Raw genomic sequence first — 66,332 nt, 5'->3', positions numbered from 1 at the left:
AAAACCGTGTTACATAAGAGCTTGTTTAAATCCTCTGGCTTAGGGTTTGGCCAGGGGGAGGCGTTGGCTGGGACACGGCGCATTCAGGCTGCCTTCTGTAATCAGAGCCTCAACACGCAGCCAAAGCTGCTCTGGAAATCCTTTTCGCTTTCACTCCACGCTCCCCCGACAACAGCCGAACACTTTGCTGGAGGAAACGCTCCCCTCCCTCAGCATTGCCTTTGTATTTGGCAGTTTTCATTTGTAATGCTGTGGCTGCGCTGCCAGCACCGCAGAGACGGCAGCTCCGCGCTGATGGCCCCATCCTGCAGCCCCGCTGCTCCAGCGGGAACGCTGCTGACACCACCCGGGCCACCGCGGCGTCATTCGCAGAAACCAAAAACACCCACGTTAATGGGAAATGATTAGTGACCAATATAGAATTACTTACCTCGGCATTCGTTCAGCAATATTTTATAATGAATTAATTATTTCCCAAACCCTCCTCTAAGGGGAAGGCAGGAAAGATGGTGACGATGGCCATAAAACACACGTACAACTGCACCGGAGGCAGCCGAAGCACTTTGGATGCGCAGGAGCCGGGCTGGGGCCAGCTCACCCCGCTGTGCCGTGGCCGTGGGGAGGGATGCGTCCCATCACACCAGGACAAACTGTTCCTGCAGGGCTGGTGCAGCAGCCCCACGCGGGCTGTCGGGCCGTGGATGCACGCGGAGTCTACATTACAGCTTCATCAGGGCAATTCTCCCTGCAGCTGCTCCATATTCTGAAGGCATGGTTCATTAGTTTCTATAAATGGCCAGGACATGGCACAGATTTCAGGGTCAAAGTAAGAGCTAAAGATGTAAATGACTTTTTCTCCTTACCTCAAGGCTTCTTATGAGCTGACTCAGACTCCAACGTCTTGGAGGAGCCTGGTTTGTCCCACCCTGCTCCATCAGCTGAGGCTTAATTGCTCCAGCTTCCATCTTCCCTGCTGTAAAGAAGTGGAAAAGACAACATTTTTAGTGGTTCAGAAGGAAAGCAATTAACATGTGAGCCTGCTGCAATGCCTTCTGAGACTTCCCTTCGGCAGGAAGCGCAGGCGGCTTAAACTGTTTGAAAAACCTCATTCCCAGCTTTCTGTGAGCTCAGCTGGGTGGGCGATGGGGCTGGGGAGCTGCACAGCTATGGGTGCCCTGACACCCAGAGGCAAGGCCGGCAAATGGCTCGAGGGTACGAGCAGTGAGGTCTCCAACTTGCTTTCCACAGCAGTGTATTTTAAGGAGAAGGACCGAGGGGTTTCTGCTGGGCCACCACGGTCCCAGGGACAGGGGCTCGGTGCCGGGCGGCTGCCCCGCTCCCCACCGCCCAAATGGCTTAGGAAAAATTCCTCTCATACTTCACTTGAGTCAGACGCTGCAAATTGGATTGAAGTGGTGCCTGGAGAGATTTCTAGAGCCAAATATTTAAAACTAAGATGGATCTGAGCTGTTTTCTGGGCTGCTGCAGGGGAGCCCCCGCCTCTCCCCTTGGTGTGCCGGGGCTCCCCGGCTCCATGGGATTGAAGTGGCTCTTGAGTGACACTGCCTGCAAATGCCAAAATTAATGTCAAATCCTGCAACAGTGAAGAAGTTCAGCTCAAAAATATCTCTTCTGTGCTTGGGAAGAAATTGTCCTGAGGCTCATTGGTAAAGGAGCTGGGCATCCCCTGCGCCAAGGGGCTGCCAGGGCTCCTGGGGCGGGCAGGCCACCAGCCCCCGCTGATCAGTTCACTTTGAGCTGGCCATCACCACCTTTTGTTTCTCATCTATCACAAAAATCAAGCGATGCAGTGAACATCTGTAATGTTCATGGATAAGCATAGCATTTCAACTATTTTGCGGAGCTGGAGGGCAAAAATCCATCTCATGTTTTGAACCTGGAGGAAGATAAACCAAGGCTAGTCACACTGGCACCATAAGGACCCAATCATCTGCAGTGCTGATGAGAAAGGTAACTGTGGATGCAGCAGTGAAAGCCAGGGGAGCCCGGCTCCATCACCAGGACTTGCAGGATGCAGCAGTGAAAGCCAGGGGAGCCCGGCTCCATCGCCAGGACCTGCAGGATGCAGCAGTGAAAGCCAGGGGAGCCCGGCTCCATCACCAGGACCTGCAGGATGCAGCAGTGAAAGCCAGGGGAGCCCGGCTCCATCGCCAGGACCTGCAGGATGCAGCAGTGAAAGCCAGGGGAGCCCGGCTCCATCACCAGGACCTGCAGGGTGCAGCAGTGAAAGCCAGGGGAGCCCGGCTCCATCACCGGGACCTGCAGGATGCAGCAGTGAAAGCCAGGGGAGCCCGGCTCCATCACCAGGACCTGCAGGATGCAGCAGTGAAAGCCAGGGGAGCCCGGCACCATCACCGGGACCTGCAGGATGCAGCAGTGAAAGCCAGGGGAGCCCGGCTCCATCACCGGGACCTGCAGGATGCAGCAGTGAAAGCCAGGGGAGCCCGGCTCCATCACCAGGACCTGCAGGATGCAGCAGTGAAAGCCAGGGGAGCCCGGCTCCATCGCCAGGACCTGCAGGATGCAGCAGTGAAAGCCAGGGGAGCCCGGCTGCATCATCAGGACCTGCAGGATGCAGCAGTGAAAGCCAGGGGAGCCCAGGCTCCATCACCGGGACCTGTGAGATGCAGCAGTGAAAGCCAGGGGAGCCCAGGCTCCATCACCGGGACCTGTGAGATGCAGCAGTGAAAGTCAGGGGAGCCTGGCTCCATCGCCAGGACCTGCAGGATGCAGCAGTGAAAGCCAGGGGAGCCCGGCTCCATCGCCAGGACCTGCACGATGCAGTAGTGAAAGTCAGGGGAGCCTGGCTCCATCACCAGGACCTGTGAGATGAAGCAGTGAAAGCCAGGGGAGCCCGGCTCCATCGCCAGGACCTGCACGATGCAGTAGTGAAAGCCAGGGGAGCCTGGCTCCATCACCAGGACCTGTGAGATGCAGCAGTGAAAGCCAGGGGAGCCCGGCTCCATCGCCAGAACCTGCAGGATGCAGCAGTGAAAGCCAGGGGAGCCCGGCTCCATCACCAGGACCTGCAGGATGCAGCAGTGAAAGCCAGGGGAGCCTGGCTCCATCACCAGGACCTGCAAGATGCAGCAGTGAAAGCCAGGGGAGCCCGGCTCCATCGCCAGAACCTGCAGGATGCAGCAGTGAAAGCCAGGGGAGCCCGGCTCCATCACCAGGACCTGCAGGGTGCAGCAGTGAAAGCCAGGGGAGCCCGGCTCCATCACCGGGACCTGCAGGATGCAGCAGTGAAAGCCAGGGGAGCCCGGCTCCATCACCAGGACCTGCAGGATGCAGCAGTGAAAGCCAGGGGAGCCCGGCTCCATCACCAGGACCTGCAGGATGCAGCAGTGAAAGCCAGGGGAGCCCGGCTCCATCACCAGGACCTGCAGGATGCAGCAGTGAAAGCCAGGGGAGCCCGGCACCATCACCGGGACCTGCAGGATGCAGCAGTGAAAGCCAGGGGAGCCCGGCTCCATCACCGGGACCTGCAGGATGCAGCAGTGAAAGCCAGGGGAGCCCGGCACCATCACCGGGACCTGCAGGATGCAGCAGTGAAAGCCAGGGGAGCCCGGCTCCATCACCAGGACCTGCAGGATGCAGCAGTGAAAGCCATGGGAGCCTGGCTCCATCACCAGGACCTGCAGGATGCAGCAGTGAAAGCCAGGGGAGCCCGGCTCCATCGCCAGAACCTGCAGGATGCAGCAGTGAAAGCCAGGGGAGCCTGGCTCCATCACCAGGACCTGTGAGATGCAGCAGTGAAAGCCAGGGGAGCCCGGCTCCATCACCAGGACCTGCAAGATGCAGCAGTGAAAGCCAGGGGAGCCCGGCTCCATCGCCAGAACCTGCAGGGTGCAGCAGTGAAAGCCAGGGGAGCCCGGCTCCATCACCAGGACCTGCAGGGTGCAGCAGTGAAAGCCAGGGGAGCCCGGCTCCATCACCGGGACCTGCAGGATGCAGCAGTGAAAGCCAGGGGAGCCCGGCTCCATCACCAGGACCTGCAGGATGCAGCAGTGAAAGCCAGGGGAGCCCGGCTCCATCACCAGGACCTGCAGGATGCAGCAGTGAAAGCCAGGGGAGCCCGGCTCCATCACCAGGACCTGCAGGATGCAGCAGTGAAAGCCAGGGGAGCCCGGCTCCATCACCGGGACCTGCAGGATGCAGCAGTGAAAGCCAGGGGAGCCCGGCTCCATCACCGGGACCTGCAGGATGCAGCAGTGAAAGCCAGGGGAGCCTGGCTCCATCACCGGGACCTGCAGGATGCAGCAGTGAAAGCCAGGGGAGCCCGGCTCCATCACCGGGACCTGCAGGATGCAGCAGTGAAAGCCAGGGGAGCCCGGCACCATCACCGGGACCTGCAGGATGCAGCAGTGAAAGCCAGGGGAGCCCGGCTCCATCACCGGGACCTGCAGGATGCAGCAGTGAAAGCCAGGGGAGCCCGGCTCCATCGCCAGGACCTGCAGGATGCAGCAGTGAAAGCCAGGGGAGCCCGGCTCCATCGCCAGGACCTGCAGGATGCAGCAGTGAAAGCCAGGGGAGCCCGGCTCCATCACCGGGACCTGCAGGATGCAGCAGTGAAAGCCAGGGGAGCCCGGCTCCATCGCCAGGACCTGCAGGATGCAGCAGTGAAAGCCAGGGGAGCCCGGCTCCATCACCAGGACCTGCAGGATGCAGCAGTGAAAGCCAGGGGAGCCCGGCTCCATCACCAGGACCTGCAGGATGCAGCAGTGAAAGCCAGGGGAGCCCGGCTCCATCACCGGGACCTGCAGGATGCAGCAGTGAAAGCCAGGGGAGCCCGGCTCCATCACCGGGACCTGCAGGATGCAGCAGTGAAAGCCAGGGGAGCCCGGCTCCATCACCAGGACCTGCAGGGTGCAGCAGTGAAAGCCAGGGGAGCCCGGCTCCATCACCGGGACCTGCAGGGTGCAGCAGTGAAAGCCAGGGGAGCCCGGCTCCATCACCGGGACCTGCAGGATGCAGCAGTGAAAGCCAGGGGAGCCCGGCTCCATCACCAGGACCTGCAGGATGCAGCAGTGAAAGCCAGGGGAGCCCGGCTCCATCACCAGGACCTGCAGGATGCAGCAGTGAAAGCCAGGGGAGCCCGGCACCATCACCGGGACCTGCAGGATGCAGCAGTGAAAGCCAGGGGAGCCCGGCTCCATCACCGGGACCTGCAGGATGCAGCAGTGAAAGCCAGGGGAGCCCGGCACCATCACCGGGACCTGCAGGATGCAGCAGTGAAAGCCATGGGAGCCCGGCTCCATCACCAGGACCTGCAGGATGCAGCAGTGAAAGCCATGGGAGCCTGGCTCCATCACCAGGACCTGCAGGATGCAGCAGTGAAAGCCAGGGGAGCCCGGCTCCATCGCCAGGACCTGCAGGATGCAGCAGTGAAAGCCATGGGAGCCTGGCTCCATCACCAGGACCTGCAGGATGCAGCAGTGAAAGCCAGGGGAGCCCGGCTCCATCGCCAGGACCTGCAGGATGCAGCAGTGAAAGCCAGGGGAGCCCAGGCTCCATCACCGGGACCTGTGAGATGCAGCAGTGAAAGTCAGGGGAGCCTGGCTCCATCGCCAGGACCTGCAGGATGCAGCAGTGAAAGCCAGGGGAGCCCGGCTCCATCACCAGGACCTGCAAGATGCAGCAGTGAAAGCCAGGGGAGCCCAGGCTCCATCGCCAGGACCTGCAGGATGCAGCAGTGAAATCCAGGGGAGCCTGGCTCCATCACTGGGACCTGCACGGTGCTGAGCAGAGCCTGAGGAGCCGTCTTTCCCGAGCTCTCCTTCCCGTGCAGAAAGGCTGCAGAGCCCTGCTGTGACACCCACTGTGACTGAGGAGAGCTGCCCTGCGTCAACCAGCCCAGCTGATTGAAGCTCATAGCATGGTCCTTGCCCAAGGACTGTTGTGCATCCATCCGATCCTGCATCACACTGACAAACACCGGACACTTGCAGTGTACCTGGCAGATTCAATTTGACCTTGGAAGGTAGATAAGTGGATAGCAGTTTGGGTTCATGGAAAATAGCAATATTTTATCTTAAAGAATAAACTGGTTTGGCTTAGCCTCAAAGATTCCAGTGTGCATTTTCTAATCACTCAATGAACTCATTAATTGGAGGGTTGAGGCTGAGTTCACGCTTCTGAGCACGGTCTCCACATGCTGGAGACTGGGGCTTCACAGTGCAAAGCCTCTCATGAGCCTGCCTTGTCCTCCCAGGCTGAAACCAGCCGAGCTCTCCTTGCCTGCAAAGGGACAGAAGTGCCCAGTGATGGTGTGCGAGGGATCCCGTGAGCTGGCTGAGCACCAGGCAGCGCCCAGCGCCAGCAAAACCCTCTGCTGCTTCACAAACCTCTACTGGAGGTGGGAACCAGCCCCCATCGACAGGGACCCACCACCCCTGCTGTAAATCCACCAGTAACTGGTGCTGGCAGCCCCGAAAGGAAGAGTCAGTTAGCATAGAAAAACGCGGTTTGGTTTTCATGTAGTTTTAGGCTGGGAGGAAGCCGCGGATCCCAGCTCGGAGCGCAGGCTGCGGCCAGCGGGGGAAGCGCAGCTCCCGAGTGGCGGCCGAGCCGCGGAACGGCCGCGCTCCGCTGCCTGGCGGCGCCCGTGGGCTCAGATCAGCCAAATTAACACGATGCCGGGCTGGTGTGTTGTCAGGAATGGTTTATGACCCTCATCCGATGAAAAAGAGAGCGGGCAGGTGTTGATGGAAGGCGAGTGAACACATTCGCGCAAGCAGCCGTGTTTTGGGAGCAGGCGGAGCCAGCGCTGCCAGCAGAGCCGCGCTGCCTCCGCCGGGGCTTTCTGTGCCCTACAAACACCGGAGAGCTGCGTGTTTCTCCCCAAACAGCCCCTGTGTGAGAGTGTCCCTCCTCCCGGCAGCGCTCTGCAGACAGACAGACAGACAGACAGTCCTGCAGTCCTGCTCCCTTACCAGCTTTCCAACATCCTGTTTTCACCGGCGTTATTTTCATCTCCCTGTTTCCCATCGCATTTTTCCTCCTGCCCACGCCAAGGCACAGTCATTCCTGGCAGGCTGGCTGGAAATCTCCTCCCTGGGCTGCGCTGGCAATTTGGGGGATGATCCAGACTCTCCCGTGGCCACATCCTGCTCCTGTCTGCTGCCAGCGCTGGGACTGCCCACCGCCCCGCGTCCCCCCACAGCCACCCACCCACCGCCCCGTGTCCCATCACAGCCACCCGCCCGCTGCCCCGCGTCCCATCACAGCCACCCGCCTGTTGCCCGCGTCCCACTGCGGTCACCTGCCGACTGCCCCACGTCCCCCCGTGGCCACCTGCTCGCTGCCCCGCATCCCCCTGCAGCCACCCGCCCGCTGCCCTGTGTCCCAACACAGCCACCCACCTGCTGCCCCGCATCCCCCCGCGGCCACCCGCCCGCTGCCCTGCATCCCCCCATGGCCACCCACCCGTTGCCCCGTGTCCCAACACGACCACCCGCCCACTGCCCGTGTCCCACTGCGGCCACCTACCGACAGCCCCACGTCCCCCCGCGGCCACCCGCCCGCCGCCCCGCATCCCCCCATGGCCACCCGCCCGCTGCCCATGTCCCACTGTGGCCACCTACAGACTGCCCCACGTCCCCCCGCAGCCACCCGCCCGCTGCCTTATCTCCCACCATGGCCACCCGCCCGCTGCCCTGCGTCCCCCCATGGCCACCCGCCCGCTGCTCATCATTTCCAGTTCACTCAGCCACTGAATCGCTTGAGCTAATCTCTCTGCGCTTCCACATTTTGCTCCAGGATGGCTGGAGAACCAAAAACCTGCTTCACTGCAGACATAATGATGCTTTTATCAGGACAAGAGAAACGACGCAAGGTACAGATTGACCACCCAAGGGCCACGCAGGTGTGCACAGCCAGAGCCTTTCACGCTCCTCCTAGCTGGCAATGAACATTTGGCAGCTGCAAACGGTGAGCGCTGGGTGGCTGCCCCGCTCGCCACAGCTCCACGGGGCTTTCAGGGTTTGCTTTGCTCCTGGGTTTCCTCTGTCCCTATGACGAATCTCCCCGCCCTGCACAGGTCCCTGAGGCAGTGACGGTGAGGTGTTGTACTTTGTCTTGCTGGAGGTCAATGCTGTACTAAGTGACGCAGTTAGCAACGTCAATAGAAATAGAGATATGAAGTGCCAGCGATACCCAAAGGCCATGCCCGCTTGCTCTGCGCTCCAGCGTGGACCAGCACCCTGCTCCTCCGCATGGCTGGGTGTGGTGTAAAACAAACAGCCGAGGGTCTTTCTGCATAAAGCAAGGAAAAAGAAAATAAAGAATAATGAAAAAACAGTGAAGTATCACCTGTAAGGGTCCAAAAGGTAGTTTAGTATGTAGATGTAACTTTCAGTATGTGTCAACGTCAAATTTTCTAAGCGACTCTGTAGCATTAGCAGCAAAAATCTGAGGCAGACGTAACACAAAATAAAAGCAAACCCATCTGCTTTCTTAATCACAGGCTTTCAAATGTCTCTGCTACTTATCCAGCTATTTCAAGAGCTGTACTGTTTAAGTCTCTATCCAAGCAAACACAGAAGTCACAATAAATCTGTCATTCAGTTATTCAGGTCTATGACTTTAAATGATTAAAAATGATAAAATTCAAGCAAGGCATTAAATGGAAACTTTGTCTCTCTGCAGCCTCCAGCACTGAAGATTTAAGGTCTAATCCAGTCTGGCATGGCCAAGAATGAGAATGAGAAAATGTTCTTTTATTGCCAGAGCGCAGGTTTAAAGCAAAACTAAAAATGTGTCTGAGCATCAAACATTTGTAAGGCAGAAACTCCACAGCTCTGGTGCGGAGGAACCTTTTTGGGAAGATGCTGTGGAGATGACAACACACAATAATTAGTAGATTAGTACTCACCTTGCAGCATCCACGTTGGGATTAGTGTGGCAAAGAAGCCTCCGTGCTGCTCAGCACCAAGTCCTGGGCACAGCCCGATGAACATCACAAAATCCAGATTTAAAGGAAAGCCTGTCTTTTATTCGGCCTCACATCCACGCTGAGCAGGCAAGAGACCAGGAGTGATGGCTGGGAGAACATAACGAGCCTGAACAACAAGTCACAAGAAATTTGGGAAATGTAAGCAAAGGTGCAAGCAACATGGAACTCATACCAAATTAGGACAAAATATATCGGTTTTCTACCAATCAGGAAACACACCCCAAAATGGAAAAAAACAACTAACAAACCACCAACCACGAATATAGAACGACTCTGTACCCTGGAAACACCAATCGAGCGTGTTACCAGCAAACACAGATGAGCCCAGCTACCCCCAATGCACACGTCCTTCCCCATGTCCCTTTCTGTAGAGTTGTGCTCTTACATAAGTGGCCCAGCATCCCAGATATCCATGCACCCCAGGAGATGTCCCAGCATCCCAGGGGAGGTTCCTGCATCCCAGGGGATGTCTCTGTGTCCCACATGTCCCAGCATCCCAGGGGAGGTCCCAGCATCCCAGATGTCCCTGCACCCCAGGAGATGTCCCAGCATCCCAGGGGAGGTTCCTGCATCCCAGATGTTCCAGCATCCCAGGGGAGGTTCCTGCATCCCAGGAGATGGCCCAGCATCCCAGGGAGGTATCTGCATCCCAGGGAGGTCCCAGCATCCCAGGAGAGGTTCCTGCATCCCAGGGAGGTCCCAGCATCCCAGGGAGGTCCCTGCATCCCAGGAGAGGTTCCTGCATCCCAGGAGAGGTCCCAGCATCCCAGGAGAGGTCCCTGCACCCCAGGAGAGGTCCCAGCAAAGAACCCTTGTCCCTACAGGATGTCCAAGCCAGAGCGGGAACCCAGGCACCCACCAGCCGCCCTGCGCATCAGCACAAACCAGCACCTTCATTTTATCAGCACGGGAGGCAAAGCTGGGGAGGGTGGGCGGGTTGTGAAGGGCACCGGTATCGCTGGCTCCGAAGTCAGACAAGTCACAAGTTCCCTGTCCTGCACCCAAGTGCAAAAAGCACACTTCTGCATTTCACAGCACACAGAACACCCAGGCTGGGTGACATAAAGGTTAAAAGTAATTTTAGCTGCAGTCGACCAGCACATAGATTACAAGAGGAATTTTATTATCAGAGATCACTATAGAAGGGCTGCTTTGCAGTCGGGATGCGACAGACGGATTCCAGAGGGAAGCCAGTGACCCGGCGTGGTGGCAGCTATTGACACAGCTATTGATTGACACAGCTATTGACACAGCTATTGATTGACACAGCTATTGACACAGCTATTGATTGACACAGCTATTGACACAGCTATTGATTGACACAGCTATTGACACAGCTATTGATTGACACAGCTATTGACACAGCTATTGATTGACACAGCTATTGACACAGCTATTGATTGACACAGCTATTGACACAGCTATTTGCAGAGCACGGCGTCTCCCCCCGCACAGGGTGGTGCATGCAAATCAACTTATCAACGATGCTAATGCTCCAGCAAAAGAAGCCATTGAACTTTCCAACAGTCAATATTTTAAGGAGTTCTGAAATAGCACTCAGAGTAAGCAGATAACCATTTTAAATATAGAGACACAGGAATGGAAGCCCAAGAGTGCCAGGTACCAGCCGTGATCTGGATTATTTGCGTGTTACTAAGTACCCCACAGCGCTAGGTCCCAGGTTGTTTGGCTGAAGTCTGACGCGAACAGCGGCAGAACAACAAACAAGAATTTGCAGGATTTTGTAGGCACTGAAATAATTCAAGGAATAAGGAAGGAATTGATCCAGGGTTGCTGTTGCTCGGGATTACATCTTTGGAAGAACGAGGACAGTTTACTGTATATAATTCTGTGTAAAACCCAACCAAAGGCTTGACAAGCACTTCCACATCTCAGCAGCAGAAAAGCAACGTGAGGAAAGACTTTAGAGAGCAGATTTTGTTCAGTGATGCTTTTCTCCCTATTGATATCCAGAAATAATGCACACCAGAGCATGGCACTCAGGACCCCACTACAGCTGTGTGTTCTGCAGCACGCGTGCCTGTAGAGCAGGGGATGAAAGTCCACACGTGGTAAAACTTGTTACCTCTGACTACTGCAGAGTTTAGAAGGGGACCCAGAAAACCAGCAAAAACAGTTCTAGAGCAACATTAGTTTCATATGCAAGAAAACCCTAATGCGGCCTGGGCCAAGCCTTACATAAATAGGTACGATTATATATAGCAACTCTTATTTAATTAAAGGTAAATACAATAGTGATGAAGTTAACTGACCATGTCTGAGAACATCCGATCGGAACGAGACGTTCAGCATTGCGCCAGTCGGTAATTATTAGATCTCCTGTGATGGCAGCGCATGGAACAGGCTCTGCCCTGGTCCGTTCAGTAAGGGCGAGCACCACCTCTTCCAGCTCAAGTTCTTGTTACAGACACTTCAAAATTCCACAGACACGAAAAGGTATTCTTAAAACATGATTAACATCCTAATTCCTTATTTGCTTTTTTGTTAAATAAGGGTGTTCTATTTTACCTGGCAAACACGCTGGCACGAAGCAGTGGTCCCTTTATCTGGCTTATCATTTAAGCCTCTTCCCTGATTTGTTTTTAAAGACAATTCGGTTGCTAGGTCACAGCCAAAAAGGGCTACACACGTCCTATTATTTGCTTGCAGGGATGGGCATGGTGAGGAGCGTGGGACAGAAACCAGCGCAGGGAACGCGCAGCTACGCACTCAGGGGTACCTGCGCTTTTTGGCAGATTTCGCTTCGCACGGTCCTCATGAAGCACTTTAATTGACTCCACACTGGGAATTACTCTGCTCAACGAGCCAGAGCGCCCAGCTGCGCCGTCCGGCACACACACCTGAAGCACCGCAGCTCTGCGCCGGATTTGTGCTCAACACTTGACTCTCCTCTTCCTTTTTGAGTATAAAATGTTCCCTTTCTACCATTACAGGTTTCCTAGGTACTGTTGAGTTTGGTGTTCTTAAAAGAAGGAAAAAACAAAGAAACAAACAAAAAACCACACCAAAACCACTCCACCAACCACCTCCATTTGCACGAGATGTTTTGAAGCGGAGCTGTTTCCAGTTTCTGAGCACTTCCCACCCACTGCCTTCACCCAACCTCAGAAAAACCCCACAACACTCCAAAACAAGCTCTTGGAGAGCAAGCAGCTGTTTCCTCCCCCCTCCAGCCCCACACGTACAAAATGACACGGCTACATTAACACCCCATACCATGTCCAAGGACACAGGCTGTGTCCGGTGTCCCCAGGTGACCACTTTGTGCCACACGGAAGGGGCAGCTCCTTGTTCTAAGCGAGTTGCAGACGTGCCACCTGCCACGGCGAGCGGGGATGGAAAAACCTGCAGGAACCAAGACAACGTCATGGAAAAAGCTGTAGGAGTTTGCCAAAAGATGCAGCTTAATTGGCTCCCTCAGGACCGGTTCCGATGGGAGGAACTGGAAGACAAATACGCACTGCTCTTAGGGCTGCTGCAACAGACCCAACCTGCGCGTTTTGGGGTCCCACGGGAGTCACCTGGTCCCGCTCCTGCGCTCGGGTGTGAAAGTGCCCCACGCAGGCTCTTGGCCCATCACCTCCACCGCAGGATGCCACCGACACAAAGGGGCCCCCACAGCACCTTCTCCACTTCCACGCTATTCTGTCTAAAAGTTGATAGAACCACGACCCTCACACTCTCAAAGTCAGTTGTATTTTCATCGAAAACGGTTATTGACACCACCATCCACCTCGGCTTTCACACCCAGACCGTTCCACACGATTTCCTTAAACACGGGTCACTGGCACCAGGACAGAGGGGAACACCCCGCGTCCCCTCCCAGCGCAGGGCTCCCTGGGGCCGCAGGACCATCTCTCTATATATACATACATATATATATATACATAATAAATACAATAATAAAATAGATAATATATAATAAAAGAACTAAAAATAATTAGTCCCCAAGTTGGCTGTCCCAGGACCCGGCCCCGCACCCACCGCAGGGCAGCAGCGGCTCCTGTTCCTCGGACAAAGCACCAGAACGCAGTGATTTTTGCTGGCCATGTTTTTATTTGGTTTTCATTTAAACAGGGGAGCCAATGATACATCCAGTATTTCAAAAAATCAGAAGGTAAAACAAATTTTCAGAAGACCGGGATGCTACATGCTACATTTAACCTAATCTTATTCATGCTTGCTTTGGAGGGGGTGGGAGCGGGACAGGAATCATTCAGTAAAAACATACAGTAAAAACAAAATGCCTCACCATATAGAACTTTAACCTACGGTTATGTTGTACCTTAATTATTTCCATGCACACAACTAACATTACAAATTCTTTTAAAAAATGAACACAGTTAAGACTTCTAGGAGCATCTGATAATAAAGCAATTCCTAATTTCTTTTGTAGAGATCAAGCACCTCCAATTACAAATTCCTATACACAGTGAGTGCTTCACTTGAAATGAAAACTAAAAAATAAACATTAAAAAAATGTATTGGATAGCCTCAGAACAAGCCGATGTTAATATATCTCCAGCTATGTAGGCAATAAAACCATAGTGCTAAACAAAAACTTTTATCTGAAAAGTAACTTAAAAACTCAGTTGACTTTCTATAATTACAGAAATATACTTATTTGCTAAAATAAATAAAAGTGCTGCATATTAACACTTCACTATAAAGAATGCATACCAGAACATTTATAAATATTGAATGATCTTCAATAAGAATAGCTACTACAATAATGCTGGCTAAATAGAAGTGCAGAATGAGAAGCACTATGGGTGGTTAATGGTTTGCCACATACTGCTGTTACCTTGAGGTAGATAACACATGCGTACCACGTTCTGCGTTCGGGTCAGTTGCTGCTGGTATCATGTGTCTGAGAAATGTGTACAGTGTGGAGAACTCCAAACTACGCACGAATGAAAACATGGTTTGGGAAAAATAGATATTTCCATGCAATTATGTACAGGCTCACTGTGTAAATTTCAAGGCAAGGTTCTTTTTCTGCAAAACATGGACACTTTTACTGAGAGAACGGGTTTTTTTCTTGGTTTAGTGCACTTTTTGTTACTCCTGCATTTTGCATTATTTTGCTCTATTCTTTAATTTGTGTGCAAACGACATGCCGGTTTAGAAACAAAAGTAACGCATGTAGAGAAAGCAATTCTGGATTGTAAAACCGATGGTAAACAGAAAACTAACGAAATCCATACCAAAATGACACCGTCTGATTCAAGTAAAAAAATTACTTACACTAGTAATAAAAAAAGACAAACAGCTCATGAATATAAAAGAAATGTCTGCTGAGTGTTTTAGTTCAGGTGTTTCAGAATGCTGCTGTAGGTTTTGTGGGGGATCTGGGGGGAGGATTTCACGGCGGAAGGCGTTAGCGTGGCCTGGATGGATCTGAGCGGCGAGCCCACGGGGCTGTGCAGCTGCGGGATGCCGATGGCCTCCAGCTGCTTGTTGAAGAGCAGCTCCCCGCTGTGACCCAGGAAGCCCTCTTCTCTCTCCTTCTCCCCAAGCTTCCCCTCCTCTACTGGCTCAGGTTCTAGCATTTCAGCATCTTCTTTCTTACTAAAAAACTTGTCCAAATAACTGGTGTAAGTATTTTCTTTCTCAGCGTGCTCGTCCTTCCTGACCTCGCAGCAGAACTGGTCTATGAGGAAGCACTCCTCCCCGCCGCTCACCAACTGGCTGTCCCAAGAGGCCTGGTACAGAGCTCCCAACTGCGCCAAATTAGCCATGCCCTTCTCCTGCTTCTCCCTGCTCACCGACTTGGATATTAACCCTTTCAACTCTATCTGAGACACTGAGCTATTCAAGTCATTTAATTTATCCACATCAGTAGACTCGTGTTGTAAACTAAGCTGAATGGTTTCTGCTATAAAGGAATCAAAGTCAAACCCTTGATTCTTCTCCCTTTCTTTTTCAACAAGCTGCTGTGATGCTTCCTCAAGTGCTATCTGAGCTTTCACCAACCCATTCTTTTCACATTTAGACTTGCCTTTCTTATCAGACTTTTCTTTGCTCTGTTCCTTCCAGTTCGAAAGATCTATAATAAGCTTGGGCTCATAGTAATGGTTAACTTCACTGTCTCGCCAAACTAAATTATCTAGGTATGAAGATGACCTCATTTTGTAATTACAAGTGTGACTACATTCCAGATCACAATACTTGTTCTCATGGTGATCCGAATACTGCCAGCAAGGCTCGGTAGAGAAGTGGGTGTCAAAGGCAGGATCCTCCAGATACTTTTCACGATCTCCATCCAAATATTTGCGAGGATCTACTTGCACTTCTTCCTCATCAGTAACATCAGAAAGAGCCCTTGGATCACGCTGAACTTCATCAGCTTCATAGTTATTATGAATAGGCCAGTCGTGGTCTGAAAACTGACTGTCATGGTATCTGTAAGACAATTTCCTAAGTGTTAGCAACGAAAACAGAGTCTTCTGGCTCCCGAGACACACACGGTTTAGAAATTCCATTGTAGAGTAACAAGGATTCAACAGAGTTTTTCCTCTATCCAACTGGGTACTTCTTCCAGGTTTTTAATTTAATCTAGCATAAAGTAATCCTCGTATGTACATCTGAAAGATTTAAGTCCAGGATTATCTACAATAGCTCACTCCATTTACACAAGTCTTCCTTCCTGACTTTAAATGACTACTGCAAATCTCTTTCCTATTACAGGAGTTAACCGCTGTACAAGACAATCATACAAAGAACTTTATTTAAAGTTTAAAAAATCCAAACCATGTAATGGAGAGATTAACTTTAGATTCTAGAGTCCTAAGTGCATCTCAGGAATGCATCAGCATACCCAGGTCAGTCTAATGAACTATGAACCAAATGATAATGCACTGCCCGTAAGGGAAAAGTTCATTCTCAGGTCAACTTAAGAAGAAGAAACAAATGGAAAAGGAAATTACGCCCATGAAGCAACATTACTTCAAGCACACAAACATCCAGTTACGTTACGTGACACAGTAAAGTGATGAATTTACCTTTCCCAATTATAGATATGGCTGTGACTTTCATCCATCAGCAGAATATCATCAACCTCATCTTCAATGTGAAAAGGATGGCTTGAAATAGGCTCATCCGTTGGAAAGGAATAAATGCTCATATAAGGATGGGACAAAGCTTCTTCTGCTGTCAATCGATCCATGGGACTAAATGTCAAAATTTGCTCCAGAAAGTCCAGTGCTGTGGAGAAAAAGTTATCATTAAACGGGAGAGAAGTGACGTTTGAGACATGTGGAATGCCGGGTTAGGGGCAGTGCTCTGCTCTAGAGGTGTGTGCATTTTCTCCAGTACCAGCTGCTGACACCAGACTGTCAAACAGACCTGGAGCCGCGGGAAAGCTATGAGAGTAGAGCTCGAAGCTAAGATCAACAATAATCTACCTTAAAGCAGGAAAAACCAGTAAGAGACAGAATGCTTCTTGCTGGATTGGTATCCACCAACAGCTGTTGGAAACACTGCTGTCAGTTTGTTTCAGGACTTTCTTTCAAAAAGAGTTGAAAGTTGTTTTATACTGACTCCATTCCAATGCTCCCTCATATTTAGAAGGGCAGTGTTTCAAAACAGAGCAATTCAATCAGCCTTGCAGTGCAAACACGTCCAGCAGAGACCCACAATTCTAGCCCAAAGATGACCAAGCAGCTATTCTGTAAGCAACTTCTGTTTTTTAATTAGAGCAGAAGACAATTCTTCTTCAGACAACATACAGACTCTGCTAACTAAGCTTGTGTTTAACAATCACACACACTGTAAAGTTGTTCACTATTTTATGATTTTGCAATCCAGGACGTAGTTTTCTCCGAATGACTTACCTTCAGGGCTGATGCCTGGAAGCAACTGAGTTAAAGGTTTGTGTGGCTCAGTCATATCATTTCTAATGTAAACTGGAATTACGTTGAGAAGCTCCTGACGGTCCTCCTCATGTACAACAGGAATTGATTCCAGAATCAACTGCATCTGTTCAAGTTCATGCGCACCTAAACACCAAGAGAAAAAACAAGCTGCCGTTGCAACTCCAAAGGTTTGTCCAAGCGTGGTGCTCCGGGCAGCTGCTTTCAGTAGCAGACCATGACCTCCTACAGCACAGGGCAGGCTGAACTTCTGAGTTTGGATGATAATAAATCTGAAGAGATCTCACATGTTACAGTGTATGAAGAATTATAGATCCACTACACACAGATAAAGCAACCTAACCTGAAACTTTTGCAAGGATGTTTTCACCGTGGATGCAGCACTCTACAGCAACGCTATCTTTTTGTTATATGCTATGTGCTGCAATCCTGCCCTTTCAACTGAGCCACCTGACAAATTCAATATTTGACCTCGCTTTGAATTACATGCCCCTTAGTAATAAAAACAGTGGTTGTTTAGCTCAGCAAGAGATCTTACAGGCCACAGCCATTTGTATTAACACTCTGCTCTGAAACCCTGTATTACTGTCAGGTGCAAGACAAAAGTCATCGGTCAGTTAAGCAGTCTAATCTTGTTTAAAAACAAGTACTGGATTATGATTGAAATTACAGCACACTTTTAGCACTACCTGAAGTTTCCCTGGGTAAAGAACTATAAGGGCTTATACAGCAGGTGAATTTTGAATAATGAACAGTATCTATATTCAGAACCAGTGTTAAACTTGGAGTACCCAGAAATACAGCTTGTCTACCTCAATCTATTGTTGAGCTCCAAGAAGCACGTAGCACCCTAGAGACTCAACTAGCGGATGAAAATATATAGGATTATTTGCATGTCAGGGTTTCAGCGAGCAGCTCCGGGCGACCATCAGCAATACCGGCGCGAGTGACATTAAATACAATGTATGTCACTGTACCATCCCAAAAGCTCCGCGCTAGCGGTTTGCATGACAGCGTGCACTGCACATCCCAGCACACGTCTGCCAGCTGGATTACACAAAAACCCAGGTAAAGGCACCACAAATCTGCCCAAGACACACATCCTGACCCGAAGCGGTCTTGTCTCAGGTTAACCTATTTGGATTGAAAAAGCTGTTTTGTCCTTCTACTTCAGACTATTACAAATTACTTAATATAATCGATCAGATGTTAGACTGACTGCAATTTTCTGGAAAACAGATTCTACTGTATCATTATTTCATGTCCTATCCACCTAAAATTATTCAGTTTTCCACTATAAATGAAACTAGCATTTAGAAATATTTACATAGGAGAAAGAATTACAGAAGCTGTTTGGAACAGCTGTTGAATTCCTCTGCCTCGACCTCCCTTCCCCTCCTCAGCCCAGGTACTCTGCAGTTTCCAGCTGCGCTCTCCGTCCCTATTCCCACCAGCAGGACTCCCAAGGGATGGCTCACAAGCAGACAGGAGGCTGCAAAGGAGCCAGATCGAGCCCTCCACATAACTCTGCACAAGGATTTTAGCCAGAGCCTCAGCACAGGCTGTCCGATCTCCAACCTTCTTCCCTTTCCAAATGCACGATGTTAAGAAGTCGACTCTTCAGACCAGCAAAATATGGCAGTGTCTAATTATCAGAGGGACACGTTCACATCTAGGTATCTACACAACGCAATCAGGGCACACAAACGAACCTATGAACTTAGAACTTTGGTTACTAAGACTAGTTTAAAAAATTTAACTCACTATATAGATATTAGATCAATAAAAAACTTTAGCAAATACCAATTCTACTCAAAACAAAGGCAAAATGCTAGTAGTTGCAATCAAGCTATGCTGAACGCTGAAATCCATGGGCTTGCTCCCACTTTTTCACTGTTCCGGTAGAAGTGCTTGGTGCAACAGAAACCCAGTGAATCTCTTATCAGCCAAACATTCAATACACTGGGGACATTAGTCCAACAGTTAGTAAGTCAAAGAGTTCACAACTCACTGCAAGTGATCACTGATTTCTATAAAATAATGATTCCAAGGTGACAATATTCCATTAACAGCGTTTAATGGGAAAAGGCTCTCCACTTCATTACCTTGACACACAAAGCTACGAACGACTGCAGCGGTGAGCCTGCAGTGCACACACGGCTAAAGGAACGCAGCTTTGAAATGCAACCTCGAGAGCCCTCCCTGTGCCACTGAAACAAAGGCCAGGTCAACACAGTCTGCAGGTGATTTAAAAAACGGGAATGGGGGGAAAAGGGCTACTCTTCCATCATTAAAAATATGAAGAAGGGAGAAGTGATTAGGTTGACTATATAAAAAACACTTTTCATTAATACTATACTCAGGCCATTCATAATCCTCAAATACTCCCTGGATACATTAGTTCACTAAAATACATGTATTTAGAACACTTCTTAGGTATCCAATTAATTTAGCTTAACCTAATCACACACAGATTCACCATATATGTGAGTACTAAGTTAAATTGTAATATTTATCCAAATACACACCGGTACAAGTAACAGAAATTGAAACATCTTCTACTTTACAAATACATCAATTTATAGTTTGCTTATATCATTGCATAATAATACAGCATATCCTAATAGTCAATGGCTCTCACAAGAATCAATCTTTCTTCAAGAAGATAATTAAGCAGTGCCATTCCTTTTAGGAATATACACACACGTTTTTGTTGTACCCACCTGCAAAGAGGGTTTTCCCAGTCAGCATTTCAGCAAAGATGCAACCTGCAGCCCACATGTCAATGGCTTTAGTGTAGTTGTTAGGAGAAAGCAAAAGACGAGGCGATCTGTACCATTTAGTAACCAATCCTTCAGAAAGATGGCCCTAGTGACATTAATTAAAAACAAAACAAAAACTTACTTAGATTTGTCTGTTTCCTATTTTTTTAATGCCCTACCACAAGATTTTTTGGTCTCGAGGTCCCAGGGACAGTACCATGTGCTCCCCTACTAAGCCTTTTTACCTTTCAAAAAGGAACAGCAATATCTTTGTGGATGAACAGCAACAATATTGAAGTATGACACTATTTATTAGTCAAAGGAGGTACTAGAGTAAAACTTTCTTATTCCCAGATGCCAAATAAACGCAGAGATAATAATGAACTCTCTAGTGAAACATCATCTAAACCAGGACAGTATCTCTAAATCAATCCCAGGCAGTAGCTGCACTTGCATACTATGGATGTACCACTTCTAAACTTTTCTAAGGCTTCTATAGTTACGCCTCTAAATGTTCTCAGGTTCTGCATTCACTGTTAAAAATCTGCTTTTCTGAACACATCTAGTAATAAAAAGTTTCTTTTATGCTTGCAGTAGTCCTACCTGAGACAAGACATGGGATCCAGGGATCCGGTTAATCTATTTGCAAGCATTCCAGATCTAGTGTATGAGGCCTAACGTGATATCCCACCTGCTAACGAGGCCTCCGCAGACCGCCTCCCTCTGCCAAAGGGAGGGAGATGCTATTCTAAGCATGGTTGTCCATCTATCACTTAAATATTCCCACTCTTCACATACCTTGTGGGAATAATGAGGATCCATGATTCGTGCAAGTCCGAAGTCACCGATCTTCAGCACCAAGTCTTCGGTATTAATGAAAAGATTAGCTGGTTTGAGATCTCTATGCAGAACATTCGCAGAGTGAATATACTTGAGCCCACGTAGCAGCTGGTACATGAAAAGCCTGGCGTGGTCTTCCAGTAAAGGGCCTTGCTCCAGCAGATTAGCCAGATCTGTCTCCATGTATTCCTGGACAATGTAAACACAGTTCAGTTCTGTAAGGGAGCCCACGTCATCTGTTAACTGGCTTCCACTAGGACCAAGAATTTCAAATACTTTGACAATGTTATCGTGGTCAAGTCTTCTAATAATTTTGATCTCGCGTAGAGCATGTTTAACACTCTGGGGATCTGTAAGGACAATCTTCTTGACAGCCACTCTTTTGTCACAGTCATTATCGACAGCAGAAAAAACTAAGCCATTTCCACCACAGCCCAGTGGTTTTAAGTCCATATACCGAGAGCCCAGATCAAAACCATGAATGTTCATGAGACTTTCAAATTTTTCTGCCATTTTAAAATTCCTTACGTTTCTTTTTCCTCAAACTACTAAGCTTCTGTAAACACGCAGAGACACTTCCACTGGTATCTGAAGGAAAGGTCTTGCAGAAAGGGAGAAGAAACACTTGGCTTTGACTGCAAGATGGTTTCTTGACACTCTCATTTCATTATGAGCCAGCCAGGCCTGTTGTGTCCCCTTGAATTTAGAGCCCGTAAGCTCTAGAACTCAAACCGAGCATAAGATAGAAAGATTGCAGCATTCATAGTTCAAGAAAGGTGCAGCATTTCTGCAGACATTAAAGAAAATACTCACAAGAAACTCAAACGGAATGAAATGACATACTATGCACTCAGCTCTACTGTGCTAAACTGGTTAACATTTAACAAAAATGTGAATAAATATGCACATAATAGGCTTCTATTAACATCCTCCTCCTCACAGTGCAGATACATTCAGTGTTGGACTGGTCCTGAGCAGCGTCATTCTATGGTGCTGGTAAGCACTATTTTTTCCTTCGTCTTCGTCTTCCTCCTCCTCCTCCTCTCCTTTGTTTACAGTCTAGTTAAACGGGAAACTGGCAGCTCTTGATTTACAAAAGATGCCTTCTGTTAATGATCAGGTGGCTCCAGCTCACCGCAATCACAATCAAAGCTACCATCCATTTTACTCTGTGACAACCTGAAAAGGAGAGAGAAACACGTCAGTATTCCGGCTCATACAGGAGTCGTCTTCCTCCCGCAGCTCCTTAGGCTGTCCTAAATACACAGCTTATTTGGGGTCCACTTACAACACAAGAAACAATCACAACAGCTAAACTAACTAGAAATGACATATACTTCTCATACTCATGGAGGGAGACTGACAATAATCACCAACCGCCATCCCTAAACATATCCTGGGCAAGTCTGACATACAACCTATTGAGAATGTAAAACTCACAACGAAAAATCCTACTGAATCCTCATAAAGAAGGGAGCATCACAGGACACTTGGTAATTCTCCAACACAGCTGTTAAGAGACAAGTCAGAAACAGTAATATGCTGCACATCAGTCACTATATTTTGGAATAATTCTTTCCGCTCAACTTTTACTCAACAACAAAACCAGGGTTTTAATTCTTTCACCACAATAAGAGAGAACTGGGAACCATTCTTGTGAAGGGGTCAGGTTTGCATGCTCCCAGTATTTCTGACTGTGCAGAACACACAGCGCACCCCCAGGGCCACTTACAAAGCCTGAATTCCTGCGATTTTGGATAAAGTTTACTAACATCTCAAATCCTACTTTTGCCTCTATTGATTCATTGTTACAGGACTCATAGTGGTAATACCTACACACTAGACAAATATTACTACTTTATCAATTACTTCTACGCTTATCCAACCTAGATCACAGATAAAAACATAAGAGCAAGTACCTTTTATGCAGTAACTGATATATTAACCGCTTCCCCCAACACAAGGGTACTTTCAGACATCATTTCTTTTTCAATAGTCTAATGGATGCAACTGCTATTTATGAAGAGCAAAGCGGTGATTTTCTCAGCAAGCAGAGCGCAGCCATAGAGACCACACGCTGCATTTCGCACAACATCCTCATTTCTTGTAAAAGCTCAAATATGCCACAAAGACAAGAGTCAAACGTAAACCTTAGTGTGGTGAGGTTTTGGCAATTCCATTACAAGTCACTTGTATGTTCTTCCCCAACAATCATAGGTCACATCAAACCACTAAATGTCTTCTATCTTAGATTAACATGTGACAGCTCTTCACCCAGTCTCTGAATAAATGTAAAGTTCCCTGAACTATCCCAACACTTTAGAATCAACTGTACGAGTGTTTTCCCTTAAAACTGTGCTAGCATTTCAGTGGGACAAGCAGGACCAAGGAAAACAAGTCTCCCCACTCCTAACAGGGCAGCAAGAGCAGCTGACTAACTATTAACATATTGCAAATAATGGCCTCAATTCACTAAAGTAATCAGAATTGCATGCAGAAAAAAGGAAAAAGGAAGAAAGGCACTCTGGCAAACAGAAAGAAGCCTTTTGAACACACTGAAACATCACCGTTCCTGACACCGACACACAGCCCAGGGACCTGTGCAGCCCCACGCTGAACACGGGAAAGGAGGAAACCCAGAGCTTTCCTCCAACAGGTTTCTCCCTTTGAGATTCCTTTCCTCTCCCATGGCCAAGAGCCCTGATTTCAGACGGTGTTTTACAAGGGTTACTATAACCTCAGCACAAACATAATGAAACTATCTCGAATTTATATCCATGTTAACACATCAGCACAAGGACCCTTCTTATAATACCCATTAATTTGCTTTAAGGACAACTATAAAATTTATCCTAGGATTAATTAAAATAGCATCAGTGACTATGCAACTCTTTGCTCACAACTATAAAAACCAGAAGTCCAGCCTCTCGACTTCTAACTTTTTTCCAAACGTGACACTATTTCCTCGTTCACATGCACCATTTCCAGGCTCACTCATTCTGAGCTGCTGCCTGTAAAAGGTTCACATCACCCCAGACCATTTTCCTTTAATTCCCCACACCCCCAAAAACTGTTACAGAAATTCACGTTTGTAGCTTATACTCGCACTTTAAATTTCATTTTAACGCAAGGTCCAAGGCTTCTGTTCAAATACCGTGCAATAAGCTGCGTTTTATATCCTGGCGACCATCTAAAACCAGTTGCACCCTTCCCCACCATCAGGCCTATTGTTCCACATTGCTGATGTCTTCAATATGCAGCCACACAGAACGGGTTTGCAGCAGCTGGGTGACACATCTGGAACCTCTCTTTTTGCTGGTGCCACTGAACACCACACGACCAGATTCAAACAGATGCCCAGCAGCAGCAAGAAGACAGATCTAGCGACTTCTTCACCATAATTCAGCCACCCCTGAGAGCCAGGACCGACCGACGGCAGCAGCGGCTCCACAGCCAGAGCCTCATGGAGAGAAGCGTTACGGCCCCTGGCCCATGGAAGCAGGAGTCCTAAAACCTCTCATTCTGTATTCCTGAACTGAAGCATGTTTAATCATCAGCTTATACTATTTCCTTCCACTAGGTGACCGCTAACTGCAACATTTCCAGAAGGTATGTAATGATTTTCAGCAGAGTGATTTAGCTAAGAAAACAAATGTTGACAACACAAGCGACCCATTGCAGCCCTCAATGTGACCTGATCCTGCTACAAAGTTCCTACCTAACTACAAGCAAATGCCCTAATCCCAAAGCCACAAAAAGCATGGTCCAGCTATCATTCGAAACAGGACCTAGCCCTAGTAAGCTGACCAGGGGCCAAGCAGAGCCGGTACCTCACATGGGTATGGTGAGGACAATGAGAGATTGCCCTAGTAAAACTGCCCTGCTATTAAAACAAATTAAATTAAGACTCAGTAACTGAGAGTGATCTTTCACTCACTGCCACTGAAATTCAACTTTGGAAACGTAACACAAGGTTCAGATCCTTGTCTAAACAAAAAAGCAGCTCTCCTAAGCTAGGCTCCTGCATTAACTGATCTCCTTTTCCACACTGCAGACCTGCTTCTTTCACCATGCCAGTTCCAGCTCTCCCCGCAGGCCCCAGGGCATCACTCCCCACAGGGAAGCAGCCCAACTCCTTTCCCCATCCACAAGTTAATAGCAAACAGACATTTAAGACAAATAGCCCTGTGGACCAGAGGCAGATAGGAAGAGTGGAAAATAAAACGTTAACCCCAAACTTTCTTTCACTCTGACCACGATAATAATTACTTAAAGGGTAATCAACTTGAAGAAATCAAGGCTTTCCTCATGCCAAAATGAGCTCAAAGTAACGAGTTTTCTTCTTTGCATTTCACAGTGATTTTTTAACTTTGGAAAATCATGTGGTATTTTTAAAACACTAATGCTTACAGAGTGACACCAACACCCATTGAGCTTATACATTTTCAATGAGAGTCATAACCATCGGTCCAACTGCCTGTCCTGAAAATACACACTAACTACACAAAATCGACAACTTCCTCTAGAGTTGTGTAACATGCTCAAACCACTTGAAACACACAATGGACTAGAATATAAAAAAGTGGGATTTATCACCCCAGTTTGTGCTGAATAGGCTATTTGCACAGACACTGATGTTTTAATTTAAGCTGTTACCTTTCCAAGACTACTTTTTTTTTTTTAAGTGGTACTTTTATTCCTTCCTCCCACAAAGTTTAAAGAGGGAAGCACAAAGCTACTGGTTTCTTATGTGGTTTACAACTATGCTTTTAAAACAGATCGGTTCTTGGGAGAGGGCAACAGAAGTGACCCACAGAGGGGCTGTTGTCTTTGAAACGATTCCTGGTGCTGGCAGACGTCACCACAGGACCAGCTTCACCGCACTGTGCCAGCAGCCCCTGCAACCCGTGCTCAACTCCCGCACGTGGATTTATCACAGTTTTCGGGAAACAGGATGTACACTGAAACACAGGCAAGCATGAGACGTTTACTTTTTCAGAAATACAAATACGACGAAAGATACCAGTTAATTTGATTATGCAGACCACATAATGATCAAATCATTAGTCACAAGAGAAAGACCAAGAATGACTAATGACATATTATACAACCTGCTAAGTACTATCCCTTTGACTATAAAGATACCGGGCACAGAAGTGTTTTTTTAGATCAGCCACGTTGCAGTCAGTAGGCAGAGTGAGTCATCGCCAGCTCACCAAACTGTCGCTTTTCTCAAGCCTCCTACTTGCTCCCCACACTGTTTAGGGAACTCTGTGCTGGCAGTCAGCAAATGTTACTATTAGTTTATAAATCTTCTGAAGGATCTGTAAAAGCACACAAAAATCCACTGCGTTTCTCCGTATCACAAAATCAAAAGGGTCTGGTCCTCCCTTCGGACAATTCAGTGAAGAATCCCCACCGAAAGAGCCCACCCCAGCCAAGCACAGCCTGCGCACCCCGGCAGCTGTCACTGTCTGCCGTTCCGCTCAACGGTTAACCAGCCAAGAGTGAATTCAAGATAACGACCGCACAAGCAAGGACTGAGCCCAAGAGGCTGAAATTAAAGTTCCATTTTAGCTCCACAGCACGCAATTTCTGAAGCCCTTTACCAAACTAAACCCTGCAGCCATCTCTTTCTGGAATTTGCAACTAGTTTATAAACACATAATGCTATCATAACGTGTGTATATATAAGTACATATATTTATACCTACATTAAAAAAACCTTTCTGGCAACCGTGCTTTTGCCAGTATTTGCAGCAGCCACATGATAACACGCCAACCACCGTTTCTTTTCCCACAACACAATTAACTTGGCCATTGTCAGGCTAATCCAAAATGGTACCGAATTAGCCAGATCCTCATCACACAGAAGCGGCGTGTGCGTCCTGCCCGCCTGCTCCTCCAAACCCCGCAACTCCAGCAGGGTCTCTCCAAGCTATTTTCACCGAGTGCTTCAAGCCACTTACGAAAAGTATTAAGTCACTTTTTCCACAAAAGGTGCTGGAGGTTGCAGGGGAGCCCGCGGGTGCCTCGGCGGCAGGACCGAGTGGCACTTGTCCCCGTGTCCCCGGCACGGCTGCGGACACCGGCACCGGACCCTTTGGCGGGAGCCGCCGGCAGCGAATCCAGCAGCAAAACTTCCGCCGGCTGGAGCCGAGCCCGGGGCTGCCGCCAGCCCGCAGGCGTCCCGGCTAAGGACACCCTTCCCCCGCCGCCCTCCGGGGACGGGCCGGCTTCGCCGGTCGCCGTCGCTCCTTTCCCGCACACCCCGTCCAGACACCAGCGACCGCTCCGGCAGAGCGGACCCAGCCTCGCCGTTCCCCCGGCCGCGGGGGAGTGCGGCCAGCGCGGTCCCCGGCCGCCCGGCGGCCACCGGACCCGGCGCCCCCGCGGGGCCGCCGCAGCGCGGAGGAGCCCTACCTTCAAACGCCCTTCACGGCGCGGCCGCCGCCCGCCGCTCCCGGCCCCGCGGGCCCCGCGCCGGCGGGAGAGGCGACCCCCGGGCGCCACGGGGCCCGCCCGGGCCGCAGCCGTTGGGAGCGCCCCCCTCGAGGCCGCCCCCGCCCGCCCTGTCAGCGCCCGCTCGCCCCCCTCAGCCCCGGGGCCGCCGCTGCCCCCGAGCCGCCGCAGTGCGGAGGGGCCGGGCCTGGGCGAGCCCCAGCGGAGCGGGGAGGAGCGGAGCGGGCCGGGGGCGCCGCCGCTGTCCGGCGGGAGGGAACAAAGCGCCTTTGTGCGGCGGGGCCGGGCCCGCGTGTGCGGCAGCCCGAGACCCCTCTCCCACCCGCCGCCCCGTCGGCCGCTCCGCCGCACTCACGGGCCTTCCCAGGCTCATCGGGGACTGCGCTGCTCACACGGCCGGGCCCCGCGGCCCCACCACCGGCTCCCGCCCGGCGCCCGCTCGCCTCGCCGCAGTCGCCGCTGCCGCAACCGCCGCCATGTAACCCGGCGCGGACGGCAGGGAGGGGCGGGGCCAGCGGCGGCTCAGCCTCCGCGGGGCGGGCCCGGCGCAGGGGCGGCCGGGAGGGGCAGCGGGCCGGGCGGGTGGCGGCGCTCGCCCCTCCGGCCTCCGGGAGCTTGTGCGGAAGGCCCCGCGTCCGGACCGCTTCCCCCGCGGGGCTGGCCGGGGGCCGCGGCGGGACAGCCTCTCGCAGAGCGGTCACCTCACGGTGCCCTGCACGGGATATGGCGGCTCGCAGGAGCCCGAATGTCCAGTTAGCCAAAGAGCAGTAGCGCCAAACACAAAGAACCGGGCCTGGCGGAGCTGTGCCGGGGCTGCGCACAGCCAGCAATGGGAGCGAACGGCGGGCCTGCAGGCCTTAGCAGGCCCTGCAGGGCTGCATTGGCGCTCCACGCTTCGGTTACAATGGCTGCTTCCTCTTCCTGTTGGGTCTGCGCTGCCTCCTGGCAGCTGCGTGCAGCCGGAGTCCTGCTCCTGAAACCCCTGTGCGGCCCGAGCCCTGGCAGTGCCCACCGCCGGCGGGGTCAGCGTTCCCTGCAGCCACAACACAGCACACGCAAACAAAGGCGGCAGGCGGAGAAGGAAGCAGGAACGTGGGTTTTCTGTAGCTGGGGGGATGTGGCGAGGAGGCCAGGCCGCGTTTCCATGCCAGGTCAGTGCCTGTGACAGCCGGGGAGACGAGCAGGACGAGGAGGGTGCTGTGGGTGTCCCACGAACCATGGCCACTGGAGCGGTCTAGTGGGCCCCGTTCAACCCTCCTGGCTTCAAACATCCCCCATGGTAAAGCAACAAAGCCATGGTGGGAAGGCGGCAGGTCTTAGTGTCATGGGGGACCCGAATGTTCCCCCACAAGCATCTACAAACTACTTGCCATTACTTTTCTGTGACACCAGAGAGGATTTCTCTCCTGCTGTTGCATCTCCCCTCACACATCTAGGCAGGGACAGTAAAACTCTACTTTTCCCTGAAAATCACAACTAATACAACAAAATGAAGCAAAATAATTACGTTTTTTCCTCGTGAGACTTTCATACAGCTCTCTTGTTACAGATTGCATAGCTAAAGTAAAATTGCTAATCAAACCAAGAATATGTTAGTAGTTGAGGATTCACTGAGTTGTGTGTATGTTAAACTGCCATAGTTGGCCACATGCTGTTTCTGCAAGTTTTGGCGGGAAAGGCGGTGCACACCCTGCTTCGCAAGTTTTGGCAGGAAAGGTGTTGCGTGCTTATGGGGAGGGGGATGTGCTTGGCTGTGTGGGGAGGGCATTGACAGCATAGCAACGCATCTGAGCAATCAGGAAGAAGATCGGGGGGCGGGTACTTACAGACGCTATATAAACACTTTTTTCTGTACCCGATTTGCGCGCCTTTGCGTGGAGCGGTGACTGCGTGGCCGCCCAGCACTGTTTTGCTCGTTTAGAATAATAAAAATTATTTTAAATTTCTTAGAGTCATATAACACTCTCGCTGGAGAGAGGCATGAAATCAGCAGGCCTGTAGCTATCGGAAGAGCCTTCTGCTTGCCCTGACGCAGTCTGGTACATCTCTCAGGACAGGGTGCCGTTTCCCTGCGTCCCCCTCAGGCCTTGTCAGTGCAGAACGACTCAAAAGAAGGTAAAACAATTAATGCTCAATTTTACTGGTTAGACATGTTATTTGTAGTTAGTGCTAGGATAGAAGTTACATTGCACAGGGTTCTACAGCTCGCTCTGCTGCCATCTGGACAGAAGCATCCAGCTGACCCCTGCGTTTCTAAATCACATAACTTTTTTTTTTTTAATAAATGAATAATACATGAATATCCAGGGTGCTCCCTACCCAGACTCTCCAAAGTTATTTTAATAACTTTTAAACCCCCTTGAATTATGAAGCCAAGCATTACCTGTTTCAATTCAGTCAGATGTGTTGCTAACGCTGACATTGCTCCCGGTAGCAGGAGAGGTGACTTGGCATTTGACAATAGCACGCATACGAAGTCAGTAACTAAACAGGCTCTTTACATTACAGTGTTTGCTAATTTATAGGCAGCTGACCCTGCTGCCAACAGTGGAGAAAAGTCAGGCACAAAGTTGCAGTCCTTCTGCCCACCCAGCAGAACGGAGTTGGAAGATTACAGCACTGGCTGCTCCAGAAGGCCCGTGTTTAAATACAGGCTATAAAAAAACCTGCAGGAGTGCATATTTGGAAGAGGTGATGTTAGGACGGCAACCAGAGCCAAGCCACAGTGGAGTATTTACTTGCATTAAAGAAAGAGATCTGGGACTCAAAAAAGGCAGGAGCAGCAGTGGTTGTATGTCTAAATCCAGAGCTATTTAGTTAATTAAGGAATCCTTCCACCCATACAAAGTATTTTCATTATGAGAGACAAAGGAACAAGCTGATTCTAGGGTACTGCAATAAGAAAAACATTACATTACAGCCTTTCCACAGCACCTGGAGAGCCCATGGTCATTGTGTGCCCATTGGGACCGTCTGCCAATACCACACGGCCCTTTCCAGCAGGTGGAGGTTGCACATCCATGCAGGCTGCACATCCATGCAGGTTGCACACCCATGCAGGTTGCACATCCATGCGGGTTGCACATCCATGTGGGTTGCACATTCATGCGGGTTGCACACCCATGCGGGTTGCACATCCATGCGGGTTGCACATCCATGCGGGTTGCACATCCATGCGGGCTGTACATCCATGCAGGTTGCACACCCATGCGGGCTGCACATCCATGCAGTTCACTCTGCAGCAGCCCAGGCTGTTTGAAAAGTAGTTTAGCAAACGCAGAGGAGGTTTCCTCGCCGGGGTAGCACACTCATGAACCTCACATAGTCCAGCCGTACCACCATTTCTCTGGATTCCTAATAAATAAATCAAGAACTACTTTCTTTTTTGTCTTCTTCCTGTGTTTTTTGGTTTGGGTTGGTTTTGCTTGGTTGGTTTTGGTTTTCTCCCCTCCAGATTTTTTTCTGCCATTCTAAGAGCATATTCTGTGCTAAGATCTAATGAATGAGATCTTTCAATCTGGACGCAAATCATGCAACAAGGAAGCCCATGGGCCAGGAACGTTACTTGTCTTCAGCTTCACTGTTCATAGAATTATGAAGCATGTGAGAGAGAGCTGCTCAGAATTTAATTGTGTGTCACACAGCCACTTACAGCTGTCTAATGCAGCAAACTGCTAATCTGTTCTCAGATTTTTAATATGCTATTGATTAGGCTATAAATTACTGTGTGGAATTGTTTCCCTGTTCCCCACAAGAATGCAGTTACACAGCATGTAGATGGTATGCTATACGATACTAACCCATTCTAAAACATTTGCAGATATTAACTGTCAGCAAAATGCAGAGTAAGAAAAGAACTGGACTTCGAAAGTCACAAAGCCTAGCAATTAAAAAATAATTAGAATTGAAGCAGCGATTCATTTACTATATCCAAGTTCAAAAAGATCAGACAGTAAATTCCAATGTAATATTTCAGTCCTGTGCGTGCATTGTTACTTGGGGCATAAAAGGGAATGAAGTATTTTAAAGCGTCCGCACCCATTGTGGTTGGCAAGGGAAGAAGGGCTTGGAGGCGGTTTGAAAAGGTTGCCCAAGGTGACTTGGCAGCTCCAGGCTTTTGTCTCAGTTTCTCTAGGATTCATTTTGCACATGGATAGGGATGAATGTAGAGAGAAAATGCAACATATTAAGAGCCGATGAGATTCAAGAAACATTCAGTTTCTGTTGCCTTATCAGCCTGTTCCTGCTTATCTGTGTTCTGCAGGGTGATCTGCGCCCTGAAATACGATTTGGTTTTGCTGGCACAGCTCCCAAGCCTGTCGATAGTTTGTCTGGGTCTCTGTAACTTCTGCCGCCTCCGGTCAGCCCCATTTTCTGTGGGCATTAAGCAAAACCTCTCCCACACACTTGCTCTTCCACCCTACAGTTTATAGCACAAACAGTCCAGATAAATCAGAATTTCTCTGACAACCCAACAGCTCAGGTGGCTTCACTTCTTGGGCACCTCCGTTTCTTGGGAAAGGTTGGTCTAACCATTTTTTTGTGTCAAAATCCTCTTTTCAGTTAAAGTCTGCCCGGCCAAGCTGTCTGGGCACACAGAGCTGGCACCTCCCTTGCACTCACTTGGTGGAACCAGCTTTGCCGGAGCAAGCTCTGAACTGACTGCATCCTGATCAGGAAAGGAGCTGTGACAATATCAGCGGAAAGGAAAAAGCAAACCCTAAGATCTTCATCCTTGTGCGACACAACAGAAAGACTGGGAGAGACCAGACCATTAGCAGAGACCAATTCAAACCCGAAGCAGCAAAGTACAACGGGCAAATGAAGGTGGGAAAGGAAAGTCCCAGATGTTGTTCAACTTTGAGGTTAGAGATAAAGGAGTTCTGTGACATACTTTGGAAATGCTGTGGATCTGCATGAAGAAAAAAAAAAGTCATTAAACAATTAAAACAGAACTAGTCATTCTTGCCCCATGGTGGATCATCCGCAATTTAGGACGTGTTGGTACAGCTAGCTGCATGCAGGCTCCCTGCTTAATATCACACGTTTTTATTAAGTCAGGCAATTCGTTGCCTACTGTTTGTGTGTGCTCACCAACTCAGAGCAGGGACAGAGCCGCTGCCCGGAGCAGGGGCTGGCAGAGCTGTGCCAATACTGGGAGAAGAGGAAAGCTTAGGAAACGTGCCCTGTAGCTGGGTCACCACGGAAAGTGTCAGCCCTCTCCGTGTGAAATTCACTGCTAGGGCTGGAGCTTTCCCATATTGCTCAGCCTTCCATCAGTTCCTTGTTAGTTAACATCACTTAGAGAGAGCTCTCAGTGTTTCATGCGCAGAATAGCAAATGTGGAACAATTTACCAAGGCAGGCAGTTAAGAAAGTGTGGGCTGAGTTTAATCACCTTTTAAAGGGTGATGAGTACCAACATTTTCACACTCGGGTGCTCCAAGTGACCTGAGTTGCTTATAACTTCCAGCATGGCACACGGGAGGTGTGCCGGAGCCAGGCTGCAGAGCCAGCGCATGAAACACATTCTACAGAAAGAGCAGCAAGGCTGTTGTGACAGAGCAAAGCACAGGATGAAGTGGAAACGAGAAGCACCAAATGTTTTTTTCCCAGCACTTCAGGACAATATAAGAGAATTGTGTGTGTGCCAGCTGTCCCGTGGCACTGCGGCCATCCCCGCCTCTGGCACCTCCAGTGAAGCAGTTTGGACAACACCTCTGCCCACGAAGTGTCACCAGAGCAACTGTCCAAGACATCTCTGTGCTGGTTATTGCATCGGCTGCAGTGCCGCTGGAGTTGAAAGGCAGCAAGTGACTGTACAGATATCATTTAAATATCTGCAATACCTCGAGTACCCCAGTGTGGAGAGAGGCCCTGGAAACAGGGCAGGGTGCTCTCAGCAACAAAAAATGCATTTACATCAGCTCTTGGGCAGAAGTTTTACAGGCCCGATGATGGATTTATGTAGAACAGTTATACGTTTTTGTAGAACTATTGCGTTTAATTGCAGTCCTCTACATATTGCTGTGTAGAAGTGTTCTTGTTCGTTCCTGTAGAACAGTAAACCTTCCTACATGCAGCCTTTTGATTGCTATTGCGTTACAGACATAAAGCCTTTGCTGTGCAATTGTAAATACAGCTGGTGCGGCAGCGCTTGTCCTTTACAGAGGAAACAACCACCAGACTAACACTCACCAGCATTTTCACCAACACCTGAATTCTCTTGAAATACATTTACAGGGGCAAAGCTCAATAGAAATACATGGGCACCAGCTAACACCAGCCCGAGGCCACACAGCTTGTACAGATCAAATAGCAACAACTGTTACCTACAAGCTTACATGAGGAGAAAGGAGGTGCAGGGAGTTGAGGCCTTTTAAACACTTTCAGATATTATTTTGCAGTAAACTGCTAAAGAAAGACATGGGCAGAAAGTGAATCCTTGTCCGCGGTTGAGGAGACTGCCCATTGCTGCCATGGGCAACTTGGTGGTTGGAAGAGCAATGCTAATTTTTCATAGTGGAAGCCGCTCAGACCTGTGCTGCTCCACAGATCTGTGCCCTGCCGAGGCTCTTCATGGGAGGATGAGGACTCCAACCCCACCTACACCACCTGCAGCACGTGGCGGTTTGCCAAAACAGCATGAAACGGGCTGGATGGGGAGACACATTCAGAACTCATGTCCTTGTGCCTGCCCAGCCAAAGGCCACCCCTGTCTCCTGTGCCTGCACACGGTGGGCTCCAGCCTGCCCAGACCCCCGGCTGCGGCTGTTCCCCAGCCAGCAGCACTGCTGCACGGCTACAGATGGACCGGCAAGGAGCGCGGTGCCTGCAGGGCCGCGGCAGGCGCTGGGAAGCCGAGGCCAGTGCTGTTGCTCGGGGCATTTCATCTGTGGCCAACAGCTTTTTCAGGATTCCCAAAATAGCACTTATCAGGCCCAGCAGATGGACTGGGAAACGCGGAGCCTCGCTCAGGGCCTCCTGCTGCCCCGGCCACGCTGGCGACGTGGGAAACCCAAGAAATATCAACAAGTAGAGGCTTTCTGTAGAGCATCTGCCATCAAATACTGAGCATGGCAAGAGCTACCCTGAGTCACTTTTGTTGGATCTTCAGACATCAAACTCAAAAGTTTTAATTTCGCAAACATATACATTTTGGAACCACCTCCTCCCCGTTAACACTCTGTAGCTTCTTCTCGGTGCATGTTGCACCATCTATTTCTAAAGATTTCCACTGCAAATATATGGGACTATTCAATTGCCCATATTCCCCAATCCCATTATATCTTAGCTTTCATTAAGATTTTCTAGGACATTTCAGGTTTTCTCAACAGTTTTGAGACACTTGCTGGGAGGAACACATCACCAAACGATTTGTCTCCTCCTGAGAACGGGGTTTTGCCAATGTGCCCGAATCGGCAGACCTTTTATAAATAGCTTTGGACAGATGACGGGAAACGATGCAAGAGCTCAGCCCACTCCACAGAGGGCAAGAGTCTGAAGTGCTCAGAAACAGGGACCTGCACAGGGCAAAATACAACACACAGAAGTGGCATTTGCTGCAGAAGGTATCAAGCTCATGAAACACAGGACCTCTATCTTATTACAACTCAAGCAAAAAGTGTATTTGCTTGCAACTGCACTACAACGAAAACCAGGAAAATTAAATATTACTTTGAAGAGGAAAAACTGATCAGAATTGTCTAGTTTGCCACTTTGTCTTTTACTCTCAAGGAGGAGCTTTCCCCTCTTGACACACTGTAAATGCCAACACACACACTGGAGGTTCTCCAGACTCCGATGGGTGCCGAACACTGGGATCATCTGCTTACCCTGGCAGCTTCAGCAAAGGCTCTTCCAACTCAAACTCCTTACATGCGCTCCAATAATAGCTGGTTAGTACCTGTTCATCGGATCCCAAGACCTATCTGTTCCTCTTTGCAGCAGTAATACGGAATGCAGAATGGGCCTCACGTGGCTGTTCACAGCACCCCTGGACAGTGTGTTCCATAGAGACACTTTGTTGTGCAGGGCTCTTGCTGCTCAGAAACACCTCCCTGGGGTACCCCGGTGCTGGGACATCACTGAGAAACAGCCGCAAACCGGTTATCTCATACAGGTAAACATCTCACAGCCTAGTTATGCCTAGAGGGTCTTTCATGACCTGAGTAGCGAGATGACTTTGCAAGTGAGCTGGAACTAAGAGAGATTAAAGAGTGGAGAAATGTTCTGCTTTTCAGTGCATCAGCATTCTCTTATCTCGAGCATATCTCTAAGCAGTTTTCAATTGCATTCAGTCAAAAGCTGTTAAACCCACGTTTGAGACCGCGTACATCTAAAGCTATATTTCCTGGCAGGGGAAGAGGTGTTCCTCCCTCGTTCTTTGTGTTTTATGAAACACTGGAGAACCCTTTAAGCCTCAGTTAAAATAAAATCATTTGCTGATAAACCTATTTTAGTAAACAAAAAAAGTTGCACACCATTATCTCAAATATCTTCTTATTGTTTAATCTGGGCACTCCCAAAACAAAAGCAATCGAGATGATTCAAAGAAGAGGAGTTTCAGCCTTTGGACCAGCTCCAATTGCAATACTGATTTCTCATGATTGCTGCAATTCAGCAGACACCAACATGAGCCGAGCGTTCACGTGTGCCCATGACCCGCTCCAGTGCTGCCCTGGGTGGCAGCAAGAGCCGCCACTTGCTTCCTGTCTGCAATCCGATGTGCCCAGGGGCTCACAGCACCGCAAACCAGGCGAAGGACCTTCTTCTGTTCCCTCGCACCATTATCACAGAAGTCGGGTACACAAGCCCATTCACTCGTGTTCTGCAGTGGGAGGCTACGGCAAGGTCAGGCTGCGCAGTGGGAGATCCCACTTGGCCACACAGAGCAATGAAGAGACAACAGTGGGCAAGCTCTTCCTAGGGGTCTGTGTCTTGCAATGATGGCCCAGAGGGGTAAGACAGAAGCTCACACACCTCTCAGCTTTTCCTTGCTATCAACTTTCCCAGGACAGACAGCCTCTCCAGCTACAGACTGCTGGAAAACCTACAGCCCAGAGATGAAGGATGGACATGAGGCTCAGCCCTCGCTTTCCAAATGGGATGATCCTGGCGGGGCCGGACAAGGAGGCTCGCTGCCCAAACCACCCTCCTCTGACAAAGGGCAGCTCCAGGGAGGACTTGGCACTCTCCAGCCTGCCAGAGGCGCGTCGCAGAGACTCCACAGACAGGGCAATATTAATCAGAACCAAGGTGGTGGGTTTCCCTTCGGCCCTGCAAAGGTTTCGAGAGGTCAGCTGTGTGTTTTTCCCTGACAGACTGCCCAAGCTGGAATTTCCACAGCTGCATGTACTATCTAAATACTTCCTAGAAGTAAAGTGAGATTATTATGGTTTCTGATAATATCCCCATTTAAATAATTAAGGCAATTCATTTGCTTGTAGTAAAAATGATTCAAGGACTACATGTACAATCTGCGGTCAAAGTACTACCCCATACCCTGTGTTTATCACCCTAGGTCTGATGATATTTGTTAGTAAACAATAGGAATGTAATCATTGCTGGGCGATGGTAAATCAGTGGCCAGGCTTGATCAGGCTGTTGTCAAGTAGGAAAAGTTCAACCGAGAGCCTGCGGTAAGTGCCAAGATCAAGTGAAACTGCAGGGTGGCAATGGATGCTTGTGAAACTTTTCACACAGAAGAACAAGAAGATTTATCTTTCTGATTGCTCCAGTGTCTCGGGTACCAGGAGACCATGGGAACATGGGCCTTAATGTCAGCCAGTAAACTTCCCTGACCTTTGAGGGGAACTCTATGTGACACGAGAGTCGCGGTAACCAGGACAGCTCTATCTGCTCTGACACAGCACTACTGCACGAGCAGGTACTCCTTTTCCCATCACAAGTGCTCAGGGCCCTGCTTCGGTCACCGCGCAGGACAGGTAGCGCTCGCCTGATCACCAGTAGCTATATACCAAGAAAAAACAACATCAGCATGCTGCCCTGTGCCTCATTCATCGCATATTGCCCCAGTCTGAGCACAGAACCGCCAGAGTTTAAGGGCTCTGCAACTACCCATTAAATCAATTTCTACAATCTGCAAGAACATCAGGATATCATCATTTCCACTTTCCTGAGGTGAGTCACAAAGATCAAGGTCACAGCAGCCCTTAGCAGCAGGCAGACAATTTAAGATTTCTAGAACTGAATTTTGCAAGGGATTGGTATTTTATTCAAAGTGCTTGCTACTCCTCGCACCAGTGCAGACCCCCGAGCCCTGGATTCGCTGTTTTTGCAGGTTACCTCAGGCCTTGTCCAGCCACTTCTGATTCTCCTCAGCCCCAGAGCCGCTGAGCTTGCACCCTCCCCACCAACCTCTCTGCTGCTCACCTGGTTTCTCCAAGTCTCCTCCCATTTCCCAGCTGCTATTTTCTTTTCCCCTTTCCGATTCAAATCTCATTTTTACAAGCTTTTTCTCCCAGCCTACTCCTTTAAAGTTTCGTACCTATTTGGTCCTTGTTTCTTCCACATGAGTCAGGTAGCTACCTCCGGCTTCTTAACTGGAGCCAGCAGGAGCCACTAACAGCCGCGCATGGGAGGAACAGTCCACTTATATTTAATTAAGGTGCCCAAACTCACCAGCGCCTGCAGTCACTCGTGAATGCTGTTCTGTTCTGTTCTGTTGGGAAGCTGAGCGGGCTGGAGCGCACCCAGGGCTGACAGACAGTGTGGGAATTTATCTGCCACCACATCTATCCAGTCTGCAAAACCTGAGGTCTCCAGTTCATAGACACGGAGAGATTTTCCACAAAGATAAACCGCGCATCTTTGACTCTGGATTTCAAAAGTGCCCTCTCGTTCTGGAGCAGGCGGGAGCCCTTCAGAAACTTTGCTTGCCTATTTTTAAGTAGGGCAAAACCAATTCTCTGCTCCACCCTGGTCCTTGTAAAATGACAAAAATATTTGAGTTAAGCATTCCAGCAAAGTTCAGATTTGGAAATATACCCAGCACAAAACTGTTCCCATCCAAAGAATCAGCCGTTGGCAAAGTCATGGTCTATCAAAACCGGGACAACACTGAGACCAAGGCAATCCCAACCCAAGAGCTTCCCAGCTTTGCTTGAGCCACCAAGGGCTGCGAGCGCCACATTCTGCTCTGCTGTGCCACCGCTCCCTGCCCGTGCGGCCTTGCTCCATCGCCACCCCTCTGCCTGGGCAAAGGAACGGCCTTTCCACACCTTCTGCCCCAGCAGAAGGTACCTGGAAGCTGGCGGGGGCTGCATCAACCCTCCAGGCGGCATCTCCTGGGGCTGGAGAGCCGCCTGCTGTTGGGAGAGGTGGTGGTCAAATGGTCTTCTTGTAAAGGAACACAATAGGGAGGGAAAAAAAGTGGACCAGAGAGTTTCTGAGAAAGATCTGACCCTGTCAGTGCTGTCCCCTGGGTCAGTGAGGCGTTGCTGGGGGGGCACAGGGAAGCCCTGAGGGGGCACTGGGCATCACTGCAGGGATGCAGGGGACCCTACTGAAGCTTCATTTTGCCTTCACAAAGGTATTTTGGGGAAATGCTCTCAGCAGTGGAAAGCAGGAGCCTGTTTCCTGGGAGAAGATGTCCCACTCTCCAGGATGGAATTTCTTCCTGTTATTTTGCTCCGACGCGCAGCCTCTCCTGCCCCAAACCTGCTGCTTCCCCTCCATCCCAGGCACAGACCCCGGAGCCCCCGCTGCTGAGAGCCAGGCTGTGGGGCAGCCGGAGGGTGGGCAGGAGACCTGGGGTCACAGGGAGGGACCCCAGGAGTTAGGGGAACGCAACAGGGAAGGAAGTGAGGAGATAAGTGTTTAAATGATCTCCATCATTGGCTTCTCCATAATCTCAGTTTTTGGCTGGTGGAAGGGCGGACATAAATCATATGTAACTGTGAGCAGGGGATAAGGGCAGCAGTGACATTAACCTGACTTTCTGATGGTTACAGAGCCTGTAATGTCTTTTTATTTCCACGGTATCCTACGTGAAAAGCATTTCAAAACCTGCCCCATCTCCAAGACCCTATTATGAAAAGCTAGATCTCACACAGCTGTTTTCCAACATGCCAAATCCAGGTTTTGTGGCATAGTTTGGCAGTTTTACGAAGACAGCGTTAACTGCCAACTGAGGTCCCTGGACACCAGGAGCGCACGGCTCAGGTCCCCAGTGCCCCGCCTGGGCCAGACGTGCTTCTCAGAGCCCCCGTCTCCAGCCCCAGCAGAGCTGTCCCGCGCCTCCATCGCTCGGTGGCAGGCAGGTCGGCTCCCAGGACCTTTACCAAGCCATGGTCACTAGCAGAAGACCTCAAACAGCTCCATCCCGCTGGCAGGGCTAATGCCGCGTTGCACAGCAAGCCCACCCTCTCCGGCCCGAGGCCCGGGGCAGGTACACACACTGCCCAGCTCCTCCAGCACCGTGCGGGCACAACCTGGGAAATACATCCCCAAACCCCCCCTCGTGGTTTTTAAAGCAAGCTTTTACTTCTGCTGTTGATGGTGGCAAAAAATACCACCCCGAGTCCCCTGTCTGCCTTCAATTGTTTTCGCATGTGCAGAGCCGGGGCTCCAAGGCTCCTCTCCCTCTGCAGAGCAAACGCAGCGTTTGCAGGAATAAAGCTGTGCTTATATAAGCTGCTGAGAATGCCAAGTTGAGAGTCTCACAGAGGAAAAACTTCTGGTAAAAACCTCTTTTTTTTTGTCTTTTCAAGAGATCTAATCTATCTTCTGTGCATTCCTGACCTTCAGAAAGTATTTTCATCTCACACGTTAAGTATAACAATCCTCTTAGCGAGGGAACATTTTGTTAGAGCTTTAAATTGGGTTACATAAATTCTTTGTAGTTCTGACCGCGGTTTCTCTTCCGTCCACGAGGACAGTTGTTGGGAGATCGCTACGCGGCTCATCCGCAATCCCTGCAGATCATCACCTGAGATTTTACCTGGGGGATATGCTACAAGTTCATCAAGGTATAAAGGCTTTTTATGAAAGTGTCGTTTTTGCTGAATAATTTGCAATTCAGTAACCTGCAGGAGAATTTAAAAATATCCCTTATGTGAATGGTAAAGTGAGAAAAAAAATCCAACTGCCATAAACTTTAGGAAGAGAATACAAAGGGAAAACCCCCCAACATATATATATATATATATTTATAGGTATGTTGGTGGTACCGAGCATGTCTCAATCCGTGAGTTCACTCTTGTTGGCTACAGTGGTAATTGCAAACAGTCGGGATTGGGTTCTTTGCTTCCACCAAGTGCTTGCTCAGAAAAGAGCAGAGCAGGAAAAAAGCTTCTACTGATTTCTTCCGGAGTGGGAAAAGATGGGCACCCTTTATAAATTTGGATTAACTTTTTAGGTTCTCCATTATAATTATGAGCTACTTAAAAAACCCCTACAAAGCAATAAACCAATATTTCATTTAAAAGGAAGGCATTTTGTTTGACTTTAAGAACACTGATTTAGAAAAAAGAAAAAGAAAAATTACAAATCAAGATACGGACGTTTAATTTCAAAATCTTTGTTAGAGCATTTCAGATTTTTTTCTCCCTACATGACAAGAGCAGCAAGTTCAAGTTCAGGGAAATGTGGGAAAAGTTTCATCCAATGCTAAATATGAGCAATTGACCAAATGCAGTGAGGTAATTTCTATAGACTCTTGCTGGCATTAAGTTCTCCACAACTGGGGGCCAGAAGCAACAAACCCCCCACCCTTCTGCAGCACAAACGTTGCACACAGAGCGACATTTTCACTGTGGCTTTGTCAACCACACGCACAAAGCAACACAAGAACCGTGTGAAAGGTGCTCAGCAGAGGAGCACCCACCAAGCCAAACCTCACCTCACCTCTCCTAACGCCTGCCTGGGGAGGCTCTACCTGGCCGTTGCCAATCGTATTGAGCTAACTCATGGTGTTCTCTTTCCTTCATACGGCCTCCCCTTCTTTGTTTGATGCCAAATATTTCTTTTCAGCAGACTTTACAGTTTATTAGTAGCCTCTCATAATACTTTATCTATGGAGAATGCAGTGCATTAGTACTTCTAGGTACAACACTGGGTACTCCTCTGCACTATCTAGAGACACTAGCTGACTAATATACAATGAGTTTATTTATATAAAAGACAATATATAATTATTTTAGTAATTCTAAAAGAGAGAAATGTTTATAGGTGTTAGTTAGAAAGACTGATCTTAAAACTTTATATTTCTTTCTGTCTAAACAAACATCTCATAGGAGAACACACACAGATGGTTAACTTACCATTACTGAAGCTATCTTTTGAATTCCTCAGTATCATTAATATTTAAGCAGAAAACCCAGAATGAACGACTATCCTAATGCCAGCACAACGAGAGCTAACAACAGTAGTTTTCAAAAAGTCATCCAGAAGAAGTGAGAAGGTCAAGCAGAAAGCGCGAGTCAGGAATAGCTGTGCTCTGCTGAGGAGGGGAGGGTTGTGTTGCCGTGATATGAGTAGTGCACAGCTGTTACTCCAGTAATAATTCATCATATTAATATTTAAATGAGAGGAGGAGGAGGGCACGAGATACTTTGTGACTCAACAGTCCCTCCCTGTCCTTAAGCAGAAAAATAGGCCACCAATACAGAAAGAGCATTAGGAGCTATAGAGTAGGAAGGTTTGTTTTCGTTACCTCGTGAATAAAAGTGAGCAAACTGGTCCCTGAGGAGGTGCAGAAATTCTCCTGGTTTTACTTCTGAAAGTTCAATTCTGTTTCTACTCTCAGAAGAAGCCATCACCTAATGAACAGATCGATCCCACGGGCGGTGCTCTAGGTGCGTTCGTGGTGTCTCCCGGGTTTCAGTGTATTCGCAGCGAGAGTCGGTGCTGCCTGCAAAGAGCCTGCGGGAGCCTCACCTGGCAGCTCCTGGCGGGGCATCGCTGAATCGCGCTGCACTCGGCCGTTTATCTACAGACACTGATAAACCCCGCGTCTTTAATGGGGGCTGACTTACCTATCTACAGACACACTGATAAACCCCGCGTCTTTAATGGGGGCTGACTTACCTATCTACAGACACACTGATAAACCACGTCTTCAATCGGGGCTGACTTACCTATCTACAGACACACTGATAAACCCCGTGTCTTTAATAGGAGCTGACTTACCTATCTACAGACACACTGATAAACCCCGTGTCTTTAATGGGGGCTGACTTACCTCCGGGCTCGCTCCATCACCGTGGCCCATGGGGGTCTGCGACACGGGTGGGCTCGGCAGAGCGGTGGCCCCGAGGAGCCGCGGTGGCACCAAGGAGCTGCAGTGGCACCGAGGAGCCGCACAGGAGGTGAGAGGAGCCGATCACAGCCCCGGGGAGCGGCGGGGAGAGCAGCGACACCCGGCAGCGGCTGAGCTGGGGCTGGGGAGGCAGCTGGTGCCGGCCTAACCCAGCCACGCGTGGGTGGCATCCCTGGCGCAGAGGCAGCCTCACCACGCTCGGTTGCGTACGGAGTTGCACAACTTTATCCAACAATTCCGTATAAACACACCTCTCACATGCTGGTTTTTGAGGGCTGGCTTTTTCTTTTGAATTCTGTACGACTCCTCCTTGTTAGCAGAAAGAGTGTTACTACTACTTCCCTGGCTGAGCATCGTCTTCTTGGCAATATAAATCTATAAAGCAACCATTTAAGCAGAAATACAGATGCAGACTCCAGAAATGGCCATGAGGCTAAATAACAAACACTTCGTAACAGAATAAATCCACAGAGAAGCATTCAGCTCAGCGCTTGGCACGAAAATGCAAGGTACACAAAGTACAACTGTTAAGAGATGCCAAGCTCATGCAGCCCCATCGGTTCGAAGCACACCGGGGGAAACTCTTCATCGGAGTTTTTTCTGTTTTCTCCTATTCTGGCAGACATTCTGCTCCCCGCCCCCCGCTTCATTTAATTGGCCTAATCCTTCAAGTTTGCAAACAGCCTGAGTTAATGTTGATACGATTTTTAGGTGACTGATATAGAGGTTTTATTTGGTGCATCCTGTAAAACAGGATTTGTGTGATTACTATATTGTAGAAAACACCACTCGTAAGATCTCCATTGTCAGTGTCCCAGTGGAGTGACCATTTAAAACTGGTTCTTCATAACTTGCCACCAAGATTTGTGCATTAATCAAAATCAGATCCCTGGGCACATTGGCGAGATGGGGAACATCGATCTACGCTGCTCACAAGAGTAGATGAGCTCCTCTCTGTATTAGTACGTACAGCAATGCAGGAGAGGCTGGGGTCCTCCTCCCTGTGTTTTGGGAATGCCAGAACAGGCTTGCCATGCTGGTTTTAACCCCTGGCTCAGCCATCCCTCCAGCTCCACCACCGCTGCCCATGGGTAGGACAGATACAGGGGGCTGGAATTACCCCCCGACCCCATTAGCACTCCCAGCTGGGACTCACATGTTCCCAATCACATGTGGAGGCAGGAGCCATCCTCCAATTCCTTGATCTTCTGTGTCAGCCTCTGGTGACAGCTCCAGCCCCAACAAGCGTCATCTGATTATCGCGAGGTCCAAGACCGTTTGCGCTCTCACTGGTATCTCAGCAATGGGAGGGCTCAGTCTTCCACCAGCTTGGGTGCTGGGTCGTGTCACCGGCCACGGGAGAGTTGAGGAAATACGCTGGAAGAAGCAGGAGAGTCCCTAAAGTAACAAACGTCTTTTTCAACGTGAAGGCTTTGGGCCAGTGGAATGCCAAATATTTGCTGCTCTCTCGACTAGTAGTACCAAACATGATGTGAGATAAGTCAAACTCGCTCCCTCCTTGTACGTCCTCCTCCACACTACATACACACGCACACGGTCACAGAACCAAAGTCCTCCTCATGCAAGCAGTTGTCCGGATTTCAAAGCATCCATGTACACTTGCTAAAATCATCTGCAGGGCAGCCTCCACTTTTCCCATTGGTCTTCAGTAGCCTGGAAAGGTCTCACTACTGTCCCCTCCTTTCTCTTAGTCTGCATTTTAAAAAGCGACTGCATGAAGGCTAGTAATACACATTAACAAGGAAAGGGCTAATGTGTCATTTTAAATCAGAATAAAAACTGTGGACAAAGGTTAAAAAGTCTTTGCAACCACTGAACTGTTAATTGAAGGTGAATATGTGGGAGAAGATAAACATTCTCAGGTACAGATTGGGTCAGCTGACAGATGTAATAGCTTCCATAAAATACCGCATCGCAGCAGCTTTTACGCCGTCTTTATGGGGAACCATCAACCTCAGCTGGGCTTGGTGGCAGCGAGATCAATGTACAAGGTTTGAGGAGGCCCAGAAGGCCGGGCTCAGGTTTGCTCTTCTTCCGTGACAGAAGAAGTTGCTACTTTAATCCAAATCCATGGTCTTGGTTCAGAAGAGGCTCCAGTCTCTGTTGACAAGTACCTTTGAGGTCAAGGCTTTTCCAGGCTTTGTCCAATGTCTGCCCAAGTGCCATTCCATGCTCTTAGTTAAAAAAAAAGGCAAATTTACCAATTCTTTTGTTCACTAAAATACAATATTAACAAGGAAATCCTGCCCAAGTGGGTTGCCACAATTTTTCAAGTGCCCTCTCCTGTGGATTTGGGGGTAGCTTCCATTCACCTTGGAGAAGATACGTGCAGTTAGAGGAGGATTGAGTACAAGGTTCAAAGATTGGTCAATTCGCTCCCTTGGCCAGCCTCATCTCAAGAGCAGTAACCTAACTCAGGAGATATCACACCATTAATCTATTCCTCTCATAACCAAGCGTCAGACCTCGGCACAGCCACGGAGCAACTCGTGGATGCAGAGTTCACTGCAAGGCTGGGCACCACGCGTGCCCTGGGAACGGAGGGGTCAGTGAGCGAAGCCGCGCTGGCACCAAAAAGCCCGAACCCTCGGCTCATGCCAAGTCCAAAGTAGTTATCAGCACCGGGGTCTGAAGGTACAACCGCACGCTGCAAACTGCTGGGCCCAGTCCCTGGCGCGGTCCAGCACAGCCTGCCCATGCCCAACCTTTCCTTGAGCACGGCCTACCCATGCCCAGCCTTTCCCTGAGCACAGCCTGCCCATGCCCAGCCTTTCCCTGAGCACAGCCTGCCCATGCCCAGCCTTTCCTTGAGCACAGCCTGCCCATGCCCAGCCTTTCCCTGAGTACGGCCTACCCATGCCCAGCCTTTCCCTGAGCACGGTCTACCCGTGCCCAGCCTTTCCCTGAGCACAGCCTACCTGTGCCCAGCTTTTCCTTGGGCACATCCTGCCCATGCCCAGCCTTTTCTTGGGCCCAGCCTACCCATGCCCAGCCTTTCCTTAAGCACAGCCTGCCCATGCCCAGCTTTTCCTTGAGCACAGCCTGCCCATGCCCAGCCTTTCCTTGGGCCCAGCCTACCTGTGCCCAGCCTTTCCTTGAGCACAGCCTACCCGTGCCCAGCCTTTCCTTAACCAGGTGGGCTCCATAGCTTGGTCTTTCTAGATGAAACCAGACAGTCGTGCTTCCTGAAGGCCACACAAGTGGACAGATTCCCCTCTGGCTCTTCAAAGGCCACACGGGCCACTTGAGAAACTAAGCAGTGCTCTCAGAAGTGTTCAACTTGGATTCTGAGTAACAGCAGCAAGGCTTACATAGTTATTTGTCAGTCAAAAGAGAGGGGTAGGCTTTTTATAGTCTAAACTTTATGAAGAGATAAAGATCTATGAATCATCTAACATGCAGTTTATCTACAGACAAATAGGATTAAAAATAGAGGAGGTAGCTTCGTCTCCCCCCGTTGGAATGGGAACAAAAAGCAAGCTGGCAGCTGAGGAATAAGAAGGCTGCCGAGGATGCTGAGCACAACGCTGTGGCTGAGGGCTGCAGTGAGAGCTCCCTCCATCATTGTATGGCCCTGACGAGAGGCCAGATCTTAGGCAGTCTCGAGTGGCCCTTTTCTGTAACAAGGATCTCAGTATTTGGCCTGTTCATGTTTTTCATTTCTCTGCACTTGGTTCAGGACATCACAAGGCTTGGCATTTTACCACTGGAATCAATGCAAACACTTCTGCCTTTTAAGTACTTGGCTCTGCCTCAGAGTTTTTTAATCTTTCCTAAATGTGACTGATTGACAGAGGCGTGCATCTGTGGGTCAGTTTTCAACTCCTGATCCAAACAGCTCTTCTTGGAAGAAATCCCAGCCGTTTCCCAAATAATTTTCCTTGGGACAGTCTGAAAACCCTCCTTGTTAATAAATAATTTCTACCAAGTGAAACACTGACAGAGCTGCTCCAGCCAGCTAACTACGCCATGAAACATCAACCTCCTTGCCTGCCCTGAGGTGGCAGAGACCGTGTTTTGCTGCTTTGTCACCCATGAGTGACCGTATTTCCAGCACAGCCCCCCGAGGTTCAGGATCGAGTTATGCAGCATCTACACCTTAAGAAACGGAAGGGAAGGGGCAAGTTTCATTTCTTTCGTGTCTCTACTGGGCATTATGCGCAGTGAGAGGAGGCAGATAATGCCAGGACGGCCCCTTCCCCATCCTGGATGCTCCATTTCCAGGCGCAGCCCCAGCCTGGCAGCAGTACCTGCAACCACGAGGGATCTTGCTGCTTCAGCACGCTCAGAAGACCTGTGGCTCCGAGGCCTGGGGAAGAAGAGGACAAATATGGTTCCAAGGGGAGCAGGGGTGGATGGCTGCTGCAGGACCAGAGGGCAATGGGACCGCAGGGGCCACCCCGCCCCACACAGCGTGTGTCCCTGCAGAGCTCGCTGGCCACAGCCGTGCCCAGCAACGTGGGTCCCTGCAGAGCTCGCTGGCCACAGCCGTGCCCAGCAGTCGGGAGCGCAGTTGGGCAGCACCAGCAAGTCCAGCAGCAGTACTGTCACCTCAGAGGGCTCTGAGGCTGAGTGACTTGGGCGTCACACACTTGAATGCCATTATATGTTTGGTTGTGCCTGCAGTGAGACAGGGCACAGATTTGTACCCATTGCTGCTGAGCAGGAACACCGGAGACACCAGGGCTGTCATTCCACAGAGCTCCAGGACCTCGTGATAAATTCCTGAGGGTTTCATGCTCTGGGAGACCCCTCCTAACTCCAATAACCCTGCCAGAGAGCGTTTGTGAAGGTGGTGGTCATGCAGGATGCCAGAGCCGCACATGGGCAGGAGCCACCCCGTAAATATCCTGATTGACATCTGTGCCCCTGGCTCTTCCCTATCTGTTCCTTCCAACCTCACCCCTCCACTGAGTAGCTCCTTTACACCCACACCTCTCCACACCCACAACTCTCTCTCCCCCACCTGTCACCATAAGCAGCCTGGCTGTGCTGACAAGCTCACGCCACTCTTGTTACTCTCGCTAGCAAGCCCAGCACAGGGAGCCTCGTTCAGGCCCCCTGGGGTGCCCTTTGGGTACCCATGGGTACAAGCCAAGCAGCAGATCTCCCTTCCTGCCTCACCTCCAGAGGAGCTCTGCACCTGGTGGCGTTGCCCTGCACTGGTATCGGTCCCAGCAGTGCTGCCTGGCTTTGCCAAGCCTGCTCCAGCACCCCACAGCTGTTTTGTAATCAGGATGCTTCACTCCAGCAAGAGAAGTTGTTAAAGGGACAAGTGGAAAGGAGCGCTTTGTGGAAAGAGCTGGGTAAAGGAAAATGAGCCAGTTTAACGTTCTCACAAAGAGCATTGATCCAGAAAAAAGAAAAAAAAAAAAGGAAAAGATTTTTCTTTTCATTAAAAACAAACCCCGCTTTTCGTTCCGTGCAAGTAAACTGCAGAGCCTCCTACAGAAAGGCAGTTACAGCCCTGCTAGCTGCCCAGACCTGACTGTGCTGCACTGGGAGAAAGAAAGAAGCCAAACCAAACAAACCCAAAACCCCACTCTTAGTCACAAATCAGCCCTCTGGCTGCAGCCTGCACACACTGGCCAGGGCGCAACAGGGCAGCCAGGGCGAGGGGAGCTCGGCTCGCGGGAACAGGCCCGCGCAGCTCAGAGTCCGCAGCTCCCGAGGGCCCTGCGCTCCCACCAGCGCCGGCCGGGACTCCATTCCCTTGTGCTCCCTGGGGCCCTGGGCAGCTCCCAAGGGCCTCGCGCTCCCACCAGCGCCAGCAGGCCCGGCATGGGCAGGGCCTCCATTCCCTTGTGCTCCCTGGGGCCCTGGGCAGCTCCCAAGGGCTCCGCGCTCCCACCAGCGCCGGCAGGCCCGGCATGGGCAGGGCCTCCATTCCCTTGTGCTCCCTGGGGCCCTGGGCAGCTCCCAAGGGCCTCGCGCTCCCACCAGCGCCAGTGGGCCCGGCATGGGCAGGGCCTCCATTCCCTTGTGCTCCCTGGGGCCCTGGGCAGCTCCCAAGGGCTCCGCGCTCCCACCAGCGCCGGCAGGCCCGGCATGGGCAGGGCCTCCATTCCCTTGTGCTCCCTGGGGCCCTGGGCAGCTCCCAAGGGCTCCGCGCTCCCACCAGCGCCAGCGGGCCCGGCATGGGCAGGGCCTCCGTCTCCTTGTGCTCCCCGGGGCCCTGGGCAGCTCCCGAGGGACACAGGGAACCAAGTACACACCATGTGCTGGCCAAGCTCTGCCAGGCACAAGGTGACAAAGGGCCTTAAGCTGCCCTATGCTTCTGGACATGAGACTCAGGTTTTGGGCTGCCCATTTGCATCCTCGTTAAGAGATGGCCTGTGCGAATCTGCAAGGCTCAGCAGAAGAAATCCAAAGGAAAAGCCATATGGCCCTTGGCTGTCTTGATCTCCAGTCAGCACCTCTGCTTAGGAGAGCTGCTGCTGCCAGGCCGGGTGCCTCAGCATGGGGTGGGTGCCCACCACCCAGGCCGGTAACGGTGCAGACGTGGCCCCTGGGCCCCGGCACTGCGCGCGCTGCTCTGCCAACGGGTGCCGGCCCCCGGCCAGTCCTCAGCCTTTTGCTGGCTCAGCAGGAAGGATTCTCAGTGGTGCGTGTGCCTGTGGGGCGCTGTCCTGGCTGCACGTCCCTCCAGAGCTTGCGGCTGAACTCTCGCTGCTTTGCCTTCAGCGCTGGCACCTCTCATGCTTTCAACAGAGATGCTCAAGCAGGATGAGATGTTGCTTGGGAAACCCAGCTCTACCTGCTTTACCTGCTCAGCCTCACTTACAGCCCTTCCTTGGCCCAGATAAAGTCATCTCAGCAACTCAGATGGTAAAACCTTTAGCCTTAATGTCACATCTGGGAGGGAACTAACAGGGCAGCATAAACACGACCATCCTTACAGAGTCCTACAAATCCTGTGAAGACAGGTGATTGCACGTAAGAAATGGTGTTAGTGCCTGCTGTACATGCCCAGCCATGAGAGGTAAATCTATAAAAGGAGCAATTAACCCTGCTGTCTACTGACTTGACCCAGGAGGTTCAGATGTGTGCATTCAGAGGCTAGAAACATAAAATCCAGAGCTGATACATCACCTGAAACATGGAAATATTCCTGCCACATCCTCACTGGTGCTGGCTCAGCCTTGGCCCTGTGAGTGAACAGTGCCCAAGGAGGGCGAAGAAGGTACCGAAACCTCTCTGAGGAGCTCAAACTCTAGAACAAACAACTCTGACAGGGATGGGGAACAGGAGAAAGAGGAAAGAAGGGAAAAAATTCAACAGAGGTTTTATTGTGCTTGAGGATCAGGCAGCTTAAAGCGCCATAAAATCCTTTATACAAATGTTCTTGCAGTAAAATGAAATAGCAGCTATTCTCAGGGAAACCATAGCTAACCTCAGCGATTATTGCAACAGCCAGAAAGATGCTGTATTTTTCCTTTTTGAACCAGATGCTATCACAAATGGCATCACAAATCACACGCTTACAGAATACTTCAGACCCGCATATCACATTCAAATGGAAACTGTTTAATACATTTATATACCCAGGCTGGATAGGGCTTTGTTCAGTAACCATTTCTCATGGAGAGATAGGGGACAGAACAGAATGCGGCCATGAGCTGTCAATTAAAGCACACAGTAGTTTATCCCTGGCTTTCCTTGCCCCTGGGAAAGGATAAACAGTTTAGATATCCCCCAATCAAACCTCTCCAGGGCCACCTAGTCGCAGATTTGCTTTCAAACACCTACCTTTAAAACCTTTTGTCCGTGTCCGCTGAGCTCACAACACGCAGAGTTGCTGCAACGTTACACTTTTTTATTTCAATCCTGGCTTTTCCCAGTTTAGTCAACATCTTGAGTCCTACCCCACGTGCTCAGAGAAAATCTCGCTGGTCACAAAGATGAATGGGGCTCATTTCCACGTTTTGTCCCATGGGACAAGAAGCATACTTAATAATGCTCCAGGTTACATATGGCTCGTATATATAGCCAGGGCCTTCCTGTTCCGGAGCAGATTTCCTGTATCCCAGACAGCTTCCCATTAAACAGGCACACGCTTCCTTCCCACCACGCAGGTGGGACTGTGAGTATCTACAATCCTGCCTTATTAAGCCCGTATCTTCTGAGCAGGTCACAAGGGCACATCAGAAGCAAAGAGGCAGTGTTTAAGCTGCCAAACAAATATTCTTTCATCAGGGCAGCAGTGAAACCAGCACTGCACAGATCCACAGAGGAAGCTGCCATAATAAGCTTAGATCAGAGTCCAAAGTAGGGGAAACATGCCAGTTAATGACTTCCAGCTCCAACACAGCGAGCACGCTGGAGGAAGACAAACGGAGCAGTGTCTGTCCGCAGCCTGACGAGTCACAGAGCTCCTTTCTTCTAGATGCTCCATTTGTGTATCTGGAGAGGAGGTGGCTTCAGGGACACAATGACAGTTAGGAACGCGCCACAGATGTAGACCTCAAAATCAGAAAATTCCCCCAGTATTATGTAGCATTAATAGCTGGCTCTTCACTTGACCCGTTACAGGACAGAGCTCTTACCCGAGTTCAGATGTCACACCGAGTCCCGACACTGGTGCTGCTTCTCCCTTGGGGCTGGGAAGGCAGGGGAGGGAGGTCTGGGCGCCCACCACATGCTCTTGGGTCCCTTCTTTCCTTACTTACAAACTTCAGCCCAGGCGCTTCCAAAAGATCACAGTATCACAGTATCACAGTATGTTTGGGATTGGAAGGGACCTCAAAAGATCATCTAGTCCAATCCCCCTGCTGGAGCAGGAGCGCCTAGGTGAGGTCGCACAGGAATGTGTCCAGGCGGGCTTTGAATGTCTCCAGGGAAGGAGACTCCACAACCTCCCTGGGTAGCCTGTTCCAGTGCTCTGTTACCCTCACTGAGAAGAAGTTCTTTCTCAAATTTAAGTGGAACCTCTTGTGTTCCAGCTTGATCCCATTGCCCCTTGTCCTATCATTGTTTGCCACTGAGAAGAGCCTGACTCCATCCTCATGGCACTCACCCTTTATATATTTATAAACATTAATAAGGTCACCCCTCAGTCTCCTCTTCTCCAAACTAAAGAGCCCCTGCTCCCTCAGCCTTTCTTCATAAGGGAGATGCTCCACTCCCTTAATCATCTTTGTTGCCCTACTGAACTTGCCATAGAATAAAGGGCACAGCTACAACCTCATCCTTCACAGGACACAGAAAAATCCTCCAGCATGCAGCTAAGGCATCCAACCAGGACTACAGGACAAGGGAAGGGAAAGAAAACTACATCTGTGACCTGCCAGTGGATTGAGCTCAACGATACACAACCCTCTCAAAATCCAGGCTTGATAGGCACCCAGGTGCTGCCCACACAGCAGGACCGGTAACTACCTGGGAACTAGCAGCAGGCCCATGCCAAAGACAAGCAGGTCAAGAGTCTCTAATATTCAACACACACAACTAAAAGGGCCAAAAATTCTGCAGGGCCGTACAGATAAGCAGCAGGACTGCTGCAGGCCATGATACCACTCCATATTGTCATCCCCACCAGAGAGGGTTGACTGTTCCTGTGTTATTCAGATGTCCACCTTTCCTGTTCACAGCTCCCAGTTAGAGGGAAGTTTGGGACTGAAATCCCTTTTTCCCATTAAGGCATCCAGCCACGCAGCTCCCTCACCTCCAGCAGCCTCTCGGCTTTGAAGCCCTCCCAGAGGGCCACGTCCGCTCCGCCTGGCCTCTGTCCTCCACCACCCTCCAGAACCCGAGCCGCAGGTCCCGTCACCCAGTCTTCCCAGCCAGGGCCACCCCGCAGGGCCAGCGGGCAGCACGAGTGGTGGCCTCTCACTGCCACACACAGCGGGTGAGGTCAGGGCGGCCTCGCGGGGGACACGATCCAGCCAGACGCCGGCCAGAAACCCCGCAGTGAAACCTCCTGCAGATGAGGCTGGAGAGGGAGGAGGGTGAGGAGCAGAAGGATGCGCGATGCCTCTGCTCTTGTCGAGAGACACATTTATGCTCCAGCTCCCTGGGAACCGAAAAGAGAGTGTTCTGGGGCTGAACAAATCTGAAACTTTAACTTCCAGAAATTTGTGTGAACGTTCTGCCTCTTTTGCAGCACACAAACCTCGCTTTGAGTGCAAGTTTCCACTCAAAACTCAAAGCAAAACTGCTGAAACCATGAGCTTTTACTGAATCGCCACCAAAAATAACTATCTTAGTGCAGGTTTGCTTAAAATTCCAATCCCTCCTGCAGGCAGGGCACGGGGTTTCAGGCTGGTAAGGAAAAGAGCGGCTGGGGCTCCAGCGGGAAGGACGAAGGCAGAGAGAGAAGAGGCGAGTGGGGACCAGCCCCGCGTGGCCGGCACAGCCGTGCTCGGCACATCCATTGCTTGAGCCATCCAACCTGTTCTGAGCTGTCAGCATTCCTGGATGTGAATCCCTGTACGTGACCATCAGGTTCTTTGCACGAATTACCACATCTATCTGCTGCCCGCTGGGAATAAGGGCTGTAAACCGTTCCAGCACTGCATAGGCGCTTGACGAGCTTTCTGCTACCCCAGCTTTGTAGCTGCTCTGCGGTTGGGAACCCTGCGGCCTGCCCATGCTCCAGCCGTGACCTTGTGCCTTCCCTCTCTGTTGCAATCCAAGGTGGGAACCTACTTCACTTACTCTTTTTAGCAGCCTGTTCTCCTTATCTGTTATAAACTCAACAACGCTCAAACCGTAGGACACGCTGGCACTTGGATGGGACACCCGGTGTCAGGAATAGCTGCCCCGCTTCCCGGAGCGGGACAGACACCCCTGCCAGCCTTGGGGAACGTGGGGACAGCCCTTCCCGGCCGTGTGCTGGACCTGCTGCTCTCCTCCCTGGGTAAAAGGCTGTTCTGCACCTTTTGGCCACTGATCAGGGCTCCCAAAACAGCCACAAGCTGCTCTCCGCCTCTTTTTTTTCCCCCCTCTAAGCCGCAGACAGCAGAAAACCACAGAGGGAAGAAAAGCCTTAAATCAGCATCGGAGGTTTGGCTCCTACACTGCAGTTCTCTCTTCTTTCTTTCTTTTTGGTGCTTTTTTTTGAACCGTGCAGATCCATAGCAGAGATAAGCTTATGCTTAAACAATTTCCTGCATCAGAATCAAAAGAGTAGTCAGATTCTCCGCTCCAAAGTTGCTTTGATACCTCAAGTTATACTAGTCACTTGAGTGCTATGTGTACGTGAAATAGATCCTTTCTTTCTCTCCCCATGCTTTTGATGCCGATGTTCCTGTAACACAGACTGTGTGTCCCGTCTGTAACAGACTTTGCTTTTCCGTCAGCAAGGCCGGCGCTGCTGGGCGGCACCGACAGGCGGTCACCTTGTCAGAAGTGACACTGACAGTTGACAGGCTTTGGTCCCCAGGAGTCAGGGTCCTACGCGCAGTTTGGCAACTACCTGCTACCCAAAGTACTAAATCTCTGGTCTAAAGACATAGTCTAGACTTAAAAAATGCCTTGACATAACAACCCTGTCTCTAACACCAGATTTTCTCAATGTAGTAAAAATGACAAACTTTCCCAGGGGTGCTTTTGCTGCCAGAGCATCTCCCATTTCAGTCAGTAAAATAACCTAAATAGGACAAAAAATCATGTTGATTTAACTGGACACCTGCAATGGGATTTTAATGATACAGAAATGGTGCGAAAGATATATTTTCTTTAAGCAGCATTTCCTTATTATCATAAGCTTGCAATGCAGGCCTGGCCCTGGGGACCCATGGGACAAATTTAGGCTGTAAGTCACTGTACCCATTACCCTTTGCAGATGCAGAAGCCAGCACACCCTGCTGCACAAGGCAAGATCAGTTGCTTTGGGTTTGTTTAGGAAGGCGGCTGTTAACTTGATTTTGATTTTTTTGAGAAGGTTTTCGTTAAGAAAAAAACAACAACAAAACCCAAGCACAAAGTCAGGCTTACATTTGAAGTTGCTTACAGATGGCTTTATGTTTTAAAAAGCCTTGTGGGAATCATAGTACTCTAGGATATGACCTGCTTAGTTACACATGTATTTCAGTGGACTATAATCCAACATTGTGTTATATAGCTAATTTTACATAAGTATGAGCTGAAACCCTACGTTAATTTCTATAGTCAATGACTGAGAGGTTAGGGAAGGGCAGCAAAAGCAGCCTCCATTCAGATAAATGCTCATCTGAGTTTCAACGCAGGTCAAATAGGAAGTTTCCAAAGTCAGCCCAGAGGCTGAGAGTAATTAGAAGTTGTTGACCTCAGTGTTAAGCACTCTTCCTTGCGCTTTGTCCTTGAAGGGCAGGTGATTGCATGCAATCAAGTTGGAGCAATTAAAAAAAGTTCCCGTTCTGGCGGCTGCAAAGCTGCCCTGAGTCTGAACTCCCTGCCAGGGCCTGGCCCTGGCCTGCCCGGCTGTGCCTGGGGACAGGAACAGCCCCAGCTGGTGTGTCCTTCCCAGGGGTGTCCCCTCCCTGCCACCAGGTCACCCAGGATGCTCTGGCCACCCTCTCTGCCTGCGCCATCGCCATCGCCTCTTCTGGGCTGTCCCTGTAGCGCAGGGTTGGACAGGGAGGAGAGAGGGGATTTCTGCTCTGCCCCGGGCCGTGCTCTGGCAGCTGTGAACTTGACATCGGTGCGCTGGACGTGCCAGGAGGTGGGGTTTCTGGGTGCTGGGCAGGCTGAAGAGCAGAATGGCCATTCCCGGCTAGAACACGGTGCAGCGGTTTGGGTCCGTTCCTGGGGAAAGCGTCGCTTGCAGAGGACAGAGCCCTTCCCAGCGCAGAGCGGCAGCAGCACGGGGGCTCGGTGGGAGGTGGGCGTGTCCTCCTCTCACACAGGCTACCACGGCTCTATTAAAACCAGTGAGCTAAGTTGCCCCCACAGTAACCAAATACCATCCTGCCCTGCTCATGTTTGTTTTGCCTCAGCCTCCTGCTTTTCTTCCTTGTTCTGACAAGGAAAGGCCAGGGCGAAAAGAGGGAAAACATGTTTTCTGCCTTCTCTTGAACAACAGGGGATTCTGCAATACACAGATCTCTGAGGCACTGAGTACCAGGAAGGGCCAGAACAGCCCAAAACCCCTTTGGCCTGCTGCAGCTGCCAAGAGCTTCACCATTGACCCCATTGGTGCTGTGCGGGTGAAGCCCAGGGGCTGTTTATGCAATAGCAGATATTTTATGTCTGAACGAGGGGTTCAGTTAACATCGATCATGACAGCTGTAGCAATACCACATTTTTTCTGTTCAATCAACAAAACAAAACGTTCCTTCCCAAACTGTTAAATTCTATCGGAATTAATACCCATTTGGAGTCTATACTTAGTTTTAGAAATGGGGGAAGGAAGTCATTTCCCTTGACATTTCCTCTACATAACCTTGTTACAACGTAATAAACAATTCGGTTATGCTGCCGTTGTTACTAAATCTAGCATGGAGATGCTGCTTTTCTAAGAGGGAGAAAATTCAGGCGTAAATTTTGCAGTGGTATCGTCACTCCACAGCTTTCCTACAACAGCGCCGAGCCCTTTCCTAGACAGAAAGACTAATGAGTCCCTGCGGAGAATGGCGCCAGTTTTGGCTCATTTCCACAGAAATAAGAAAGTCAGCGGCGAGGCCAAGGGGGTGAGAAAGGCTCCATATTGCAAAAAGCTGAGTGATACTGGGAGAGGCCGAGCTGCCCTGGGCGAGGGCTGAGGGCACCTGGCCGGGGGCAGGAGGGCTCCAGCATCCTGCGGGATCCAGCTGTTACCGCTGGACTCCGCTCTTCTTGCGATCGGTCAGGGAACAGCTGTGCCGAAGTGGAAAAAATCCCGGAAAGTCTTGAAATATTCTTACTATTAAAGACCTCATGTTTCCACTGCAAATGGATAAAACTCCCAGCGAGATTTCTGGTGTCTTTTAAGGTCAGCGTTTGCGGCGTTACGAAATATCAGGCGTCCTGTGACGCTGTACTCACGGATTCTGAGAACATTTTTAAGTAAGACTAGAAAAAAATTGCAGCTTGCTTGTTGCAATTTACACCAGTGCCTGCCCATAAGCATACGTAACAGTCATGTACTGCTCTTTCTGCCACTTCTCAGCACAGCTCTGACCCCCGTTTCCTTGCGTACTTCTGCCCTTGCCCCACTTTGATCGAGCGGCGACTTTAACGCTGCCAGGGCCTGCGTTTGAAGTCCCCAATGCAAGGGACAGCGGTGCCTTGGTGTGGGGCTGCGGGGCACTCGGCCACCTTTGGCTGTAAGGAGGAACGTCCTGTTCCTGCTGTTCAAACTGGCAAGCCCAAAATGAAGAGTTTAAAGAGAGGCGTCCCAGCAACCGCTGCCGTGCTCCTTCATCTACCCCAGCATCCCCCCAAGCTGGAGGGAAAGGCTGCGGACAGCAGAATCAGCCGCGCTGTCTCTCCGAACTGTGTTGCTTCATTTTTTCCGTAATCGCTAGTCTATAATATCCCTCTTGGGAAACAAACCCTTTTACTAACAGAACTGAGGATCGCTTCAGCGTGAGAGGGTTTTTCCCCTTTTTCATCACCCTGGAAATATACTCTGGATCGACACATGTTAATATCTCTCTTTGGCAAGGAGAGCAGACACTAAATGGCATTCCATGCAAGTGAGGACTCATAGCAGCAAAGCTGTTGTTTCTTGCCCAGCCAGTTAATTGGAGCCTATAAAATTTCCATTGTTCAGACCTGGAGTATCTGACAGGGTACGCCTGTGCAAGGCAAAACCCCAGACCCTCATGCACTGGTCTGATACATGGGTTCCCAAACGTACACAGGATGGAAAAGCAATCCAAGACTGTGCCATTTGAGCAGGTTCTGTCCAGGGATCCCCACTGGAGGTTTTAACCCCATCTGTGGAGGTAAAGACACTGAGAGGTGAAGTCACTTGCCTTGAGGCGTGCAACAATTGGGCTGCAGAGCTGGAAGTAAAACTGAGGAATCGGAACATGCTGGACCATGCTATAATCAGCAGATGCTATTGCTTCCAAGTTCCAATTAAAGAGCTGTCATTACACAAAAAGCATTTGTAGTTTGCAGTAGAACTGATAAAGCTCAATAGCCTGCAGTATCGGAGGGGAGGCACGTGTATTTTAAACATCCCAAAACTGTAATACACTCTGTTTTCTTCCAGTCTGCCTCAGCCTCTGTAGCCAGCTGATCCCGGCTTTGAGGTCTCTCCCCGCTCTAACACACCCAGGATCCTGCCAGCCCAAATTGATAGCTGCTAAAAATACACAGTCTGCACTAGAATTTCCTACCTGAGACTGTTTATGTGAAAGAAACAGCACTGTAGCAGTCTCGTGAAATAGATAGAACAATCAGTGGGAAAAATAACAAGTCTGGGAGAGAACAGAAGCGGCTGCTGTGCCGCAGCCATCATTAACACAGCTGGCAATGTTTGAATGCATGAAAATCGGTGGTAATCCAAACATAAATGAACCGATTTGATGTCTTGGGCATGCAAGTGCACACACAGACACACATGAATACCCGTATTTCACTGCACAGGGAGCTCCTGCTCCCAGCGAATGCTGTGTCTAGCACCGCTCCAGCAGGCACTTGGCAATGGCTCCAGCCCCAGGGTTAAGGCTTTGGTGGCCTGGGCGCTGGAGCAGCTGCTGATTTGCATCCCAGCTCTGTAAGCCAGGCCGGGGGGCAGGGCTGCTGCTCCTGCTTCTGCTGGGGGGTGCCCGGCAGGGTCCGGTGGCACCATGGGGCCGGTGGCACCATGGGGCTGGTGGCACCACGGGGCCGGTGGCATCACTGCTGCAGCCGGGAGCCGACACGTGCACCAGCAGTGCATTTATGTTGGGGGGAAGGTGTGCGCAGGGTTGCTCAAAGCCAATGCCTCTGGCTGAGAGAGGAGACAGAAGCTGTCTCTCCAGAGTCCTGTCCAGCGCTGCTCCTTCAGACGGCAGCTTAACACGGGCCATTGTGAAAGATGAGTGGACGGGGCAAGCGCACTTCTCCATGTTTCCCAGAAAAATGAAATACTACAAAGATTTCCTTACAATCCAATGATTAGTTGGGTTTCTTACCTGGTGGGCACAGTTTGCTGTGAATACCGGAGGGTAAAGGGGTACAATCACTGCTGGGAGCACAAAGAAGCTTCACTTGCAGCCAAAGACCAGATGAGCTCATGTGAAATGCATCAAGCCATGAGTTACTGAGAGCTGGTGGGTCCCGTAGCTTCCAGGAGCAGTTTTGCTAAGGAAAAAAAAGAAAAAGGTATCAAAATGAGGCCTTCAACTGAGCTTGTATTCAGGTTCTTCCCCCTGTGTGTCCTGGGATCCCCTTCCTGTCACCAGAGTCTGCCATGGCACCTGTGCATGGTGCTGGGCTCAGACCCAAACCACAACCCCCGGTGAGGCTGCTTTCTGCAAGGCTGTTTGCATGCTGTGGTTGTGGGCCCGGAGGAGAGCCTAAGGAGGCTGATCCTCTATTTCTATCACTCCGACCCTACGAATGCTCATGGTTGTTGCTGTTTCCCCCATGCAACCACATCTGGAGGGCAAATGCACAGACCCTCCAATCCTTGAAGCAGCAGTTGTTTTTGGTGAGGGGGAAAACTGTGGTGATTCAGGTGAGGGAGAAGAGCCCGACAACATTCAAGGCAGAACATTTTTATACCCCAAAAAGCAGCCGAGTCACCAAGCCAGATATGAAGCAGAACTGGCATGCAAGCGAACAGTGCTGGGTAAAACACGAACCTGATGGCACAGCTGTGGGCACCAGGGACTGGCTGGGGACAAGGCTGGTTAGGGAGGCAACACTCTGTGTGGGAACACGCTGCTTCCGGAGAAGGTTTTCCCACCTGGGACAACCAAGCCCATCATAACTTGCATCGGCTAAATCAATTCCCTTGGCAGAGAGGGACAGCAGCCAAGATCCATCCTCTTCATGTCCTCGGCCTGGAAGTGCAGGGCTCTCACGCCATGCTGCAATGAGCCTGGAGCAGCTCCTGGGGACACCCCTCCCTGCCCAGCCAGGAGGGACCCCTGCCTGCCCACGGAGCGGGAACAGAGCTTTCTGTCCCGCACAGGGAGGCTGGAGACAGGAGGCCAGACCTTGCCGTTCCAGCTGCTGAACGGGCTGTACTGCAGCAGAGCCAGTGACCGCTTTGCTTATAATTCACCATCTTGCCTTCTGGTTCCTGGCCAGCGTCTCACCTGCACCAGGACCCCGCCGACAGCCGGCACGGCACCTGGCTGGGTCCCAGGGGAGGCACAAGAAGCGCTGGGTTCCCTGGCTGAGCTCCCAGGTCTCTGCCCAGCCCGGCAGCGGCTGCACAGGGCGCACGGACCAGGTCCTGGCACGCAGAGAGCAGAGCTGGGAGCCCTGCTGTCACCGTTTCAAACTGAGTCATCTCACAGGGCCATTGCTGATTTTAATGGCATAGACATGAAAAACAGAAAACGTGAACCAGCAGTGCCACGTCCTGTGGCCCTGGTGAACAGGGCTGCCGAATTCTCCCTCTGCAGAAGGCTGTTAGAAAATATCTGTATTTGCAGTCTGAAGGCCCGCAGCGTCTCAGCTGCAGTCTCTGTCCTCTACCTCTATTTTCTCCTTCTCTGATCAAGTCTGACAAAGGTTGTACAGCAGCAGGTTTAACGGTGACTCAGGCACACGTCAGCTCTACAGAGGTGCAGCACAGGCAGCGGTCAGGTCAAAACCAGCAAGCGCCACATCACCGCACACGCAGTAACTCAGCTGAACTCCTCCTAACTCCACCTGACTGCGGATTCTGTTACGGGCACTTCTGGAACACGAGAAAATACATCTTTGAATGATTTCTCCAAAATCAAAAACTCCTACCAGACTAGTGGCTCGGCCACTGTTGCAGTGGAGCTCTATGAGCATTTACCACAAAAAGATAGGAAATTCCTTGGAAAAACAACCAGAATTATCTATAAGGTGCTCTGTGATCAAGGTGGTGTCCTAAGAAAAAGGGTGAGGTGCATCAAAGTCTCGAGGAGATAAATGGGATGAAAAAAAACTAATCAAGGAAAGAAAAAGCAACCCGGGTGCAGCTGAGGTCTTCAGCACAAAACAGCAGATGAGATAAGGCCTTGTGTAATCGCTCTTTCGACAGCAAATCAGGGCAGGTTTCAGGAACTGCGGGGGAAAGCCCGTTTGCTGCGGTGTCTGGGAGGCAGGCGCGGGGTCTTTGCCCCCTGGGGCAGAGGAGGCGGCTGGCAGGTCGGTGTGCTCGGGGAAGCAGCGAGGTACCTCCGTGGTGGCCCCTGCCTTTAGTGCCATGGCGAGCAACAAAGTTGGGAGTTACATAGCTTCATATTCCCAGTGAGATCTAGCAGAGTGGCTATTCGATCTATACTTGGTCACAAATCATCTTGGACCTACTAGTTCCAGGGCTTTTTCTGATTCAAAACCAACCATAAACGTGCATGGTGAGGCTGCAGCCGCTGGGTTCCTCGCAGACTGCTGTGGACCTCTGAGCTGTGGCGCTGCCCGCTGCGGCGCCCGGGAACGCGGCACAAACCCTTGTGTTTTCATTACCCGCGAGAGCAGCACCCTATGCGGACCCTGCGAACAAGTCGAGGCTGCCTGCAGGGAATTTCATGCTTGGCAAAAAGGATTATGAGTTTGATTCCAGCAGCACTGAACAAACTGCCCAGTCAGACAAGGGGGTCACAAAAGGTACCAAATGATCCCAAAAGAGAAGTTCCTGGCCTATACCGTAACCAGAATTCTTCGGGGTGTGTTGTTGACGTGTGTTTCAGTCCTGACAGGTGAAAACCGGGCGCTGTATTCAGGCTGGAAGGCCTGTGGGGGCACAGACAGACCCTGTCCTCCCGCTCCCCTTCCCCAGCACGGCCCACGCACCGAGGGCAGAGCTGACCCCCTGCACACCTCCTGCACAGCCCGAGCAGAACAGCTGCACAGCCCCGAGCAGAACAGCTGCACAGCCCCGAGCAGAACAGCTGCACAGCCCCGAGCAGAACAGCTGCACAGCCCAGAACAGCTACACAGCCCAGAACAGAACCGCTGGACAGCCCAGAGCAGAACCGCTGCACAGCCCAGAGCAGAACTGCTGCACACCCCAGAGCAGAACATTTGCACAGCCCAGAACAGAACCGCTGGACAGCCCAGAACATCTGCACAGCCCAGAGCAGAACCGCTGCACAGCCCAGAGCAGAACATCTGCACAGCCCAGAGCAGAACCGTCGCACAGCCCAGAGCAGAACAGCTGCACAGCCCAGAACAGCTGCACAGCCCAAAGCAGAACAGCTGCACAGCCCAGAGCAGAACCGCTGCACAGCCCCGAGCAGAACATCTGCACAGCCCCGAGCAGAACATCTGCACAGCCCAGAACCGCTGCACAGCCCAGAGCAGAACCGCTGCACAGCCCAGAGCAGAACCGCTGCACAGCCCAGAGCAGAACCGCTGCACAGCCTGCGCTCCGAAAGAGACACCCAGCAAAGAAAGGACTTTTTCCCCTGCTCACTGAGAAATGAAGAGATCAAGTGAGAAACCCTGACTCAAGTAAAATAAGCAGGACTTTGCCACTGATGTCAGCAGGCCCAGCTTTTCCCCCGCGAGTCTGCTCTGCTGCTGAGTGAGGAGATAAGCGCCCAGAAGCAGCAGCCTGACCTCGGGAGTCTGGAGCGGTCTGTTGGCTGATTGCAGAAGCAGCGAACGCACAGCTTACCCACCGTGCAGATGTAACCTGCACGGCTCCCTCTTCCAGAAAAGCTGAGGGCTCCATGTTGTTTATTGTGCAATAGGAAGACACTAATAATCATGCCTGAGATGTTTAGGAATGGAGATAAAATTCTCTATTATCATGCACTATCAGTTTGTCAGAGGGGATGCTGGCAGACAGGAGCTTCACGGGGATGAGGTTTGCATTTCAATGAGCAATCTGCACCGAGAGCTCCCAGCTCCTCCGCACGTGGGATCCGGGCAGAACAGACCTGTGCTGAGGCCGATATGCCCTGCGGTGTGCAGAGATGTCCGACTCCAGCCAGGCCGTGGTGGCGGATAGAAATTATAGATGGCATTAACCATAGAAGATGCTGCACTGCAGGGTGAGCAATCGAGGTTTTAGAAAAACAGGCTGAAAACAGCCCTATTTCCTGCTATTTATAAAATGCCGCCGAAGTACAAACTGGATGTACCGGCGTAAAGCTTAAACCTCAGTGCTCCCTCAGACCCAAGCTGCTCAGATCCTTTCATGAAGAGAATGGTAGGAGAACTCAATCCATCCACCCTGAAAGGACTTTGGGGGCTTCGGTGGGAGCTGGAGCCAACCTAAGCACCAGGTAAAGACAGAAAGCAAACACGTCGGCGAGCAGCATCTCACCTCGTGGGGACCGTGCCGAGCCCCGCACAGACCAACCTCGCTGCAAACCGCTGCTGATTGTCTCGAGCAGTGGCAATTACAGGGGAATCCAGAGGCAGTTCTTCCCTCCCAGCGCCATCCCTCTCCCATCACGCTTCTCTACCCTGCAGCCTGCTTGCCAGGCAAGTAAAGCACCTTCCTCTGCTTGCTGGACAAGCCTAGTGAAGGGCTCTCTTCTTTAATAGTGGTTTGCTTGCTGTTCATTAGATTTGCACAATACCTGGGAGTGAAATACTCTGGATTAGGTGCTTTTCAAGAGGCAGTAGTACCAGCATGAAACTTTGCACAGATCCAAACTTAAAACCAGTGCTCAGCAAGAAAAAGAGATTATCACCCCTTCATGTTTTCAAGACTCTTTCAGCAAGCACATCCCTCCTTCCTCCCAAGGGGCTCTCAAGAGCTGATGGAGCTGGCTCTGCACGTGGTTGAGGAGGCTCTGGGAGGTGAAAGGCAAGCCACATCCCTGCTTTGAGCCTTAGTTCTACCGTCCACAAGACTTGCACAAGAGACAACGTTGGCTCCGTAAATTCTCATGGCCCCGAGGACCTCAGAACAGGAGCCTGCTGACAGCAAAATCAAATTCTTCTTGCATACAGCACCAACCCTCTGCCATGCTTTAAAACAGACCTGAAAATGCCAGGAGCCACACTGATATACTCACAAGACAAAACACCAGCTGCTCTCCGTTTCCTCTCCAAGCTGCAGCCACCAGGCTTGTGTGGCTGCATATGCAGGAGCATCTGCTGTGTGCAGGGAGTGCACGCGCGCACACACACACACACACACACACACACACACACACACACACACACACACGCGCTCCTCATGTGCGCACATGCTCGCCAGCTACAGCCTCCCACCCCCAACACAAGCTGCTGCTCAAGTGCAATGCTTGGCTGAACTCCCTTCCACTCCTGTGGCACTCAAGCAGTTCAGAAACAAGCAGATTGCTGGGATAAAAGCAACCAGCCGTTATTTCTTCTGCTGCAGACCTGCGCCCACAGGTTTCACACCCGCACAGAGCTCTTTCCCGTCGAGCCTCCATGTGGGATAAAGACGTGCATGCAAGGAGCGTAGCATCGTTATCCCCGTTCCTCAGGTAACGACCCCATCGCTCTGCACGTGCAGTGAAGATGACGTTCCCTGCAGCAGAAAGGCAGCGGTCCAGCCGCAGCTCCTGCTGCCTCACGCCAGCCCTTCTCACTGCACTTCGAACCACCACGGACGGACCCGGGAGCAGGACCTTTTGTCTGGCCCCGGCTTCACACCTGAGGCTTGTTCTCTCCCTCTTTAATTCTTTGTCATTCAGGCTTGATGACTCTTATTCCAGTTGTTCCAAACAGAATACGAGGGGGCGAGGGTAGTGTTGCTATTACTTTTGCTGGACTTTGCCACTGTTATTTTTGCTGCTCTTCTCTAGGGTGATCCCCCACTTTCTTCAACTACAGCGTGCAAAACCCAGACCCAGAATTTCAGCTGTAGCCGCACCTCTGCTGAACACGGCCGGGGAATCACTTGTCTGGGCCTCGCTGCCTAGGCTGCTGTTGACCTGAGCCAGTGTGACTGTCCCCTTGCACCGACCCCTCCGTAATGCAGATGTACAGTGTCACTGCACCTAGGCAAGGCAAAGGATTGGGGAACTCGGGAAGGCGAGTGCGTGGGGTGCTCACGGATCGCATCCCCATTTCTCTCCGTGTCCATTTCTACACGTCAGGGGAAGAGGAGGTTTGAGAAGCATTTCCCTTTGCAAGCCACAGGGTCCTGAAAGCCACCTGGCAAGCACAGCCCCAGCACAGTTGCCTGCACCAAACAAAGCACAGCGATGGCTGCGGCTGCGAACAATGTTTGGAGGCAGCAGAGCCTGCATGCATTTGACAGACAAAACCTTCACAGACTGAGCACGCAGCGTGGGCTGACGCAGCTGCCACCCTTTCACTGTCTCTCTGCTCTCCGCAAAAATGCAGCCTGTGCTTTGCTGCTGGGGGCGGAGGAGGCGCACAGCTGGCCGGGCTGTAGCCTTCCCTTGCCCCTGCTGAGCTGCCCCAGCGCAAAGGGGAGGGCTTCAACCTGCCCTTCTCCACCTCCCTCGCTGCCCAGGGGCAGCGCTTGCCCTCCCCAGTTCACACCGCTCACCGGCGCTGGTTCGACAGCGCTGGTGCACAGCCAGCCTTCACAGATGGCTGCGGAGAGGGTTTTCAATACAAGGAACAGTTGAAACAACAAAACCCTGTCGAGGCTGATTCAGCTCATGCGCCTGCATCCCATTAAGCAAGTCATTTTTTCCAGTTCCTCGGCACAGGAGCCGCGTGGTCGGGCACAGCGTCCAGGCAGCGCTGGCCGTGCTCAATCACCTCCCCCGGCCAGGCGGCCAGCTCACGCCAAACCGGACCCCGGTCACTCCTTCTACACTAGGAACGAGTCCTTGTGACAACAAGTCCTTGTGACAACAAGTCCTTGTGACAAGGACTTCCAGCCAATTTTATACTGGGGCCACACCAGCAATCCAGCGCGTTTCATCCCCTAGCAGCCCTCTCCAGCACACAGCACTGCATTTTGAGAGCGATTCTGTCCCATGGGGGCCTGCCCAATGCAAAACGTCCCGGCTGCACCCCCAGCATCTCGCAGGCACCACCGCACATGGTGTGGAGATCCAGGGAGGTGAGTGTGACGCTGTGGGTGCAAGGGGCAGCGCAGCTCCGGGGCCTGGAAGGGGGCAGCGCAGCTCCAGGGGCTGGAAGGGGGCAGCGCAGCTCCAGGGGCTGGAAGGGGGCAGCCAGCGGCTCGGGCACACAGAGCATTGCGAGCCAGAGCCAGGGCAGACAGGTTAACCCCATCTTCCACCCCTTCGCATCATGGCCCAGGCTTACTCACACTATTTATCTCACAGACAACTTCACACAAATCTGGTCCCTTCGAGACATCCTAACTCAGAACACCAAAACCCAGTAAAACCTGGAGCCGGTGCAATAGCTCCACAGCGGTTTTTCTCCTAGATCACTGCTGGGTTTTTGCTGTTGAAGTGATGTAGTCTCCAGACAGGATGTGGTTTGTGCCTTTCTGTGTGTCATCCACAGACGATGCTAGGCTGAAACACTCTTCAGCTGGGAGATTTCAAGCAGGACATAAGAATAAAAAAGTAAATTTTAAGGTGGGTAGATAACCCCAGGGACTTGCAAAGATCCCATAGTAAATTTGGAATGAACTTCCCATCCAAAAGGATAAGTGATAGGAACCGAAGGCAGCTGCATCCCTAAGTGAGGGGCTGCCTTTGAAGACATCCTGCAGCCATTTAGCTCAAGCCACTGGTGCTTTTAATTTAGCCTGGGAGGTTCTAACTCAAGGAACAGCTCATAATTACTCCTGACACGTATACTGCTCTCTGAAGTAAGGCACGCTGAATTGTGAGTTTTAGTAACAATAGGATAAATATTAACTGGCTATCCATTTTGCAATTGTTAAGCAAAGTCTAGAGATACGGGAGCTTGCTTAACAACGCAGTTCAGAAGGGTTTGCTGTAGCCCTGCATATGCTTTGAAGTAGAAGTCACAACCAGGTTGTGCTGGAATCACATGAAGAAGATTATGCTAGAATTACTGACCTGTTTGAGGATTTGACCTCTGGAGCAGACTGGAGAATGGTTTTGGATTGAAAATGAAGGCTCTCATCCGCTGTGCAAACACCTCCTTGCTGGAAACATGAAGAGATCTGATAGAGACCATGGAGCTGATCCAGAGACACCA

The 66,332-nt window shown here is 50.7% G+C and overlaps 1 protein-coding gene and 1 long non-coding RNA gene across 5 annotated transcripts; both read right to left on the bottom strand.

Moving 5' to 3' along the window:
- Nucleotides 1-7,812: 7,812 nt before the first annotated feature.
- LOC136107014 (uncharacterized) lies at nt 7,813-12,141 on the bottom strand. 3 transcript variants are annotated; one of them, XR_011741188.1, is made up of 4 exons: nt 11,507-12,141; nt 11,251-11,408; nt 8,897-9,083; nt 7,813-8,277 (listed from the first exon to the last, which is right to left on the bottom strand). It is a non-coding gene; the product is annotated as an uncharacterized lncRNA (long non-coding RNA). The 3 variants fall into 3 exon arrangements; XR_011741189.1 differs by having other exon boundaries at nt 11,251-11,395; nt 11,507-12,140; XR_011741187.1 differs by having other exon boundaries at nt 11,251-12,103.
- Nucleotides 12,142-13,034: 893 nt separating this feature from the next.
- MAPK6 (mitogen-activated protein kinase 6) lies at nt 13,035-41,238 on the bottom strand. Of its 2 annotated transcripts, none has more exons than XM_065847052.2 (6): nt 41,221-41,238; nt 20,433-21,653; nt 19,596-19,740; nt 16,834-16,998; nt 16,003-16,204; nt 13,035-15,403 (listed from the first exon to the last, which is right to left on the bottom strand). In XM_065847052.2, the coding sequence occupies exons 2-6, from the start codon at nt 20,985-20,987 to the stop codon at nt 14,305-14,307; spliced, it is 2,166 nt and encodes a 721-aa protein (XP_065703124.1). In that variant the 5' UTR covers nt 20,988-21,653; nt 41,221-41,238; the 3' UTR covers nt 13,035-14,304. The 2 variants fall into 2 exon arrangements, with proteins under 2 accessions (XP_065703124.1, XP_065703123.1); XM_065847051.2 differs by lacking the exon at nt 41,221-41,238 and adding an exon at nt 27,292-27,439.
- Between the last annotated feature and the right edge of the window lie 25,094 nt (nt 41,239-66,332).

Source organism: Patagioenas fasciata, chromosome 12, assembly GCF_037038585.1.
Source record: "Patagioenas fasciata isolate bPatFas1 chromosome 12, bPatFas1.hap1, whole genome shotgun sequence".
Lineage (NCBI taxonomy): Eukaryota > Metazoa > Chordata > Aves > Columbiformes > Columbidae > Patagioenas > Patagioenas fasciata.
The sequence above is the reverse complement of the archived record's forward strand: the minus strand, read 5'-3'. Positions and strand labels throughout refer to the sequence as shown.

What these genes read in the sequence shown, in the direction of transcription:
- MAPK6 (XM_065847052.2), bottom strand. Translation starts at nt 20,987, where the DNA reads ATGGCAGAAAAATTTGAAAGTCTCATGAACATTCATGGTTTTGATCTG. An exon ending in ATCCTCATTATTCCCACAAG is followed by an intron (nt 19,741 to 20,432) that starts GTATGTGAAGAG and finishes TAATGTCACTAG; the next exon opens with GGCCATCTTTCTGAAGGATT. An exon ending in TGGGAAAACCCTCTTTGCAG is followed by an intron (nt 16,999 to 19,595) that starts GTGGGTACAACA and finishes CTTGGTGTTTAG; the next exon opens with GTGCGCATGAACTTGAACAG.